The sequence below is a fragment of the Eleutherodactylus coqui genome, chromosome 1, assembly GCF_035609145.1.
Source record: "Eleutherodactylus coqui strain aEleCoq1 chromosome 1, aEleCoq1.hap1, whole genome shotgun sequence".
NCBI classification, from domain to species: domain Eukaryota; kingdom Metazoa; phylum Chordata; class Amphibia; order Anura; family Eleutherodactylidae; genus Eleutherodactylus; species Eleutherodactylus coqui.
Genome location: NC_089837.1, coordinates 495,719,157 through 495,791,245, shown reverse-complemented (window position 1 = coordinate 495,791,245; position 72,089 = coordinate 495,719,157). Strand labels below are relative to the sequence as shown.

The 72,089-nt window shown below is 42.7% G+C and overlaps 1 protein-coding gene across 1 annotated transcript; it reads right to left on the bottom strand.

The window, feature by feature from the left end:
* Nucleotides 1-29,961: 29,961 nt before the first annotated feature.
* Nucleotides 29,962-68,546, bottom strand: GPR83 (G protein-coupled receptor 83). Its single transcript, XM_066594087.1, has 4 exons — nt 67,982-68,546; nt 53,603-53,728; nt 51,499-51,632; nt 29,962-30,953 (listed from the first exon to the last, which is right to left on the bottom strand). The coding sequence occupies exons 1-4, from the start codon at nt 68,363-68,365 to the stop codon at nt 30,329-30,331; spliced, it is 1,269 nt and encodes a 422-aa protein (XP_066450184.1). The 5' UTR covers nt 68,366-68,546; the 3' UTR covers nt 29,962-30,328.
* Between the last annotated feature and the right edge of the window lie 3,543 nt (nt 68,547-72,089).

Genomic DNA, 72,089 nt, shown 5'->3' with positions numbered 1-72,089 from the left:
TCTTCCCGTGTAAAAGAGCCCTTAGTGGAGACACCGGAGATGATGATCATAAATTTTTGTAATTAAGGCTTAAATGGCAGAGTAAATCTAATGATCTACTTTCATAATATGAACAGCATTGATATATGAAGACTATCATCTAAATCCGGGTTGGACTAGTGCACCAATATCTTGAAAAAGCCCAGAATATATCAGAAAACCAGTCAAGTACAATAGCCTGAGAAGTAGGAAGTAATTGACAGTTTTATTGATTAATAAACATGGGTGGTCTTACCTATGTGTGACCCATGTGTTCACACAGACCACAAGCTTATAGAAGAGCACCAGGCAGATGTAGGCCAGCGTTATCACCCTCTCTAGCTCCGCTTGGCATCTTGTGGAGCTACATGAATCATCCTCCCCTGTTCTCCCACACGGTTCCTCCATACAATGCTTTGCATCCATCTAGTGGGTGGTCTCCATCGTTCACTGTCAATCAAAACTGATGTCATCCATTAACAGTGAAACCTCCCACTTAACAGATTCAAAGCAACTGGAGCTAAATCTAATAGAGGTTGGGGTGGGAGAATGGGTGGGGAGTAAAGACAAAAAAAAATTCTACACTAAAGTCAGTGGGGTGATGACTACAAAGCTATATAGCTGGCCCTGCTGACCTGGGGACATGGCAGGTCCTCTTTAACTTTGCTAGCAGGGTGATAGTGCAACTGGATGTTGCTGTCCCACAGTAGGAGCTAGCTATGACTGATTGGTGGCCTCTCCTTACAACAGCAGAGATCAATAAGAAGAGAGATCCCTGCTGTTAATCCTCTACAAGCCAAGATCTAAGTACATTGCAGCATGTAAAGAGTTCACAGAGGGAGCCCACTCTCTCTATGTCAACATCAGCCCTCGGTAATGTAATTACAAAGGAGTGATGAGCTGCCATGGCAACCGGATGCCAAACACCTGTGTCTCGGCCTGCCATGGTCTATGATCGCTATTATAAGAAGCAATGCATAGTGATCACAGCTTTTGTGGCTCAAGTTCCCTACAGGGACATCAAAAATCTAAAAGAAAATAAAAATAGTATAAAAAAAAACAAAACATCCCACATGTTTGTATCATGTACAATAAATTGAACACACTATTTATCCTGCACAGCAAAAACTTTAAAACACCTAAAGACTAAGGCCTCATGTCCACGGGGAAAATCAGATCCGCTGCAGATTCTACATGTAGAATCTGCAGCGGGTCCCTCCTGCCCCGCGGACATGAGCGCTGAAAATAGAAATTTAAAAGCATTTACCTATCCGTAGCGGGCGGGGAAGGTCAGCTGTTCCTCACGGCCGGATCTTCATTTTCGGCCGGCGGATGAATTCCTGACGCCGGCGGCACGTCGTCGACGTGCCGCGCGCATGCGCCGGGCACATCCGCCGAGCCGAAGCAAGGGAGATGCGGCCGTGAGGAAGAGCAGAGCTTCGCGGCCCGCTGCGGGTGAGTAAATGCTTTTAATTCCTATTTTAGGTCTCCCGCGGATCCGGACGGCTTCCATAGGCTTCAATAGAAGCCCGCGGGAGCCGTCCCCGCGGGAGACCCGCATGAAAATGGAGCATGGTCCAGATTTTTTCATGCTCCATTTTTTTTTAAATGCCTTTTATTGACGATCCGCGGGTATTTATCTACCCGCGGGTGGTCAATGCATCCCTATGGGGTGCGGATCCGCGCGCGGGAGATCCGCTGCGGATTTTAAATCACATTTTGCCCGTGGACATGAGCCCTTAGGCAAAATGCTTATTTTGTTTATTTTACCGACCACATAATGCAGTCAAAGTGATCAAAAAAGCCATATGTACCCCAAAATGGTACCACTAAAAATTACAGCTCGTCACACAAAAAAATTGCCCTCACAGAGCTTCGTCCATGGAAAAATGAAAATGTTATGGGACTTTAAATGCAACTATCTAAAAATAATAATTTTAAAAAAACGGGGTTTTACTGTGCAAAAGTGGAAGAACCTAAACACAAATCTTTTGGAATCGTTGTAATCGTATCGATACACAGAAAAAATGTATTCTGCCATTAATGCTGTATGATTAATGCTGTGGAAATAAAAACAATGGCAGAATTAGTTTTTTCTCTCTTTGCCCTCCAAAAAATGTATAAAAGTATTACAATGCGTTACATGTACCCAACAAAAACTACAGTTCGCCACACAAAAAAGCAAACCATGTTGACAAGAAATAAAAATAAAAGTTATGGCTTTTGAAAAATCATCCTTACGGTCAAAATAGGCAGTGTCCTTAAAGGGTTAAGAATGTTTTCTCTGAAGGGTTTAAGTTTTTTCAATGACTGCAGATAAGATTCATATTAACAGTAGAGCATCCTGCTCTATAGTCTGTTCATATTCACTATAGATTATGTGTGGCATCCAGGCGCAGACCTTCGCGGGGAGACAGCGGGGAATCAGATGGTTGTCAATGGTGGCTCTACTGTCCCTTTCCCAGATTACCAAGACATGACCTGGCCCGGCTGCGCACAGTGGTAGTACAATAATGGTGACAACGAATGCTGTAGTTTGAATGATCACATGATGCCAGTACCTTTTTAGAAAAAGCTTTCTGGTAGCGATGTTATAAAGAGTCCAAACCAGATTTGATCAGTAAACTGTGTACCTTTGGTTTACTTTAACGCTTAGGTGATTAACAACAATTCATACTTTTAAGAACTTCCGATTAGCATTGATTTAAACAGATTTGCCAAGAGCAGAGAATACAAGTCCTTACTCTTGAACGGTTCCAAGGTTCAGGAAGTTATCTGGGGGTTCTTCCAGATGGGTAGAGTAGCGGAGGGCTTAAGTAGAGTTTATTGTACTCCCACTCACTCCTAGTTACATGGGACATGTACACACACTGTTGAGAAGTATTCCTTCAGGTTCTTTCTCCTCACTAAGACTTGTTCCTGACCACTTCCTCCATTGCCCGGTCTCCAATGCACCAGATACTGCAGCAGGTTCCTGACTCGTCAAGAGTCAATGATGTGGCTGACCTCAAACTACTAAGGTTGTGGAACACATCAGAGATTTTGGGTGATCTGGGAATCTCACATCTGAAGGACACTGGGTTAATGCTCTCAGTGATCTTAAAAGGACCAATAAACCGTGGACCCAGCTGAAAAGATGGTTGTGCACGCTTGATGTTCCTTGTGGACAACCAGACCAAGTCACTCACTTGAAAGCTAACCCCCTCTGAGCAATTGTTATCCGCCACCCTCTTATAGCTTCTGATCAATCTCTTGATATTTCTCTGCACCTCCTCCCAAACTGCTTCGAGGCTGGACAAAAATTCACTCTCTTGCGGTACCTCCAACATGAATTTAGTAAAAGAACCAAAACATGTGCCTGTAGACTCTAAAGATCTGTTGTTCAGAGCAAATTCTGCCAGAGATAACTACCCAGACCAGCAATCCTGATTATCTAAAACAAAACATCACAGATATTGATCAAGACTCTGGCTACACCTCTCCATCTGGCCATTTGTCTCAGGATGGTAAGTGGACGAAAAAGACAATTGTATGCCTAACTGGCGACACACAAAATGCCAGAACCCCGATACAGGCTGCACCCCTCGATCAGAGACAATGTTACCCTAGTAACATGAGCTTTGAACAATTTAGCCAATTTCTTAGCGTTAGGTTGCCCAGCAGAGCCACAAAATGAACCATCTTGCTGAAATGATCAACCATCACCCAGATAACTGTGTTTCCCTTGGAGGAAGGTAAGTCTGTAATAAAATCCATGGACAGTTCAATCCAGGGTCTCTCCAGTACTGGTAGAGGCAACAACTTCCCAGCAGGGAGATGCCAAGGCAATTTGGCTCTAGCACAGACCTCGCATGCAGACACAAAACAAAAAACATCAACTCTTAAAGACGGCCACCAAAAAGCTCGACTTATTAACTTACCAGTATTATTGATGCCAGGATGACCTGCCAGAACAGAGCTATGCATTTCTGAAAGTGCCCGAAACCTAAAATGTGGCGGAACAAAAAGTTTGTCAGCAGCCGCCAAATCTTGTGCTTTATGGATCTGCTCCTCAAGATCCAGTGACACCGCGGACACCACCACCCCCTCCGACAGAATGGGTGCAGGGGGTTCATTAGAGACCATCGGAGCAAAACTCCTAGAAAGAGCATACGCCCTGATATTACGACTGCCAGGTCGGTATGTGACCACAAAATCAAACCGAGCGAGAAACAATGACCACTGAGCTTGTCTAGGGTTAAGTCTATTCGCTGATGTAAAAATAAATCAAATTCTTACGATCGGTGATAACTATCACCTTATGTTGAGCCCCCGCCTGAAGATGTCGCCATTCCTTGAAAGCCCACTTAATGGTCAACAACTCTCTGTCCCCAACATCATAGTTCTGTTCAGTAGAGGTAAACTTCTGTGAAAAAAATGCACACGGACGAAGATCCTTTAATTCGCCAGCGCTTTGAAACAGAACAGCCCCCACCACTACCTCTGAAGTGTCCACCTCAACAACAAAAGGCTTGGACGAATCTGGCTGTATAAGAATGGGGGCAGACACAAAACACCTCTTCAAAGTCTCAAATACGAGAATTGCTTCAGGAGACCATTCAGAAGTAAAAGGCCTTTTTTTTCGTCATATCGGTCAAAGGTTTAAACCTTTCCGAAAACCTACGTATGAACTTACGATAGTAATTCGTGAACCCCAAGAATCTTTAAGGGGCCTTCAAATTCTTAGGCTGAACCCAATTCAAAACAGCTCGGACCTTCACTGGGTGCATCTTACATCCCTCTGAGGTTATATTATGCCCTAGAAAAGATATCTCTTGTACAGCGAAAGTACATTTCTCACTCTTGGCAAATAGGTCGTTTTCACGGAGAGCTTGCAACACCTGTTGAACGTGCAGAATCTGACAATCCTAATCAGGGGAAAAAATAAGAATGTCATCCAAATAAACTAACACCAAATGTCCAATGAACTTCTGGAGCACCTCATTAATGAAAGCCTGAAAGATTGCGGGGGCATTGGTCAAACCGAAAGAAATGACAAGATTTTCAAAATGACCCTCAGGAGTATTGAAAGCTGTCTTCCACTCATCCCCCTCTCTAACCCGTATTAAGTCGTATGCCCCCCGCAAGTCCAGCTTTGAAAACCAGCGGGCACGCATTAAATTGGGCAAAGCAAATCATGAATAAGCAGTAACGGATAAGGATTGCGTTTGGTGATCTTGTTGAGTTCCCTAAAATCCAGACATGGTCGCAGACCCCCATCTTTCTTCTTAACAAAGAAGAAACTGGCAGCTACTGGCAAATTGGATGGACGTATGTGTCTGTTTCTCAAACTGTCCGTAATATACTCCTTAAGAGCCTGCCTCTCTGGACCTGACACATTATATATGCGACTCTTGGGTAGCTTGCAACCTGGAATGAGGTCAATAGTGCAATCCCCCTGTCTATGAGGTGGTAATTTATCTGCTCTCTCCTTAGAAAAAACGTCAGCAAAATCCTTGATGTACTCCGGTAATTCCTCACTTTGTACTGCAGAGACATTGACTGACATGCAGTTCAGTCTACAAGAAGGATTCCACTGAACCATGTCTCCTTTTTCCCAGTCTACCACTAGGTTTTGCAACTTCAGCCATGGCAAACCCAACACCACCTGTGTAGGAAGTGATTCCATGACAAACAACAATATTGTCCGTATGGAATAACCCAATCTTAAGACAAATGTCTGAAACAAAAGATTTTAAGCACTTCTGGGAGAGTGGGGCGGAATCAATGGCTGACACAAGTATCGGGCAATCCAAGGGTCTAATATCAAGTTTCAGCCGTTTGGCTACCTCATAATGAATTAAATTGACTCCTGCTCTACTATCCAAAAAGATTGTTATCGGCAACTATGCCCACCAATAAGGATCTCCGCAGGAAGGACCAACCTGGAGAATGATATCCAGGCTACTTGCAGACCCAAAGAGAACTTCCTCTTAGCTTTTAGGCCAGCAAGTTCCCCTGACTGAGACACTCGGGAAGGACAAACCTGTATGAAGTGTCCTTTACAGCCACAGAAAAAACAGCGACCTCGGCCCCCTGCTTCACCCTTTTCACCGCTCCCCCAAATAAAAAACCTAATTGCATGGGTTCATCACACTTCACGAGTTCTACGGACGCAGAAAAGGACAGCTCACTTGCCTGCTGTCTCCTCCACCGCCAAACCGTATGGCTAGGGACATGGCCTCATCAAGAGTTTTCGGTGCCGGATGTGAGACCTTAAGATCCTTTATCTTGTGAGAAAAGTGCAGAGCAAAATTGACTCCGCAATGCAGGGTCATTCCACTGTAACTCATTATACCAGCAGTGAAACTCTGCACAAAAATCTTCTATCGGTGATATACCCTGACATAGGCCTCTAATCTTACCCTCCGCCAGAGATACCTTATCGGGATCATTGTAGATCAGGCCCAAAGCCAAAAAAAAATGAATTCACTGACAAAAAAGCCACAGAGGTGGGAGGTAATGAGAATGCCCAGGCCTGGGGTTCACCATGCAACCTGGAGATTACCAACCCTACTTTCTGCGTCTCATCACCTGAAGAAAAAGGACGCAATCTAAAGTACAATTTGCAGGTTTCTTTAAATACAAAAAACTCCTGCCTTTTACCAGTAAAATGATCTGGCAGATCCAGCTTAGGTTCTTTAACTAACCACATACCACCTAAGTGTTGTTGCTTAAGTTTATCAACCTCACTAGCCAGAGACCTAAACTGGTTGGATAATGCCTCAATGCCACTAGGGAAATGTCTGGCTGCTTATTATGTCACGTTTGTGCAGCTAACAAGCACCATGCTCAGCATGGGAGAAAGTTAATGGCCCCTGAATTACTGTTATAGGGGGTTCACCAAGCCAGCAGTCTTATCTGTGTTATAGATGTCTTATACCTGCCATTCACCCTCAAAACCTCGGCAATAATTTAATCCTCCATTGAAAGTGTCAAAAGTTGTTATAAATTTATATTCCCAAATTCTTCTATGGCTTTGTCACTTGAAACCACCCTTCAATATCATAACTTTCATATCTTCTATGTCATGTCCATGATTAGAAACGTGCTCAGCCACAGGTAATTCTCTCTTTCTCTGCTGAATTGTATGGTGGTGAGATCTCATCCTCGCTTTCAGTTTTTGCCCTGTTTCTCCAACATAAAGGCCCCCAACAGGACGTTTACTACAAATGATCAGGTACACAACTTGGTCCTGACCAAGGACAGGATACGGATCTCCAACACACAGCAGAACTATAAGATCCCAGGGACATTCACACGTTCTATGTCCAATGTTGTGTGCCATAAACTTTCACTTCCTTATCAGTGTCTAGCTAAAAATGTTTGTGTACTTCTTGCAGCATTTCAGGCCTGACGACCCCCCAACAGTAATTCAGGGACCATAAAACTTTAACTCCCTTATCAGTTTCTAGTTAAAAATGCTTGTCTCTGTTGCAGTATTCCTTTTACGTGCAAACCAATCACATCCATGTCTGTGTCTTGCCATAGGTATGGGTGTCTTAAGTTTGTATAAATATTCATGCCTCTTCGGATGTATTTTTTATTTAGCCTGAAGAAGAACCCGAGAGGTTCGCAAGCTCGCTATAACATCATGTAGTTTTGTTAGCCATTAAAAGGTATGATATCTACTAGGAGCAATCACATTTGACTCTACTGGCTAACATTATACCAAACCTTTGTTTTCATTTGGACATAAATTGATACATTTGCAGACATCTCGCAGTCTCATGCACGCATTAAGGCCAGCTGTCCACGGGCGATGCGGCGAAGCTCCGCCCGGAAGCAGGAGCCGCCGCCGAATCTCTATCAAATCAAGCCACCCATAGGGAAAAATGGGCACAAATGAAATAAAACATGCAGATTTGATTTTTGGACCTTTTCCAGCGCAGATCCTGCACGGACAGCTTCCATTAAAGTCAATGGAAGCCGTCCGATCCACGGCCCATCCACAATTGCGGACGGACCGGATTCCGCAGGAAAGCAGGAGTTAAAAGAAAAAAACTCCACTGTGCATGTGCGGCACAGTGAAGATCCGCCCATGGACATGAGGCCTTAAGGACTAGTCCTTTTTTTTCATTTTTGCTCTATCTTTCTGTGCATTTGTGCATCAAAGGACCCCAATGAAGTCTAACGGGCGGGTGCAAATCAGTGCCCAATGTGCAATTGGATGTGCAATAAGCTGCACAATTTTGTGAAAAAATAACACATCTGCATCTTATTAGGCTAAATAGCTAATTAAATCGGGGCGTGTTCGTCTTCAGCGTGCAAATGAGCATGCCCTTTGATCGCAGAAAGTACAGTAAAATATGCCATTACGCACACAAAAAAGCCTCGTACATAGCGTAAATAGGATGTGCTGAGTTGTATTTTTCACTGGTACTATTTAATGTACCATATAGTGAACTGAAAGACTTGTGAACCTGTGAAATGAAAAAAAACACAATTCCGCCATATTTGGGAGGGTCTTGTTTCTACGGCACACATACTACAGCAAGAACTGCATGATAACTCTTTCCTTTGGGTCAGTACGATTGGTATATAAGAAATATGTTTAGATAAAATGTAATTATTTTCTGCCGCTATCTTCTGACCTAATTTTTTTATTTTTCCTTCGACGTAGTTGTACAAAGGCTCGTTTTTTTGCGGGACTTCCTGCAGTTTCTATTGTTACCATTCTAGAATACATACGATTTTTTGATCGCTTTTTATCTACATTTTTCTTGGAGACAGGGGTGACCAGAAAAAAAACGAATTTCTGACTTTGTGCATTTTTTTTCCTGACATTGACTGTGCCGGATAAATAATGCGTTAGATCGATCAGACTTTTACGGATGCAGTTAGACCAAGCATGATTTTCTTTATTATAAAAATCTGTATAGGATTTTTAAAAAACTTTTATTACCTTTTATCTTTTAATAATTAGAAAATCTTTTTTTTCCCATTTTTTTGGGGCCTCATAGGGCCCAAAAACCTGTGATCGCTCCGGCAGTGTAATACCATATTGTTACATTATACCATGATCTAACAGTCTATCAGGCCACGAGCATAGCTTTATAGGCAATGTGCAATGGCTGCCAGCACTACCTTTACAATGATGTCACTGCCGGGGGAGAAGCAACCCCCACAATGATTAGAGGGGGAGACATGGAAGTCCCTTTCTCAAGACTGGCAGGGGTCTCAGCAGTGAGATTCCCACTGATCAGCAAAATATCTTCTATCCTGCAGACCCCTTATTTCAAAATGATGCAGTCAAAGATGACCTTAGTTAAAAGGGGGGAATGTAGAGGGGTGTCGTGATGTAATGTGCTCTTTTGTATATGTTATGTGATATCGAACCTTTACCTCAACTGGTCAGTTGTTTGTAATGTTTTTGTCACATTTGTCCTGGACTGCTGACAAAATCATGGCTGATATGGTACGATACAGTTAGGGCAGGCAAGTATGCTTGCTACTAGGGTGGCTCAGAAGCAGGAGCAGACCAAACAAAGGGGTACCAGTCAGAACAGCGTACTCCGAACACCTCCGACAGAACCCACCTTGAAATGGAGCACCCATCCTGAAAGAGACGACCCCACTACTTGCACAAAACCAGGGCCAAAATCAGAGGGGAACTAGAGTGTATAAACCGGGGACAAACAGTAACAGACAACAAATAAAAGATGAGAATGCACTGAATACAAAAGAAACAGGAAGACAGGGAACTAACTAGAAGACAGGAGCCAGACAGGTAAACTAGGGGTGCTTACTAGACCAGAGATATAGAAATGTAATCGGCACTTCAAGCTAGAAAAGTCGGATTGTATAGGGGAAGTGGAGAAGCTGATTGGCTGTCAACAGTTTGTCAATCAACACAGACGGCACAGCGGCTGACATAATTAATGAACCAACTGGTTAGCTGACAGAGTCAACCACCAGTCACTAACTCAGCTAACAGCTAACCTTAACTAGTCAGGACAGGAGATATTAACCCTAACCCTGAGCAATGGCCTCCACCATACCGGTTCCCAGGGCAAGAATTGAGTTTGGGAAGTGATTTTGGGAAGCAAGGAAGCTTCAGAAAGCATGACTCGGTCAATGAGAAGAGACTGTATCATTGGTGGTGCCAGCTGAAACAAGAGCAGAACTTCAGATGAGCCACAGTCCCAAACAGCAGGGCCTGACCTATACCTAGGGGCTACCTTCAGCAGACCATTTCATTTTAGACGGCGACCTATTCCAGTACATCTACTAAACCTCTAATCCTTTGTTTTAGTTTGACCATGGAATACAGCTAGGGAAAACTTTCTAATAGAATGTAACATTTCAATTTGCTTTAGAAGTAATCTTGTGTCCCCTAGGAGACGTAGGCTTATCCAGATTTCCTCATCCCCCGCTGTAGACTCATCCTGATGAGTAAAGATACCTTAAGTTCTATCCAGATATAAATAATTAATTTGATTAATGGCTCTTTGATGAGTTTTGTAACCTTTACAAAATCTCTGTAATCTTTCTGCTTTGGGTGAAATATTGCATTGTGACCCGGAGATCAGCAGGATGACTCACAACACGGAAAAACGTAATTCTGCAGTAACGATCATTTGTAGCCTTCTAAAAGGAGAAGATTTCTGGATATTCCACTGAAGGTGGGCCTTGGCATGTGATAATAAAGTAAGCATTGATTTGTATAGAATGAACGAAAATATAAGATTTCTCATCTTGTAAATGAACTCAGTAATAGAGGCCTTTTATCAACGGAGTACAAAGACATTTAATATGACACAGGGTGTCTTTGATGTGTTCTTTCCTTTCTAGGCAGTCTAATGATTAAGGTTCCATTAGTGTCCTTACATCTTCAGATTTGACTTTTGTCTCTTAACCTCCTAGATTTAATTTTAAAAAGCTCAAAATTTGGTGGTCGGAGCTCCATTGTTTTTAATACAGAGCACCAAATTTCTTATATGAACATAGAGATATAATACAACGTTCTGACTACCTCCAGTCAACACTAGAAGGATCCGAGGGGCTATATGTATATTGTTAAAGGGGTTCTCCAGCCTTCTAATATTGGTGACTAGAGATGAGCGAGCACCCAAATGCTCGGGTCCGCGTCATTCGAGTCGAGCTTTTCGTAAAATTGGAGAGCTCTACTCGAGTAACGAACCCCATTGACTACAATGGGAGACTCAAGCATTTTTGTATGTGGGACGCCGGGTCCTGAGCCTTTTTTTTCTAGGTTTGTCTCTCTCTCTCTCTCTCTCTCTCTCTCTCTCTCGGTCGAACACAGCTTAATGCTCGTTCGAGCACCATCGAGTACGCTAATACTCGAACGAGCATCAAGCTCAGCAGAGTATGTTCGCTCAACTCTATTGATGACCTATCCCCAAGATAGAACATCAATAGATGATTTCTGGGGGGTTTGATGCTTAGGATCCCCACCAATCAACTAATTTCAAGCACTACTGTCATTACCGATGGTGCTGGAAGCAGATAATGCTATCAACATTAAGGTGACCTGGTTTTGTACGTCAAGCACCGCTCTCTTTGATTTTTAGTGGGAGTTGTGCCTGCAGTAAAAAATTGTACCACTACAATATTATAAATCTTGTTATTTGTATAGCACCAACTTATTAGGCCTTAGTCAGACGGGCGTTTTTTCGCCCGATTTGCGCATGCGTCCGGCGATTTTATAAAACCATTGCTTTGCAATGGTATCGGACACATGAGCGCTTTTTATGCGCTCGTCCAATAAATTATAGAACGGAAATCACAGATCGCACCTATCTGCGATCTGCGATTCCTGTTCTCTTCTCTATTGGCGCTCAATGGGGCCGGCGGCAGCAGCGCCGACCCCATTGAGAACATATAGAAGACAAATCATTCTTCTCTGCCACAGCTGTAACAGCTGTGACAGAGAAGAACGATGTTTGCCCATTGAATTCAATGGAGCCGGCAATACAGCCGGCTCCATTGAAAGCAATGGGCTGCCGGCGTGCGCAGGATGAATTGTCGGGAAGGGCTTAAATATATAAGCCCTTCCCTGCAATTCATCCAGAAATGTGTAAAAACAAAAAAAATATATATACTCACCTTGTCCCGGCAGACGGAGTTCAGCGCAGCCGGCCTGCAGTGGGTGTGAGTGGGTGTGAGTGAGAGCTGCCCCTGATTGGCTCAGGGCTGAGCCAATCAGGGGCAGGCCTGACTCACACCCCCTTCACACCCACTGCAGGCCGGCCGCGCTGAACTCCGGCTGCCGGGACAAGGTGAGTATATATATTTTTTTTACTTTAACACATTTCTGGATGAATTGCAGGAAAGGGCTTATATATTTAAGCCCTTCCCGACAATTCATGCCACACTCGCCCGCAGCGCATTGCTTTCAATGGAGCCGGCTGTATTGCCGGCTCCATTGAATGCAATGCACTGGACAGCTCCAGCCCGTTTCTAATGAAACGCGGCTAGGAGCAGATTTTCGGGCGATTTTCGGGCCCCGGTCACTCGATTTGCGGATGCGCATCCGTCATACGATCCGCAAATCGCGCGAAAAAACGCCCGTCTGACTAAGGCCTAACACAGCGCTTTCAGGTAATTTTTATTTTTTACCCCCCACCAAGGTTGGGTACTCATTTCACCGACCTTGGAAGGATGGAAGGCTGAGTCTACCTTGAGCCGGCTACCTGAACCTTCAGATCGTGAGTGAGAGCTTACGCTCTGCGCCACACAAGGTTCATGACAGCGCTATCTGCTTCCAGCACTGCCCACACTGACAGTGGGCTCGATATCAGCTGATCAGCAGGAATTCTGAGTGCTGCCCCCCCATAGTATAGTATGATGTACATACTATACGGGGGGACAGTAATGTTGACCACAACTGTACATTACGATATACTGGACATGGATACATTGTGTAGAGGAGAATTAGAAGATTCATTTTACAGTAAATATAGTTTGCCAAAAAACTTCCTTCTGCCTTTTTCTTAAAATTTAAAAAGAACACAGACTTTTTTTTTCAGTTTTGATTCCTCCTCCTGACTTTCAAAAAATTATAACTTTTTTTTATTTTCCTGTGTACATAGTAACAATATGGACTTGTTTTTTTGTGAGACTTTTATTTTACCTTTTTTACTTATTTTTCCCCATAGGGAACTTGAATTTTCAGACGTTTAATTGGTCATACAGCATAATGTAATACCACAGTATTACATTACACCGCATTTTGATAGGTAGTCTATGAAACTGTGCCATTAGCGCATCTTCATAGGCATTTATTCGTGGCAGCTATAAGAGCCCTCTAGGGGGGCCATTTGAGACCCCCAAACAATGATTAGGACAGTTAAAGAGTTAACAGCTATAATCAGCTTTTTGTGCTGAATCTGATCATGGCTGTTGCGGGCAGGTGGCGGCTATCACAGCCAGCACCCACCTTGTATGGAGCAGGATATTAAGGGATTATTAAGACCTAGAAGAAAAAGGATCACCTTCAACTTTAAATAATCAGAAAAGCCTCCTGTGTCCTGCAAAAATAAGAAAAGAAAAGATGAAGAATAAAGTGAAAAAAATAAATTGACTTGCAGTATTTGCAAAATCTTACATTTTGTGAAATAATTCATTGGCTCAATACGGGATAGAAAACAATATGCACTTGAGTTCAGTGTCTCTGTCTTTGAATTGAACAACAAGATTCAATATAATGTTAGACCTTCACATTTTTTCCAACCTACGGTATGTTGTTCATTGACATCAGGGAGAAGTCTATTAAAGCCAGGGACAGCCGCATGCTGATGGAAACAATGGTTGGTGATGGCACTGGAAATAGTACATATCCTCACTCAGGTCTTTGCCTTGAGATTATTGCAATGTGATGAGAAGCCCACTCTTCGCTTTAGATGAGATTTTCTTATATTTTCATGTTCATACAATATATCTCATATATCTTAGGATGCTTTTACATGGACAACGTTTGGGCACTTAAAAAAAATGCTTTTGTGATCTCTGTCTGTATGTGGCTACCCAGTGGTTGTGTTGGGCTTGTGCCCTGTAGGAAGTTTTGCAGTCTTGTTGCGACAATGTAATGAATCATAGAGTAATCGAGTTGGAAGGGACCTCCAGGGTCATCGGGCCCAACCCCCTGCTCAGTGCAGGATTCACTAAATCATCCCAGACAGATATTTGTCCAGCCTTTGATTGAACACTTCCATTGAAGGAGAACTCACCACCTCCTGTGGTAACCTGTTCCACTCATTGATCACCCACACTGTCTAATATCTAATCTGTGTCTCCTTCCTTTCAATTTCATCCCATTGCTTCTAGTCTTTCCTTGTACAAATGAGAATAGGGCTGATCCCTCTGCACTGTGACAGCCCTTCAGATATTTGTAGACCGCTATTAAGTCTACTCTCAGCCTTCTTTTTTGCAAGCTTAACATTCCCAGATCCTTTAACCGTTCCTCATGATTTGGAGACCGCTCACCATCTTGGAAACTCTTCTCTGAACTTGCTCCAGTTTAAAGTGGGGTGTCCAGAACTAGACACAGTATTCCAGATGAGGTCTGACTAAGGGATAATTACCTCACGTGATCTAGACTCGATGCTTCTCTTAATACATCCCAGAATTGTGTTTGCCTCGTTGGCTGCTGCATCACATTGTTGACTCATGTTCAGTCTATGATCTATTAGTATACCCAAGTCTTTTTCACATGTACTGCTGCTTAGCCCAATTCCTCCCATTCTGTATGTGCTTTTTTCATTTTTCTTGCCCAGATGCATTTCTCCTTGTTAAATACCATTCTGTTAGTCACTACCCACTGAGCAAGCTTTTCTAGATCTTTTTGAATACTCTTTCTCTTTCCTAGTGTTAGCTATCACTTCTAGCTTTGTGTCATCTGCAAATTTGATCAGTTTTCCATCAATTCCCCCCCTACAGATCATTTATAAAAATGTTGAACAACACTGGGCCTAGGACAGAGCCTTGTGGTATCCCACTTGATACATTCTTCCACTTGGATGTGCAGCCATTTATGATCACTCTTTGAGTACGATCGCTCAGCCAGTTGTGAATCCACCTAACAGTTGCCTTGTCAATCACATATTTGGTCATTTTTTCAATAAGTATGGTATGAGATACTTTGTCAAATGCTTTACTAAAGACAAGATATACTATATCCACCGCATTTCTCTGATCAACCCAGTCGGTGATTCTGTCATAGAAGGAAATTAGATTCGTCTGGCATGACTTGTTTGTTACAAACCCATGTTGGCTATGGTTAATTATTCCATTTTTATCTAGGTACTTGGATACATGCTGTTTTCTATCATGAGTAGTGTTGACACTTCTATTTCTATCACCAAAAATACCAGCCAAGGTACAATGGGGCATGGTTTAATGGCTGTGGTTTGGGGTGTGGTTTATAACAATGTACATATTCACCTTCCTTATTCCAGTGGCCTCAGCAGTAATTGTGCCTCCTCTCAGTGACCTCAATAGTAATAGTGCCCCCTCTTAGTGGCCCCAATAGTAAGGGTGCTCCCTCCCAGTGGCACTAGTAATAATGGTTCCCCCTCTCAGGGTCCTCAGTAATAATAGTGCCTCTTGAGTGTCCTCCAGTAATAAGACCCCCTTTAGTGGCCCCAATATAAATAGTGCCCCTCTCAGTGGCCCCAGTCATAATACTGTCCCCTTTTAGTTTCACCAGTAATAATAGTGCTCTTTTTTAGTGTGCCCAGTAAAAATAATATTGCTCCCTCCTAGTGCGCTCCCCACCCCAAACTTCTGGCTCATGAAGTACAGTAGCTCACTGTAAAGTTCTGGTTAGGATGCTGCTGCAGCGTTCACAGGAGATCCTCAGTCCTCCCCCAGTATCTGTGCTGCAGGAACGCAGATGCTGGGGGGGAAGGAGTGATGATCTCCGGTGAGCGCTGTAGCGGTGTCCTGTCCGAAGCTTCATAGGGAGTTACAGCACTTGATTATATTGGTTACAGCCCGGCCGGAGGTGTTCGCACCAGCTAATTATTTTTTTACCAGTCATCAATATGGCCAGTAAAAAAATAAATATTGGCACCTTCCTCTAGAGTAAATTACCAACTCAGACATTATTTTACTGGCTGGGTGGCAACCTTAATCATGAGAGATTGGAGTCCTTAATGAAATTGGTAAAAAGGTAAGAGTGGGCACCTCGGTGGCTAGTACACTATTCACCCAATGCAGAAGGTTGGACTGAAAATAGTTAAAAGACCAGCTGGGAGGGAAAATGAGTAATGTGGTCATAAGTTTTCAGAGAATGTCTATGACAATCATCTATAGGTAAGTGTCTGTATATTACTAACTGAATATTTATCTGTTTATCTGATATTGTATCTGCACCGCACACCTCTGTCGCTGGTTGTCATGTAGATGAAAGGCGTTTTGTAGCTAATAGGCTCAGTTACTGAAAGATTTATAAAACTAAATATATATTCAGTATAAGCAGAAAGCAATCAAAAATGGGGTTTCAAGTTATGATTTTTTTATGACCCTGTTACATATTTAATGATAAATAACATCTCTTTTGCTCTAGAATGTTGCCTGTTTTCACATCTTAAATAGCACTTTCACAACTTAATGCAAGTGAAATAAAGAAACTTTGCAAATAGTCTTGGTTAAAAATATCCTATCGTTTTATGTCTACAACTCTTGTGTAAACCTATGTGCCTCCATAGCCTCCATACAGACTACTGTTACCATCAGCAGGAATTCTCTTGTCTTCTACTTTATTGTTAGAGAAGTGTCTCACAGATGATTCATTATAGTGGGTCAGCTGACCCCCACTGAAGTGTCTCAGGCTGGTTTGAAGAGGAGTTCCTCATTGGCTAGTTTTTCTTTAAATATTCCAAGCTTCTGCAGTGTGTCGCTGGTTGTAGCGTATGCTATGTGCATACAGGGTATTCACAGAAATATCTATCATGGGGCACAAATTAAATTAACAAACAAATAATTTCTGGCAGTAAATGATAGGGACAAATGCAGATCTTCTTTTGTGATTTGCATTTTGGCTGGATGTTAGTAAAATTTACCTCTTCCCACTGATTTACAGTGCAATTTGTCACAGGACCCTTTCGTTGACTGGTTTATTTTATTTCACTGATTGCATTAATTGATTTATGGGATTATCTTAAATTGCCACCAATGGATATCTGCATTCTTATATAAATTTTTCGTAAATTGATTCCCTTCATGTAACTTTAGCACTGGAACAAGCAACTCTACACACATACCCTCATGCAATGCTGGAAAGAGCACTTTAGCTCCTGTATATATATTTCTGTGGACACCCTCTTTAATCCAGTATTCTTAGTTTGCTTCTATAGTGTCTTGTTTGTAGCCTAGCCTTGTCTCTTGTGGTTTTCTAGTTCAGTCCTCACTCGTAGACTTGTTGTTTGTGTGTTTTTCTGTTTGTTTCTATTTTGCCTGACTTTTTGTTCAGTTTTGCTCAGTTTAGATTTCTTCTCTTTAGGTCTCAGTGCCCTTTTGTTGTTTGCAAGGGATAGCATTTCAGATGGAGTTTTGATTAGGGGTATCTGAGGGTCCCTCAGGAACAGTGATTTCTGGTGTTAGGGTAAGTTTCAGAAATATATTATAGAAACACTAAGGGTACTTTTACATGGGCCAATGATCAGCTGCGAAAATCACTCAAATGAGCATTTTGAGCGATAGTTGCTACCATCCCACCTCAATTGATGACCAAATAACCAGAGTCACCAGAATACCCAGAAATAAACTGCTCCAATACACAGGGAACCCTACACAAGGATGACCATCCCGAAACCATATTCCCGGACCCTCCCCTCCTATGTTACAGGCATCTTCCAAATTTGAGGAACCTTACAATCAGGAGTGCATTGCCCTCTGACACACAAAAAGGAACTCATCCCTGCAATGTAAGGAGCTGCAAGACCTGCTCACATATACTGACTGCGGACAGGATATGGATCCCAACACACAGCAGGACTATAAGATCCAGGCGACATTCACATGTTCCACGTCCAATGTGTACCTGATCCTGTTGGGGGCCTTTATGCTGGGGAAACAAGAAAAAAAACTGAAAGCTAGAATAAGATTGTACCGCCACACGATTAAAGAGAGAAAGACAGAATTACCTGTGGCAAAGTATTTTTCTAGTCACGGACACAACATAGAATATATTAAAGTTATTATACTTAAGGGCAATTTTAAGTCCCACGGTCACAGAAGAATTTGGGAATACAAATTTATAACCACCTTTGATCAGAAACTAAATGAATGAATTTCGAAGTGGGTTTTTACATCAGTGGAGATTATGAGATATAAGAAACTCAAAGCAGAGGTAGCATGCTGGCCTGGTGCTGCCCCCCTAACATCAATTTACAGGCCATAAAACTTTCACATCCCTTGTCACTGGACTAATTAAGTATTTACTGCTCTGCTCATCCCTTTCTGGTATTTATCTAAGTGTTATTAATCACAACAGTCTGTTCCCTCTAATCCTGTTCTGGAATTTGTTTGAGGTGCAAATTAAGTACACCATATTTGTGCCCTCCCATGTGATCATGTGTATATGTTTTTATATAAATATGTCTTTAGATCTGTTCCATTATGCCTGAGGAAGAACCCTGAGTAGGTTTGAAAGCTCGCTATAACATCATGCATTTTTGTTAGCCATTAAAAGGTATCATATCTACAAGATTACTTGGTTTCTCTCACTGAGAACAATCACATTTTGACCAATAGTTGAGATGCACATGAGATTTGCTTATAAATTACTCTTAAGGCCCATTTACACCAGCAGATGATTGCTCAAAGGAAAGTTTGAGTGACAGCTTTGAGCGATCATTTTGCATAAAGTATCAAGTAGCTACTCAGCTACCTAAGTACCAATTAAGTCTGCAAATGAAGCCTTCCCTGAACACAGTTAATAGCCGGAGGGCTCTTATCTGCACTCAGATCATTTGTTCTCCACAGGGAAACAATACTATCAGCACTACCCATGGAGAACTGCTGATAAGAGTGAATGACGATTTTTAGGTTAGCTTGAATTTAATGATCAGCTAACAGTGCCTGAAAAGCGGATGATGGGCGCACATTTACACGCACCGATTATCGCTAAAACGATTGCCAATTAGCAATTTTTTTTGTGATCATTGGCTGGTGTAAATGGGCCTTTAATAGAAAATGATTATCATATGCTTAAAGGGGTAGACTCACCACAACAACCCATGCCCATATGCCCATGCCTGCTTAGGAATCGTGTAAATGTAGCACATGCAGTTTTGCAATTTTGTTTTCAGCCACACGATTTAGTTTCAGTGTACTTCACCTATCTAATGATTCTCCTGAATTGAAGCTATAAACATACATTAATCCTTTCCCTGTTAAGGAGGTATCTCATCTATACTGGCAGAGAATCTGCCATGGATGTACCTTTTTTCTAAAGGCTCTCATCACAGCTAGAGAAGCTTAGCTTTAAAACAAGATCGGAATCACGGCTCTATACGCAATTTAGCCCAAATGAGGTGGGTGCTGCGCCTTTTGTGGAGGAGGAGAGGGGCGTATTGGAAACGAACAGGAAGTGTACAGGGAGAGGAGGAGGGTCTGTGATTCTCCTCTTTTCCCAATACGGCTATAGATGTAGGGATATAGGTAAAACATCAAGATTTAAGGCTTTATAATTGGGCATTGCCTACATCAACACAATGGCAGGCATCAACAAAACCAGCATGAGATTACGATTTTTCCTGAATAAAAGATTTCTTTTTCTAAGAGTCTTCTTAGTAGAAGTAAATGGTTTTTCCACTTAAGAAACAATGGCACTTCAATGCAATAGTCTTAGAATGAGTAAGAGCTGCAGCAGGTAATGTTACACAGCCCTTATACTGACAGGTACAGCGAGAACAAGCAGTCCAAGAAGCTAATTAAAAGATCTATTTCATCTTGTTAGAATGATCAGAGAGAGGCCAGTCATAATTAATATGAAACAATGTCATTCACAGTTGTCCATCGCTCAATTAATTGCTTCTTTAGGTTTAATGGGTTCTGCCCTTGTTTTATTTTTATCTTCTTCTGTTCAATTAATTGGACTTCGCTAGTTTTCACATAGAATATAGATACCTATAAACGCTATTTTTGACTATTTTTATTATTATTACTCTAAACTGATCTCTCACTTAGTCTCTGTTTGTATCACGTTTAAGGCATTAATGTAACATATACACTGAATGGCCGCTTTATTAGAGCTTCCAGCCCTTTCACAATTAGAGCTTCACTGAATGCAAATTAGACCTGTGCAGTTTTCCGTGGATCAGTTTTAAGTGTGAATCCAGCGATCTGAACGACTTCAAACAAGGCCTAGTCATCGGTGCTAGACTAGCCGGGGCTGGGATTTTACTGCCAATTATGTCAGGTTTTCACATGTAAAAGTATGGAGAGTATACTGAGAATGATGTGACTGAGAAAAAAAACATCCAGTCAAAGGATATCCAGTGGGTGGAAACTCATCGATGAAAGGCGTCAGAGGAGGACGTCAGGAATCGTTCAGGCGCTGCACAGTCAAGAAAATTGTAGCTGAATGCACTACTGATGCTCCAACTGTTTTGCATACATAACTAGCCATTCCTTAGCACCGATGTGTTATACTATAACAGCAGATGACCAGTTCCAACACTGTTGCTGTCTGAGAGAGACAGAAAGATGAGACTTTATTGGGTAAAAGGGTGCAAAAATTGTATCACTCAGCAGTGGAAAAACATTGCTGTGTCAGATGGATCCAGATTTCTGTTGCCCTGTGCTGACGGGAGGTCTGAATTAAGCGCAAGCAGCATGAATTGATGAACTTTTCCTGTCAGCTGGTCAGAACATGTCAGTACCTCTAATTTGCGGCAACTGCAAGAACCTTCCTGTCCAGAGGGGCTAATATTCCTGCAGAACGAGTTCAGCACCTAGTGGAGTCTACACCACGACAAACTGTTTAGCTTTAAAACAAGAAGGAAATCATGGCTCTAGAGCAGGGGTGGGCAATTAATTTTCCCATGGGGCCACATGAGAAATTGGAATGGTTTTAGAGGGCCAGACCAACATACGAAGGCTCCATGCACATTGCCTTAATGGGGCCGTATTCCAGCCGCCCGATTTGCGGCCAGAATACGGCCGCCATTGAAAATGAATGGCGCTGTAATACGGCGCGGTGAACACCCGGTGTTTCACCCCGTTTTACGGCGCGGCCCCCATGTCTGCCAATGGAGAGGGGAGCGGTAAGGAGCACTCCCATCTCCTCTCCGCAGCAGCACGCCGTAGTTTCGCCTGGGTTACGGGCCGGGCGAAACTACTGCAGTGTGCATGAGCCCTTAACTTCAACCAACTCTGAAGCCTTGTCCATTTTGTTAACTTATGTGCTGTTTAATAAAGTTATTCAAGCCTACGTCATTGGTAGAGGTGCTTGAATAAGTAAGGCCTGAATAACTATTAGCACAGCACAGAAGTGAACAAAATGGACAAGGCTTCGGAGTGCATAGTTTCGCTGCTTCCCGTTGCTGACACCGGACTCATTGGTGAGTCACCAGGACACTCTTTGCAGGCCGGTCCGAGCTATTCAGCGGGCCGGATGTGGCCCGCGGACCGTGCTTTGCCCAGGTCTGCTCTAGAGGCAATGTAGTTGCTGCAAATTAGAGGTAATTCAGACCTCCCGTCAGCACGGTCAACATAAATTGGGATCCATCTGACAAAACAATGTTTTCACTGCTCATTGATACAATTTTTGCACCCTTTTGCCTAATAAAGTCTAAATTGCGTCTAGTGAAGTCTACACTACGACAAAGTGCTGCTATTTTGAAGGCCAAAGGAGGTTCAAAGTGCTACTAGATGGGGGTCTCTGCTCAAATGCCACTGCTACAGCTGTCCCCTATAGCTACGCCCCTGGCTGGCAGGATTATCCAGCACATATTCCAAACATACATACTTAATGCAGTTTGGACAAAGTATTCAAACTATTGTATCTACATCTATCTAGACACTATCAAGACCGGAGTAGTACCATTGGACTGGCGCATTGCCAACGTGGTTCCAATTTACCAAAAAGGGAGCAAAAGTGAGCCTGGTAACTACAGGCCAGTAAGTCTCACTTCAGTAACGGGAAAAATTTTCGAGGGGATTCTGAGAGACGCCATCGATGAGTACCTCAAGGAGATTAAGGGAATAACTCCTCACCAGCATGGATTCATGAAGGGTCGCTCATGTCAGACAAATCTGATCAGTTTCTACGATGAAGTAAGCTCTAAGCTGGACCAGGGAGAATCTATTGATCTTGTATATCTGGACTTCTCTAAAGCCTTTGACACTGTGCCACATAATAGGCTAATATACAAAATGAGGCAGCTCGGACTGGGCGAAAACGTGTGTAAGTGGGTAAAAAATTGGCTCAACGATAGAAAGCAGAGGGTGGTAATAAATGGTTCGTACTCTGATTGGACCACAGTCGCTAGTGGGGTGCCACAGGGTTCAGTACTAGGCCCCACTCTGTTCAACATATTTATTAATGACCTGATAGAGGGGCTGCACAGCAAAATATCAATATTTGCAGATGACACAAAATTATACAATATAATTAATGCAACGGAAGACAATGTGCGGCTACAAACGGACCTAGATAAGATGGGGGCTTGGGCAGAAAAATGGCAAATGAAGTTCAATGTTGAAAAATGTAAGACTATGCACATGGGCAGGAGGAACGGATGTCACAAATATTCACTTAATGGGGTACCGCTGGGGAAAAGTGATATGGAAAAGGATCTAGGGGTATTAGTGGATAGTAGATTAAACTGGAGTAACCAATGCCAGTCAGCTGCTGCAAAGGCAAATAAAGTCTTGGGGTGCATTAAAAGAGGTATAGGGGCGAAGGACGAGAACTTCATCCTTCCATTATATAAGGCACTTGTCAGGCCTCACATGGAATACTGCGTACAATTCTGGACACCGGTGCTCAGGAAAGATGTCACAGTGCTTGAAGGGGTTTAAAGAAGGGCAACTAAACTAATACATGGAATGACAGGACTGGAATACCCAGAGAGGCTATCCAAATTGGGACTATTTACTCTAGAAAAAAGAAGGTTAAGAGGCGACCAAATAACCATGTATAAGTACATGAGGGGACAACACATGGATCTCTCCCGTGATCTGTTTACACCCAGGACCACAAAGGTAACAAGAGGACATCCGCTACGATTAGAGGAAAGTAGGTTTCATCACCAACACAGAAAGGGGTTCTTTACTGTAAGAGCAGTTAGACTGTGGAACTCTCTACCGGAGGAAGTGGTGATGGCAAAATCGATAGAGGAGTTTAAAAGGGGACTTGATGTCTTTCTGGAGAAGGATATTACAGGATATAAATATTAGGTTAAGTGTCAATCCTGGTATACAGGCAGGTAGGAACTATTAGGGGTTGATCCAGGGAACAGTCTGATTGCCATTAGGGAGTCGGGAAGGAATTTTTCCCCCAAAAGGGCTAATTGGCTTCTGGCCTTGGGGTTTTTTGCCTTCCTCTGGATCAACACAGTAGGATAGACAGGCTGGACTAGATGGACAATGTCTTCATTCGGCCTTACATACTATGTTACTATGTATCTCTCCACACAATATTGGCAGAAGGAAGCTGGATGCAGAATCCCAGCAGCTGCCATCTGAGTTAGTCTCAGATACTTTAGTTCGAGCCCTATGCAAAGATTGATTGGAACTTTTGAGAGTTACGTTGCTAAATTCTAGTCAGATCGGTCATATATGTTGAGGACCTGAGTTAACCTGTGCGTATCTGCTGCCACTCTAAAGAAACAAACCGAGAAGCGAAGCCCAATGGTTACGTCGTACATTATATATGTCCTGTTGGATTCCAGTGCATGTTTGGTTGTTATCACTTTAAAAAGATCCTATGATAAGGAATGTTATTACGCAACTTTTAAGTATGCAAAACCTACTGTGGAGTGCAATCATGTATATATTATTTATGTTTTAGTAAACATTGTTATTGCTACCGCAAACTGTCACCACCAACTGTTGCATATTGTGATGGAGACAATATGCAACCTAGGTTAGGAAAGGTATAACTTATCCTTAAGGAGAGCACCTAGAAGGTGTGTGAGGAAACTCATAAGGCCATTCATGCTCCTCTGGGTAATATGCAAAGGGAAGGATGGAACAGTATCTCTGCAGTGCCATCTATTGGAAGGCAGCATTCCTGCAAGTCAGTATCAGACTTTTTAAAGAATGATTGGAAATTGTAAGCCAAAGCCAGAATAATCATACACAGACAGCTGTTTCAAGGTGATTGCCCCTCATCAGTGTACAGTAGAGTTCTGGCCTTATAAGTCTTCTCACACAACATCTAGTTGCTCTCCTTAAGGGGAAACGATACCCTTCCTGACCCACATCTATAAGTCTTTCACTTGCCAAGCCAGAAAACTACAGCTGAGCAACCGCTTTCCCAGGCACTGGAAACCCATGCCAGGCTTCTGATGTAGCCATCTTCAAAAGACATATGGGTTGCCATTAAGGCGATTTAACAGGGCTTGAAAAAAAGTTTAAAAGGCTTCAAATTAATAAAAATGGAATGCTCACCTATCCTGAAATCCTGGCCGATCAGCTAATTGGGTGCCAACTGTCAGTGCTGCAATATACAAGGGTCAGAGAAGAAGCAGTTGACCTCTTTGTAATGGCCAGCACTTATAATAGCGTTCTCAGCTGTTATTGATTCTAATGAAAACAATCCTGCAATTACAAGTGTTGGCCACCAGAAAACTCTATGGATTGCAGCGCTACTTTTTAGTATTTATATCAGGCATGCCGGCGTTTTCTGTATGCAAATAGGAGATGTTCCAGCACCGCCTATTACAATGTAGTTTTCCAGTATCCAACCTTTTAACAGACCTCGTAAAAAGACTGGGAATATAATCCAAAAAACACCCATCTACCGACAGCTGTTTTAGCTGCCAAGGCCAATAGGCTCATGGAGTGCAACAAAAGAGGTCTAGGGGTACATGACGAGAACATTGTTCTTCCTCTTTACAAGTCACTGGTCAGACCACACATGGAATATTGTGGACAGTTTTGGGCTCCGGTACTCAAGACAGACAGCTTGAGTGGGCATAAATGCAGGCAACTAACGTAATAAAAGGAATGGGTGGACTACGATACCAATGGAGGCTATCAAAATTGGAGTTATTTAGTTAGTTAGCTGTGGGGCTAATAAACCTAATAACTGTCCGGTCCGGCAGCTCTCGGGGTCTCCGTGCCCGTACTACCGGTCCTAGTTCCCGAGCTGCGGGGGTACAGCGCAGGGGAGCACCGGTTTTAGTGACCTTCCCTGGCCACCGTGATCTGGGGCGCCAGCTCTGGGTGCACGCTCCCATGCGCAGGGAGTTTGCGCCTAGTTAGCTGGGCTCTGGGGACGCAACGGGTTACCGCCCCACGCCGCGTTACCGTTACCATGACATCCTTGTGAGACTGCTCTGCATTCGTTGCTTGTTGTCTGGATCTCTGATCTGCACTCACTGTGCTATGTCTGGATCCTTGCTCTGGACTCTCTGGTAGATATCTGGGCATCTGCCTGTCATTTGCAGGCACTGGGGGCTGTTCTTCCAGCGCCCTGGGATTGGCTCCTGTTGCTGTCAGGCTCCCTGCCCCAATAAGCTGCTGGGGCGGGAGTTCTGACAGCATTTAAATATTCAGTGTTCCTTTCCCCTGTCGCTGACCCGGATTGACTGACCAGCCTTTGTGTTTGTTTGTCTCAGTGTTTGTTTGTAGTCTGACCCCTCGCCCAGCATCCCTAGAGAGTCTAGGGACTGTCACCCAGTTTTCACCCTGGGGCCTAACCCAGGGGGCCAAGTAAGTAGGAATCTGGGTTGCGGGCAGTTTCAGGGACTTCCAGTACCCGGCCCCTAGTTTCCTGACAATAACTATGTATAAATTATCAGGGGACAATACAATAATCTCTCCCATCATCTATTTATACCCTGTGACTGTGACTGTAACAGGGGGTGCTCCCTACATCTAAAGGAAAGAAGGTTTCTACACTAACATAAAAGGGGGTTCTTTACTGTAAGAGCAGTGAGACTATGGAACTTTCTGCCTGAGGATGTGGTGATGGAGAACTCTATAAAAAAGTACAAGAGGGGCCTGCAATATTATATGTTGTAGTCACTAATTACTTAATAAGGGTCGGTGATCCAGGCATTATTCTGATTACCTAATTGGAGTAAGGACGTTTTTTTCCCCTTAAATGAGTAAAATTGGCTTCTACCTCATTGTTTGTTTTTTTTTGCTTTCCTCTGAATTAACACTGGGGTGAAAATAGGCTGAACTGGATAGACATGTGTCTTTGTTACTATGTTACAGACAGCTGTTTCATGTTTTTTTCTCCTCGTCAGTGTACAATAGGCTTCTAGCTGGCTGGGTGAGAGGCCTATGATGTGGGTCGGGATGGATACAATTTCTCCCTGTGGAGAATTATATAAGTCCATGCAATGCTCCTCTGGGAATTTTGGAATGCAAATGGTAGAAGTTGCAATACCACGGCAGCTCCACATATTGGAAGGCAGCTTTCCCACAAGTCAATGAACAAAGTTCTAACAATACTTTCTGTGTAACACCCACCTGAAGAAGGATCAGGTCCCAATCCAAAATGTGTCAGTTGTGTTCCCATGTGGCTCATACAGAAAGGAAGACTTATACTTATCTTGGTTTTCTTCCATAGGAACCGCTGATCCATCTGGAGATACGACTCAACATTTCTGCCATATTAACCTGATAAAGTTCCCCACAGGACGGGATTTGCTGAGGCTGCATCCCACTTATCTTTGCCACGAAACTTCAAAAAGGTTGTACTGTATATACACAAGTCAACCAGATGAGCAGCTCTAGTATCCATCATATTCTCTACCAAGCAATCCTGCCATGACGAGCTGTAGGCATTGTGTTCCACGAGTCTAAAATCAGAATGTATATAGATATGAGTTTTTTGTTGTATGGTTATTTAATTTGATAATTGACGTTTTATTGGTACATGCCAAAAGTGTGGAAACTGTCCGGGCTGCCAGAGGTGCAAAATGTCCCGGAACAACCCTGGTAGCGAAAGGCTTAAGAAATTAAGCAATGCAGAATTGAACCTGCTTTGGTTGAAAACAAAATATTTTAAAACCACTTCATACCATTCAGAGGCATCGAAATGAATTGATATTCAGGATCAGCCGCTGCCTTCATTATGCCGTTCAGTAATAACTCGTCTTAGACGACTAGATAAATAGAGAGTTTCAGGATGAAATTTCTTCTAATGGGTATGTTTTACTGCACCGGAGAGGAAGGTAGCGCACTTTGTCAGCGAGGTAAATTCAGTGATTTACATGCATCCTTATTCTCACACAATGATACTATTCAACCATAACTTTAAAACTACTGATGGATGAAGGGAAGAACTGGTGACAATGGCGCCTGTCAGGGGTGATATAAAAGGCAGTAAGTGATCAGTCAGTTCTGGAAGTTGATGTGTTGAAAGCTGGAAAAATGGGAAAATTTAAGGATCTGAGTGACAAGGACTAAATTGTGATGTATAGATGACTGGGTCAGAGCGTCTCCAAAACAGCAGGTCAGTGTGAGTATGTAGTGGTTAGTACATACCAGAAGTGGCCCAAGGAAGGACAGCTGTTGATAGGGTTGGGGGCACCCAAGGCTTATTGATGTCTGTGGAGTGAAGCCTATCCCAACTGGCCCAATTCCACAGAAGAGGTAGTGTACCACAAATTGCTGATAAAGTTCCTGCTGGCTGTAATCGAAAGGTGTTTGATCACACAGGATATCACAGCTCCCTATGTATGGGGCTGCGTATCTGCAGACCGCTCAGATTGCCCATGTGGACCCCTGTCCATCACTGAAATCGTTTATAATAGGCACGTGAGCATCAGAACTGGACCATGGAGCAGTGGAAGAAGGCGGTTTGGTCTGATGAATCATGTTTTCTTTTCCATCATGTAGACTGGCAGGTGCATATTTGTCATTTACCGGAGAAGAGATGCACTATGGGAAGAAGACAAGAGGCACGGTGATGTCTGGGCAACGCTTTGCTGGGAAACCCTAGAACTTAGCATCATGTGGATGTGACATGTACCACCTACTGGAGATGAGCGAGCACGCTCGTTCAAGGCTGATGGTCGAGCGAGCAACGGTCTCAAGTAACTGATTACTCGTCTGAGCAAATGCGGGGGAGGGGGCGCGGCGGGGGGTAGCGGGTGAGGGCGGGGGGGAGGAGAGAGCCCCCCCCCCCCGCCCCGCGCATTTGCTCGGACCAGCAATCAATTACCCGAGAAGACCGATGCTCGCTCAAGCATCAGCCTTAAACGAGCATGCTTGCTCATCTCTACCACCTACCTAACATTGTACAGACAAGTACCACCTTCATGGCATTGGTATTCCCTAATGGCATTGGCCTCTTTCAGCAGGCTAGACGCCCCACAAACATTGTTCAGGAATAGTGTGAGGGACAAAGGGAACATGACAAAGGGATTAAGATGGTGATTTGCCCTCCAAATTTCCTGATCTCAATCCAATCAAGCATTCGTCAGAAGTGCTGAAAAACCAAGTCCAATCCATGGAAGCTGCACTTCATGTCTTATAAGACCTGTGTGATCTACTTCTAATGTCTTGGTACAAATATCACAAGACACCTTCATAGCTCTTGTAGAGTCCATTGTTCAACTAGTCAGACCACTTTTTCTGGCACCTTTATTATGGTGACTACCCACTAGCGTTTGCGAATTTGCTGCGTTTTTTTCCCCCCAGGTGTCTATGGGGCTTTCTAATGTTAAAAACGCATTGCGGCAAAATCGCAGGAGGGGATTTTAAATCCCCGCCTGCTGAATACTACACAGAGCAGTTCAGGAGAACTGCCGGCTGGCCGCGGCTGAACTCCGTCTGCAGGGAAAAGGTGAGTATTTTTTTATTTTTACACATTTTAGGATGTTTTTCAGTTAAGGATTATATTTTTAAGCCCTTCCCGAAAATTCATCCCGCGCTCGCCGGCAGACCATTGCTTTCAATGGAGCCGGCTGTATTGAATTCAATGGGCGAACATCGTTCTTCTCTGCCACAGCTGTTACAGCTGTGGCAGTGGAGAACGATCTTTAAGTATATGTTTTCAATGGGGTCGGCGCTGCTGCCGCCGGCCCCATTGAGCACCTATATAGAACACAGCGATGCGCAGAACGCAGATAGGCGCGATCTGCGAATCGTTGTGTCCTATAATTGATCGCACATCCGCATAAAAAGCGGACATGTGACCGATCCCATTGGGATGCATTTGGTCTATAGATCTGCAGATCGCAAGCGCGTCTCCAAATCGGACCAAAAACCGGTCGTGGGACCGAGGCCTTACACTGCATTGGTGTACTTTTCTGAAAAGTGGGTGGGCTTAGCTGAGTGGGCATGGCCTATCACAACCTGGCAAATTTACTATAATTCCCACCTGAAATTGGTGTAAATTGTAGCGCAAGTCTACAACAGCGCATAGCATTCCTGAGTTCTCTGCTACATTTCTACAAGACTGTTTCAAGATTAGGCACAGCCAAGAACCGGAGGAGTGAAATAAAAGAAAGTTACATCCCAGAGAACCTCTTTATTATTACTCCGAGCTCTCCTGTGAACAATGCCGCGGTAGGTAGAGAATGATGAGTATTTGCTATTGAGAACTCTATTGTTGAGGGTGTAACAAAGGCATCATGATTGGCTTCGCCATGATCCTTGAAGAGCATTCTATGGAAATTACTTATACAATCTATCAGCGCAACCCATTATTGTGACTGCATTTCTTTATTTATACAGAAACTGCCTTTACTTCATTGTCTTGATTTTAATGACTTTTTTTCATTTGCATACAATTTTGTACAAAAGATGATCCAGCAGCAAAAAAATAAAACCAGAATGTACACTAAGCAGATGCGCTTCTTACAAAGTGATTACATTGACTGGAGCAGCAGAGTTGTCGTCTCTCTTGTTATGCATATTAGAAAGCTCACCGTAATCTTGCTAAAGGTTAAGCCCTAGGACGTCCAGCCTTCATGTCTATTTAGCCATTTCCGCCCCTCTTAGCTAGCCGCGATCTCTCTATCCCACCATCTTTACATTCAGTAAAACATTCCACTGTGGAATACATTCAAATAAAAGATCATCATCGCGGTTTCTTGACCACCGGTGAGCAGACCAAAAGATCCAGTGAGAACATTAGTTGGTCTTGGTCTTTGATTTCACGCTAAAATTAGCCAACAGATACAATAGGTTCCACCGCTGAGATATCAGTCTTCCCAGACTGGATGTTAGAAGAAGATGGGAGGGTATGTGACACTAATGACCTTTTGAAGCTTCGGTTTTCGGGCCAAGCGACTCTATATGAGGGGAGGTTGGAGGGAAGCATGTCCTCCTGTGGCTCGGGCTGCTTCTTGCAAATGGTGAGCAAGGCTTTTAACTCAGATCTGAAATTGTCATTGAGCCAACAGTATATAAATGGGTTGTAACAGGTACTGCTCATGGCAAACCAGTGGAATGCAAAGTAAACGGCATTGTTAGTACGAATTATTTGACTAGAGAGGAGGACGACATAACAGTTCAAAGGAAACCAACAGACGGCGAAGAGGACAACCACAAGCATCAACATCTTGATGGTCTTCTTTTTCTTTCGACGAAGGGCGAAGTACTGCTCGGTGGTAACATCTCCAATGGCGTTCCGGAGCCATAGCTTTTTTGCTACAGTAGTGTAGGCAACAGAGATGATTAGTAATGGCAGGACATACAGTAAGATGAATGTGGCTAGGTCAAGATACTTCCAGAAGAGGTCAGAAGGTTCCGGGAAGTCAGGGAGACATAAACTTCGGATATTCTCCTCACTGTAAATAAAACAGAATAGTAAATGGTGATTTTTGAAACCAAAATTTTTATGTTTATAAAGAGAGAAGTTGGAAACAAAAATTTTCATGTTAGTGCTAAACCCGGAGTTATTTGTACGCTGTCCTATAGGAGCCAGACTAAAAGGTGCAAGAACATCCACTAAATAGCCCCCAATTATGCCAGTTTGGGGTCCAGAAGATACCATGCACACAAATATTAGGTGTCTTCTCTAATGCATGTTTAGAAGCACACAGGTGAGACGGATTCCACATGCGGGATCCCTCAGAGAAATCCAGTTGTGACCTCAGCTGGGGACCCAGTGTACCTGCATTTTCTGTAATGCAGATGGTCCTGGAGGCTCACAGGAGGTCATACACAGTACAGATCCCCCCCAATATTTGTATTTCCGGGGCTGTTGCTAGGCGATGACGTGGGTAACCGCAGTCCACACGCAATCTCAATTGCGTATGGGCTGTGGGTCGGACAGCCTCCATTGACTTCAATAGAGGCCATCTGCGTAGAGTCTGCAGCAAAATAGAGCATACTGTGATTCTTCCTCCGCTCACAGAATACGCAATTTGTATCCGTGAGTGTGAAGGTAAAAGCGAAAGTACGTACCTTTCAATGCGTGTAATTTGCTCTGGATTCTTCATGCTGACACAATGACTGTGGATTCCACAATAGGAATCCGGTCGTGTGAAGCTGGCCTAAGTCCCTGGTGGTCTAAGGTAGTGGAAGGCTTAAAGGCCTTAGTCCTGGTAGTCTAGTGTAGAGGAGTCGTTATTTTATGCATCCCTGATAATCTAGGGGAATATTAGAGTTAATGTAATCTTCCTTGGTGGTCTAGTGTTTTTTCAACTTTCAAAGTGCCCCCTACTCCAACAAGTACATCAAAGAACCCCGGAAGCTGTAATCATATACAACACTGCCCATTACAAGCACAGATTGAGTGTTCCCTAGTCATAAGGCATATTCCCTCTGAGGTATAAGTGTCATAAATTACGGACCTATGGTCTGTAGTAGGAGAATGGCTGCTTTTTACCTCCCTGGTGGTCTAGGGTTAATACCATCTCCCAGTGTAGTCTAGGGTAGTATAGGAATTAGTTTGCTTCCCTGGTGATCTTTGATGATGGATAGATTAGTGACCTCTTCTGTGGTCTCGAGTAGAAGAGGGGGTTAAAAAAGGTTTCTGAACTATACCAAAAACTTTCCCTACGGCAGGGAATGGGATAAAAAATAAAAATCGTTGTTACTGACCCTTCCACTGTGTCTCCGATCCAGCGCCACTGAGCTAGTCTCCTTCCCTCCGATTTTGCTGAAACAGGAAGCGATGATGTCACCTTGGTTGTTCATATGACCATTGCTGCTAATCGCTGTCCTCAGCAGTCATATATGGTTCATGCACACACTGGCAGCATGATGTTATCATCTCCTGTTTCAGCAGGGACCGGAGCAGAGGGAACGGGGTGGCCACACCGTACCCAGAGGCGCAGTGCAAGGATGAGTAATGGCTATTATATTTTTTATGCCATTCTATACTCTGGGGCTGTTTTTTCTTTTTTTTATGTCATCATTTCCTTCAATTCCTGGCGGTCTAGTGATTCCTTTGTAGTCTTCTGACAAAAAGCTGAATGCTGTGTGCTCGGCTTTTCTTCCTGTCCCGCATTCATTATAATGTTAAGTGACAAAGCATTGACAAAGAGGACTGTGAGCTACAGTTGCTATCACCATTTTTCAACCCCCATTGCAAATCCAAGAACATCAGTGACCTGGAAGCCATTACCCATGAGGACAGAGCTGAGAAAACTCATGAACACTGTCAGAAGCTGCAGTTTGTCAGTTAATCACATCTGCAGCCAGTCATAACCGCAAAGACTGCTCTACTAAGTACTAAAGATGCTGGTCATGAAGGGGTTAATAATTCTTAGATTGCAGTAGTCAGTAAAAGTGATATTTTTTGTTGAATTTGGAGAAACCACTTTAGTTGTGTTGAGCTATTTATATTGTTCTTGTCTGACTGTTTTTTTGCAAACAGCTGAAAGTTTGTAAACTTGACAAACATATGTCCCACTTCTAGCTGTTTTGCTATAGAAAGCAGACAGCTCCATATATCACACAGTGGCCCAGGTTTGTACTACAGGCTGAGTACCATTCACTTTAATATGACTCATTCTGCAGTACCAATTTATGCCACTGCAGAATGTACAGAGCTGTCTGCTTTCTGCAGCAAAATACAACTAGTTTAAGACCTTGGTTACATCATTTTCTTCTGTTCTGCTGCATCTCTCATATGCTGGGTACCAATAGTGCTCAGTGGACTCTATTGACTATGTGGGAGATATCCTATATGTATTTTATGTATTTTTGTCAACTGTGAAGATGCAATGTTGTGTTTCCAATCTGAACCTCTGGGGGAAGGGAACATCACCCCCCCCCCCCCACCTCCACAAGAACTGAAGGAGCAGTGATAAACTGGTCAAACCTCCCAAATACCTCCCTCTGAGAATGACCTATCAGCTCACTGTAACTGTATCCTAAATTGCCTGACTTCCTGTGTTGAAACTTATTTAAGTTTTACCCACGCTTAATAAAGATAGAGACTCTTTTGGGGACACATGATGTAGGCTTGTGATCTTTGAAAGGTTCTCCAGGTCTGCACATATTATCAAATTTGGAACGCACAGTATATCGAATAGCGAATTTTGCGCTAACAAATTTGGAGGCACTGCTGAGATAATGAAGATACAGAGATATGAAGATATGAGATATGAAGATATTTCATCGTTATCTGGACACAAGGGGACTTCGAAGCAGAGACGGACGGATAATGAGCTCAAACAAGGTAATAAGTTATTCTTGTACCTGTACCATCTCTCCCTCTCTGCTATGATCCACCCCAGGCCAGGTGAGTTGAAATATGATAAGTCTGTATCAAAAGAACTATGAAGTAGATATACTGTGTGGTTTTTATGTTGTCTGTGAAGTAATGTCCTGAGTGTAAAAAGGTGTGAGCTATGGGGGTTTATATTGTCTCTGTAGTCGTGAATGGTGTGAACAGACTGTGCAGGTTAATAAGGAACAAAGAATGTGTAGAATAACTTGTTAAAAGAAAGTAAAAAGGAAAGTTGATGTAAGCAATTTTAGCTGAAGGTTATAGTAGTGAAGAAAGTTGCTGGTCAATGAGTTAAAAAAAAAGGTAGAAGGTTTAACAATGAACGGTGATAATAGTTGCTATCTGGAGTGGTGAATATAAGTATGTGGGTGGAAATGGGCATAAGTTGTATTATGTTTGTCATTGGATAGCCTATTCTGAACAAAATATGTAAAAACCGCGGTACATAAGAGTGTTTCTTATATATATATTTTGTTCAATATGGGAAGTTCTATGTACAGTAAACACAATCCCAGTTTCTACTTCACATGAGATACTTATCAGTCTGTATATGAGTGAGTGAAAACCCCAGTGAGTGTGAATTTGTGGGTATAAATGGAAGGGCCCGTATGAGAGTTAGATTGTGTTATATGGTATATACTATTCGGAGGCTAGAAATGAAATGAGGCAAGAAAGACCAAACGCTAAGCCAGACCACAGGGGGTGGAGCTAGGTGATGTAAGCAGATGGGAGGAAGAACAATAGGAAGAGGTCTTGCTCCACCCTCAACACAGATCAGCCTAGGAGAGAAGTGTGTCTCCATTTAAGTGGATGTTGGTATATATATATGTATATTGTGGTAATGTATAGAGGGAAGGTTACTCTTAGACTCCATGTTAAGTCTCTCACTTGAACAAATAGAGGTGACCAAAGGAGGGGCATCTAATTTTATTCCTGACGGTAGTTGTGTGAGATAATAGTCCAGGATTGCCACAGTGTATATATATATATATACATATAGGTTCTTGGAGTATGTGGATAATTTAAAAATATTGGGTTGTGTTAATTTGAATATTATTGAATTAAGATACTAAAATGAGATAATTGTGTACTTGAGACATCTGATAAGTACTTTAGTCAAATTAATAGCAAAAGTTCTATTTTAGAGTGTATCTCATTTTCAATTAACAACAGCATTTTACGTGAAGATCGTTACATTTGGGGGGAAAAAAATAAGTACATTTTTGATGCCAGTAATTGAGTTTATCCCAAATGCTATCAGGGATATTAGTCCCTTAGTAAACCAGTAGTTAACCATCATTTGTGCAGTTGTTATGGTTGTAGTTTGTAATAACAATATTTCCTCTCCTGTTTGCAGTATGTTTTTGTGCAGGTACCAGAGATGGTGTGGGGCCCCGTAACGTCATGCTTCCTCAAGGGGTCATAAAATACTGTATAGAGTGCAAATTAAACATCTTTCAGTTTCCAGACTAGCTAAGTATGAGACTGCCCTGCTAGCACCCTCACATATCGCAATCAAGTGGGGTATAGTTCCAAATGATGTTTCATATCTTTTACTGAATTCAGAAGGTTAAGAGGAAGGGGCGGCAGGTGCAGACCATAACATTAAATAGCAAGCACATGGTTGTATGATTGTAGAAACACGAATGAAAAGAGAAACTAGTGGTCCTAACAATAATGTTGTAATTGCCATGATTAATGTAAATCTTGAGTTTTACCCATAGATGGTTCCAAATATCGATGAAATGGACAAGCAAAACAGGCTATGCAGTGGTAGCCAACAAAAAGAGGTAATTGTACAAAAACCACTCTTTTCCTCCTGAGACACTCAGTTACTCAGGAAATAGAGGTGATGGCGCTCACTGAAATATGTAAGCTGACTGCAGGTAGGTCTGTCAATGTCTGCACCGACTTAAGGTACACATTGGGAATCGTACACGATTTCACATCCTATGTGGCACAGTGGAAGTTTCATGGGGTGCTTGAGTAAACCAATCCAGAACGCAGAAGCAGTGTCTTTGTTCTACAAGGTTTTAGCTCTTTCCGCACAGGTGACTTATCATCAGAGTCCAGGCTTATGCCAAAGAGACAACCACTGAGGCTGGAAGGAACCAGAGAGCAGGCACCGCAGTAGCCTGACTTCCCTTGAATGAGGTAACGGCTGTTAACCTGTTTGCACCTGAAACAGGTGTAGATATTTCTCTGTTGCTTGAATTGCAGGAACAGGCCTGAAAAGAAGACAAAGGAGGAGTGGAAAAGCGAGCGGAATGCTACTGGGGTCTGGCAGAAAGGTAAATGCCTGTGCCTCCCCTGCACGCTGTACTCCATGATGTCACACCTGATCCCTGAGCTAACCCATTCATCCAAGGAGGTAATGTGTGGTATGGTGTCTTCTGCTTGGCTTACCCCAGGGTTCAACACTGCTGCAATAGGGTTTGTACAGGGATGTATGATATGCGCCCGTTAAAATCCAGGCCAATTGGTCAAGATACCTTCTCGGTGCGAGCCAGACTATCTGTATCAGTGACTGCAGGATGAGAGCATACAGCTACCAAAGGTAGGTGTTTGGAGTTGTTGGTGTGCATAGACCTCTTTTCATGTTAGTTGGAGGCGTGGCTTGAGAAATAAAAAAAATAAAAATAATTTTTAGCACGCCAAAAATATGACCTAAGAATATGTTTTATGAAAGTAATTTTGAATATTTGGGTACACCAGAAGTAATAATAAATAATGGAGGTAAACATTTTAATAGTCATCTACTCGGCTAGAACCACGCCTGATTGTAAAACTAAGTTGAGTCCTTATGAAGGTTTTGTTTGGTAGGGCTCTTGAAATAGGCCTATGCTTATTCCAGGCCAAAAAGGAGGGCCTCACCTCCCAAGTGAGTGCCTTATATCAGGAGTTATATCAACTGTCACTCATAAATGTGTATTCTCCTTGTTTCCAGATCAAGAGTCGCATAGTTTGCTTTCAGGTGGTTTAGTTGTCCTAAAAAGACGCAAGGAAGAGCTTCGAATCAAGATACAAAGAACCCTTTCAAGTGCTGTTAACTACTACAATCTCAGTGAAACTTGAAGAAAAGCTAATTTGGGTTCATGTCAGACATTGAATAAAGATTATCAAGGGAGGAGACAAATGTGGCCCATATCCTTTGTTATATGTAGGACCCTTGCGGTTATTGGGCTGTCATTTCTCTTCTTCCTCATAAGGGTAATAGAAGACGTACATCCTATGAAGAGGGTTATTACTGTTTCATATGTAATATGCAGAGGCGTAACTTGAAGCTCCCGGGCCCCGATGAAAAACTTGGAACAGGGCCCTGAACTATAATGCTTTACTCATAGTACTGGGTTCCCTATATGAAGAAGAGAGGCCTTATGGGCCCCCCAAAAGGCTCCTGGGCCTGGGTGCAACCGTATCCTCTGTATCCTCTATAGTTACGCCCCTGCTGATGTGTCAAAGATCAGAAAAATGTCAATAGATACAATAAGGTAGCAGTAAGTGTACCAATGTTTCAGCCATATTGTGTAATCAGACCAATGTTAACATGTAACAAACAATATAACCTGAAATCACACCTTGGAAAGCCAGTCACATTCAACATGTTGTATTATCTAAACTATGAACAAGGTGGCTTATGGAGAAAACGTGAAGAAGATAAATCTTTTAGGAGCCATCTACCTAGAATACCGTTGGGAAACTGTAACGTGTTTGTGTGGTATTTTCCTTATCCTGGATATCACCCAGCAGTAGGAAGGGATAATATTAGGAGACAGGGAAAGGGCCCAGGCGTGAGGTGTCACACCTGCGGGAGGCAGCCTCATGGCGAAGGTAACAGCTAGGGTCCCTGTAGGCCGTAGGCAAAGGCCCGAGAACACAAATAGGAAGAAAAAACTATCCAGGAGAATGAAAATACGTACAACAAAGGAGGGAATTGTGGGAGATATCCTATATGTATTTTATGTATTTTTGTCAACTGCGAAGATGCTATGTTGTGTTTCCGGTCTGAACCTCTGGGGGAAGGGAACATCACCCCCCCCCCCCACCTCCACAAGAACTGAAGGAGCAGTGATAAACTGGTCAAGCTGGTTTTAACTGGCAAAAACCTATCTAGGAATGTCTTTGTCTTCGAAAAGCAGAGAGGAGAAACAGGATGTTCTTCTCATGAGACCAAATTCAAGAATGAACTGAGCGTGCTCACCGAAGTTCCTTCCAGATGGATGACATCACAAGCTACCTCCCAAATACCTCCCTCTGAGAATGACCTATCAGCTCACTGTAACTGTATCCTAAATTGCCTGACTTCCTGTGTTGAAACTTATTTAAGTTTTACCCGCGCTTAATAAAGATAGAGACTCTTTTGGGGACACATGATGTAGGCTTGTGATCTTTGAAAGGCTCTCCAGGCCTGCACATATTATCTCATTTGGAACGCACAGTATATCGAATAGCGAATTTTGCGCTAACAACTATATAATGGGTTCTACTGGGTTTCCGTCAAGGTGTTTAGCATTTTAACTAAATAGCGTTGCATGTTGCACATTTTTAAGCAAGATTTTTTTCTTAGCTGATAAATAAGGCGCATGCGAGGCACTTCATGTACTAGTCTTAAAATATATAGTATGTGGGCAGCTCTTAACGAAAAAGAAAAAAAACACAGTAATGATATGACGCCAGATTACAATGATTGCCTCGTTTCACAACCTTCAATATGAGAAATGTCTCCTATATTAACATAATACACCAAGTATATTTAATATGTTATTGACCATGTTATAAACCAAGTTATGATTATACGACTTGGTTTTCATTGGCCACAGGTTTAGCTAGAGTACATTAAGGACATTGTCCTATTCAATAATATCACGGGCATCTCTGAGCTGATCAAACTTTGTTTTATAAAGTTTAGTATTTTTGTAGCGCCTTGATAAACTCCCTTTTGAAAGACAAGTGGAAATTTATTATATTAAAGTGACTATTTGCCAGGTGCCCCTCAACTTGCACCCCTGTTACTCTGTCAGATCGGTTGGCTAATGTTAAGAGCTGCAGAATACGTTGGCGCTAGAGATGAGCGAGTATACTCAGTAAAGGCAATTGCTCGAGCGAGCATTGCCTTTATCGAGTACCTGCCCGCTCGAGATGAAACGTTCGGTGCCGGTGGCGGGCTGGGAGCTGCGGGGGAGAGCGGAGCGGAACGGAGGGAAGATCTCTCCCTCCCTCTCTCCCCCCCGCTCCCTCCTGCTGACAGCCGCTACTCACCGCTCCCCCGCGGCGGCACCCGATTATTATTTTTAAGTCCAAAATTGCCAACCTCTAGTCGGGTCCTGTACAAGTTGGGTGATGTAATTATCTTTAGTAATTGACAGAAACTTATTACCTTTATGAGATCCCCAGGTTTCGGCATCAGAGTTTATATCCAGATAGGTAAAGTGCTCCATAATAATAACCTCATTGTGATTTGCTGATTCATCTATTTGCTTCAATAATAGATTTTCAGTGGCTTCTGTTATATTTGGTGGTGTATAGAAAACCTCTATGAGGATTTTATTGTTTTATCCTCCATGTATCTCTAGCCATAGGGACGCCGCATGTTCATCTCCCTCCCGTTTATCTTTCTATAATGTAGGCTTTAAACAGGATTCCACATAAAGTCAAACCCGGTACTGGTGCATCTTGTCTCCACCGGAACTATGGGTGGACTAATGGGTTTGTCCTTGTGGAGTAATGGGGAACACTCACACCTTGTGATTGGCTACCTTCGCGGCTCTTTCTGCTGGTATCCTAGCTGTCACTGAATCTGACCCAGCTGGCATTTTCCCCACTGGACCTCACTTCTTCTGTTACTGTCTTCACCCCTATACCTTCTCCCCTTGCAGGTCCGCCACTGTCAGTTTCCCCACCACTCCCATGTTAGCTGCAATCACTGTTTCCATGGTCCTCGGCCGCTTAAGCCGTGGCAGCAGTGACATGGATGGATGTAACCTCCACCACTGAATCAGGCACCAAAGGAGAAGCTCTGCTGCAGTGCCCTGCTGTCACTCTCCGCTCTGGCACCTCTCCTCCCGTCTGGCCGCAGACCAGAAGCCGAAACAACGTTAAGCCGGGAACCGCTGTCTGTGTTCCTGTCTACCGCCACGTGTCACCCATAAGCACTGCCACCTCTCGTCCCGTCCGGCCACAGACAATCACAAGCTGTAGATGTTCCTTATAGTTCCAGCTGGCCAAACCCATTACTCCACCCCTAGTTCAGGTGAAGACAAGATTCATCAGTACCGACAAACTCCTTTCACTTTCTGTTTTTAATGATCCCTTCTGAACAGTCCAGTCACAGCATTCATCCAGCTAGGTCTTTGTTATTCCCACTATGTCATAGTTTTCCTTAGACATTATTACTTCTACTTCATCTACTTTATTGGTCAGACTTCTAGCATTTGTCACCATATAGTTTAGAGGGTTTTGGTTATTTTTTATACTACGTGTATCCCTACTAACTATTTTGCCAGTTCTAACTGTGTAACACCTCCTGCCACTCCATCTCTATTTCCATTACTTGGTCCCAGATCACTGTCTACACTGTCTTCTCCCCTATCTCTCTGGCTGCCCTTTCCCCAAGTCCCTATTTTAAACACTCCTCCATCCTTCTAGCCATTTTATTCCCCCAGCACAGCTGCACCCTCCCCATTAAGATGCAGCCCATCCCTACGGTAGAGCCTGCAGCCAACAGCAAAGTTCCCCCAGTTCCCCAGGAACCCGAACCCCTCCTTCCTTTATCAACTCTGGAGCCACTTGTTTACCTCCCTAATTTCCCGCTGCCTTTCTGTTGTGGCTCGTAGTACAGGTAGTATTTCAGAAAATGCTACCATGGAGGCGCTTGTACGAAGCCTACATTGTAGTTCCCTGAAATCATTTTCAAGGACCTACCTCTAACTTTGTCATTGGTGCCAATATGTAACATGACCATTGGGTTCTCACCTGCCCCTCCCAGTAATCTGTCAACCCGATCAGCAATGTGTCAAACTCAAGTGCCAGGAAGATAGCACACTGTTCGACGATCCCGGTCTTTGTGGAAAATTGCCCTGTCTGTCCCCCTAATTATTAAGTCTCCCACTACCAGGACCTGTCTAGAAGTGCTCCTACTCCCCTTCTTATTGGAGCAGACATCCCCCTGGTGGTCAGAGGGCATGTCGTGCTGCAGCAATGCTAACCCTGTAATGGCATGCTCTGCCAACTTTGTAAACTTGTTGGGGTGTGCCAGTTCAGGACTAGTTCCCCTGGTTCTCTTCCCTCTACCCCTCCTTCTAACTTTCACCCAGATAATCCAAACTACCATCCTCCCCCACATCTACCCCAGGAGCATCTGCTTAATGAGCACCAAACTCCTTTCAATTGTGCCAATGGATCTCAGTGTTGCAAGCTGCTCCTTTAGATCCAGGATCTGGGCTTCCAAATGTACAATGCGCTCACATGGCATACAGTAGTATGCACCCTCGGACGGCTGTTCAAGGACTGCAAACATGGTACAAGATGTACACTGGACAGCATTGTCAATTGTGTAGCACATTCTAAATTGTGATCCTACAGATGGATTAGATAAAAGTAATATATGCAAAAATTCAAATAGATAAGCAGTATATAAATACAAGTGTCTCCTCCAAAATCCATGAATCCAAAGTCACTAATCCCAAGTCACACACTTAAGAATACAGTACACTTAGAATGCAGCACACACACTCAGCTTACATATGTTTGTTTTATATAGCACTTATCTATAATACTTCTGCTTCTTGTGTTTTTCATCAACAGAAACAGCTGTGTAGGAGGATTAAAACTGGGCAAGGAACAGACAAACTCTGCTAAAAAGGTGAGGTTATGGAACCCTCTTTATGTCCCAGATAATACACCATGACAAGACTGAGTATAGCAACAAGACATAAGGTTATACTGCATCACAAAGGTCTCTCCCAGGCAAAGATTTCAAAGCAGACTAGGGTTTCAAGATCTGCTGTTCAAGCTCTTTTGAAGAAACACAAAGAAACAGGCAGCAGGACAATGCCCCTAAACATACAGCCAATTTCATTAAGAACTATCTTTAGCATAAAAAAGAACAAGAAGTCCTTGAAGTGATTATGTGGCCCCCACAAAGAGCCTGATCTCATCATCATCCAGCCCATCTGGGATTACAGGAAAAGGCAGAAGGATTTAAGCAAGCCTACATCCACAGAAGATCTGTGCTTGGTTCTCCAGGATGTTTGGAATAACCTCCTTGCTGAGTTCATTCAAAAACAGTTTGCAAGTGTGCCTTGAAGAATTGACACAAGTTTGAAGACAAGGGATGGTCACACCAAATATTGATGAGATTTAGGTTTCTCTTTTGTTTATTCACTTTGCATTTTGTTAATTGACACAAATAAACTATAAACACTTCTATTTTTGAAAACATTCTTAATTTGCATTTTTTCCACACCTACCAAAAACCTTTGCACAGTACTGTAGATGGAGCTTGAATGCCATTGATGGTCATCGGAGGTTTGTCAACTCTCTCAAGATTTGTACCTCTGCACACTTATTGCATGTTGCCTAATGGTGCTTTGAGACGGAATGACTAAAGTGAACGATATCATCTAAACACAAGCCAACAACCGAATGACGAATGAGAATTGTACGTCATTCAGTTTCTGCGGGATTCAAAATCACCATTGGCTCATTCACTTGTCGCTCCGTTTAAACACTTCTCATTCAGTGTTTCACATAGGGAATGTGAACAGTGAATGAGAAGTGACTGATTCTCGTTGAGCGAGTCAACAATGAATCTGCTTCTCTAAACAGGCTCCACGAGCGCGGCTGAAATGGTGATGACATCACCAGCTTGTTCACTCGTGCAAATGACAATCATGCTATCTAAAAGGAGCCTAATGCGAGTTTTCTGGTCAAGGAAGATAAGTGCCGCCTTGTTTAATATAAGCTCCCAGTCTGTTAATCATGCAGGCCTCTGTATCATATATTAGTAGAAGATCTAGTGCGCTGCACAATACATTTGTATGGTGCATTGGTCACTGCCATAATGATGAAACGCATGTATTATACTTGCCACAGCCAGATAAGGCTGTAGAAGGTGTTTGCAGTCAAAGTCCACATAATTGATTTCAAGCTTTTCTTAGCTTTATTTCAGAAGATATTGCCTTACAGTTGAGCTCGCCATCCTAGTCGCAGTAACAGTTGTATTAATCATGCCATATCTGACGTTGAAAAACTTGTTATTCAGTCCATTGAGAGGCACTGTGTTAGGAAACACCATTCTTCACTGGGGATAACAGTCACAGAATGTGATGTATTATCCGAAATTCTGGATCATTAGACGTCATGTAAACAGCAAACTGTGTGCATGGAGCCGATATTAATACTGGTATTTTGTTATGGGGCACAGGGGTCTTTGAGCTCCCTTAGTCATCATAGCTTGGATATGACTTCTACCTCTGCACCCCTTGCAGCTACATATGAGGGACACCAACATTCGGGTGGAAATAACAGACAGAACACTGAAACTGAAAAATTAAGAATATTTAATAATCTATGGCAGCTGTTTCAGCGATACAGTCACTTAATGAGAATCAGCGGTATATTCACTTAAACTCTGGATGCAGTTTAGAATGCTGCGTCACAGTCCAGAACACTTTAGCAACACTGTTACGCTTCTCAAATATGCTTAGTCATGTTGCAGGTCACTTGATTGCAGGGGCGTATCTATAGGGGATGCACCCAGGCTCAGGAGCCTCAGGGGGCCCATAAGGCCTCTCTTTTCCATATAGGAAAGCCAGTACTATAAATAAAGCATTATAGTTGGGGGCCCTGTTACATAATTTGCATTGGGGCCCAGAAGCTTCAATGTACACCTCTGCTTAGTTGCATACGCTATTTTGAACGTTTTCACTCCTTTTTGAGGTATACATAGTCTGTTTGTTGCAATCAAGCTTTTCGTGGCTCTATGGGCACCTGACACTTCACACAGTACTTGAACACTCAGAGTTCTCATGGTTGAGTGCACGCTCAGTCTTATCAAATTAGCGGAAATAACTGAAATGACCTCAGCTTACACGATAAATTGTCTGACACCATGTACCCAACAGGAGGTTTCAGGAAATTCCTGCGCAACTCACACAACTCTGCTTCCAACCTGTCATGGCTTCTAGGGCTTTGCCCATAGCTCTAGGCTCAGCTACACCCAACCCTCCTCACCACTGTGGCATTTCACAACCACTCTGATTACTGGAATCACGGCCACCATGACAACAACCATTGCGTCCCATACCCTGCCTTTTACACCTGACCCTGGAGGCACAATGTATTCTTTGATTCGCTCCACCACCCAGCCTGGTGCATAAGTGTTTAGTTGTCATCCTATTTGGGCTCAAGAACATGCATCCACATGGGCCATGGCAGAGACTGTTATGATCTCCAAATTATACAATTAAGCATAAACAATACACATTTAGATTAGATCATTATCCTGCAAAGCTCTCACCTATTTAGCCCTATGGTAATTGTACAATAAATGTTATTTATTATAGACACTCCTACAACAACTCCCTGCTGCTAGGCACCACTTTCTACATAAAACACTATACATATAAAGGCATGTCACATAGCTAGCACTGACTAGTACTGTAAAACTCTACAGATACATATGTATCTATACTCTATTAGCATATATTCACACTATATAGCTAACTTTATGTATGTAGGCAGTTTATTCTAGCTTACCAGCTTCATTATATATATAAATACGAAAGCCTTCACAAGCTGACCAACTAAGTCTCTAACTTCCCGGTGTCGTGCAAGCATGAAATTTGCCCCGAACATTCCTTAGATCCTAATTAGGAAAAGTAAAGGGGTCACAACTTGATTATTCAATTAGAAGCACGAAAATCTGCAAAAAAATGATACATTGAAATTTATGGTTTTGTTTTATCCCATTATGCAGTTGTGATTATTACTGCCGCATAATGGGACTAAAACACACCTATGTGAAGAAGCCCTTATGTGTATACTAGCTGATATACCTGACTTTGCCCGATTTACTGCATGTACCAATGTCCCTCTGAAGAATGTGCCATCCCTACCATTCTCCTCACTTATTACCCTTAAAGGTAGTGCCCCTTATAATTCACATTTACCACCAGACTGGAGGTTGCAGCCCATTCTTAGCCTTAACCCCTTGAGTGCCGGGTTTCCTACCACCCTGTCATGCCCACCAGGGCAGGTTTTTTAAAATGGTCTAATCATTGAATTTCAACTAATTTTGCAGTTGCGTCTCAAGAGCCATAACCTTTTCATTTTTCCATTGACCAGGCCATATGAGGGCTTGTTTTTTGCGGGACAAGTTGTGATTTTTTTAAACAGGGGGGAGGAAAAAAAGAAATGGGGAAAAATGAAAAAAAGGAGCCATGTCATTAAGGGGTTAAATAATGTATTAACTTCCTTCTCTGGGTCATTACGACGCATGGATACCACATGTGTGATTGTATTTTTGATTTTTTACAAAGTAAAGGGAGACAAGTGTTTTTATTATTTTTTTATAATTTTTTAAACTTTTTTTTTTAAATTTTTATTTAATTTTTTTTTCTTGTCCCTTTAGGGGACTTCCACAGGGACCCATCAGAACCCCCTGATCACATTCCGGGGGTCCGATGGTGACAGCCCTTTACATGTTACAGTGACAGCCCTTTACATGCTGCAGTCACATAGACTGCAGCATGTAAAGGGTTAACACAGCAGAGATCAGAGGTTTTCTCTGATCTCTGCTGTAAGAGCAGGTACCTAGCTGTCCTCTCACAGCCAAGCACCAAGCTCTCCCTGCCACAGAGACCATCGGCTTGCTTCTGACAAGCCGATGGTCTCTATGGCAACCTGTAAACAAAGCAGGAGATTGCCAGCATATCAGCAATATCTTCTGCTGGTTTTTCAAAAGCCCTTGCTTTGTTCTCTGTGGGTCTGTGCAGGCAGAGCACACTGTCACAGCTTGTGGCATTGTGCTCTGCAGCTCCCATAGTGATACATAGCCCGGAAATCTTCCGGGCTATGTCGCTATGGGCAGTGGAGCTCGTCCCGGAAAATTTCCGGGCGTGCCACTCAAGGGGTTAAAGGCATCAGTAAGATAGAGAATTAGATTAGGTACATGACATAGGGTGCACTTACTTTTGCACTTAGCATTGAATAATCGAGTTGTGACCCCTTTACTTTTCCTATTTAGGATCTAAAGAATGTTCGTGCCAAATTTCACATTTGTACAACACCGGAAAGTTAAAGAATTAGTGGTGAGTGAGTGAGTGAGGGCTTTCGCTTTTATATATATATACACACACATACATACTGAGGAGAATTTACCTCACCTCTATTTATATAAATGTGAAAGCTCTCACTGATTTTTCCCTCGCTGAATGATTCATCACAAGGGCTTCTTCACATTAACTCAGGTATGTCAGCTAGTTACTACATATGCAGTAGTTTTCTGAGTAAATAGTTTAGCAGCTACAGCATTACCCTGAGAAATTAGCAATATTAAAAGGCCATATACACCTTCCCACTCTTTTTTTTTTATCAACGTGTAAAATTCAATGCAAAAAAACAAGTGCATCATTTTTTTTTTTGCAGGGGCTTTATAAGATATGGATGTATTGAATTTCCATGTACAATGGTTTCCATAGCCTTTTGACTCCTTTTCCAATCAACAGTTAACATGCTATACATCCTATCTAGCTGGAATCTATTAGGCATTGCAATTTTCCAGAGTTTGTCTGTGGGGGAACGCCTATATAATAGGACATGCATTGCAAAAAGCACACAGAGGTGCAGTTTAGATTCCTATAAACATAATATTATAGATTTGCACAACAGGGATCCTAAATGCAGCCATGTGCATAAAACGGTAAATAGGTAAGTGATCGTTTTTCGCTAGTGAGTTATGTTCTCAGTGTTACAAGTACCATGACCTTCAGCTTCGGGTCCTTTCACTGGGGAAACGACTGTCGGGCGTTTCAGCACCTGACAGTCATCATAGCAATAATTGCTTCTGTGCTTTCACAGGGGAGCAAGGATCATTCAGTGAATGGAGGTGGAGCGGGTCGTTCCAGCCGTCCCCCCATTCACCGTAAACAGGCCGTCGTGCATAGATGAATGACTAGCTGCTTACACAGGCAAATTTTTGTTTGATTTTTATGCCTGTAGAAACTGAACCATGAGCGAATTATCATTTGTCATTCAGTTGCTGCCAGCATTTACACTGAACGATCATTCAGATTTCCGCGATGTAGCGAGAAAGGGCTCTTTCAGTGTTAAAGAGCTTTTAGCTAAGCAATTGAGGTTAGGCAATTAGGGGGAAAACCAAAATAAGCTAATTTACTTTTCACCTGGAGATATGAGGGGCTTGGGCACCCACCTCAGCCTTTTAAATACCAAGCAAATGTATATTGGGGTTGGGGCAAGGTGGAGGGGGGGGTGGTTAAGGTTGTCGGGTTAAGAAGTGTGAAGATAAGGAAAAAAATGCTAAATCATTATAATTGCTAGACTACTGACTGCTAAACTGAAGGGGATCATATCAGGTGGAAGCAGAAAAATGATTGTTGTAAGTGACATAACTGTCCGTAGTTACTAAATTTCCAAACTTCATATGCTACAGATGAAAAGCATCCTCTCTTTTATCCTATCTTTGCTTTTCCTAGTAAAAGAAGCTCAGTTTATGGCTTCTGTAAGATAAAGAATATTTTTATGTATGTTTTTGGCTGTCTTCCACATGGGCTCGGATCACTAGACGCACACTGTTTTCCTGTAATAGGACCATTTTTCCTCACTTGAAAGGTTTTAGATCTTCTCTACACTTTCTGCATCCAGCAGTCAAGAAATAGGAGGCAGACTGACACATGGTAGGTTAAGAGACATAAAATACATCTTGAAATATCATGATGTATCTTATGTAAATGGAAAAATGGAAAAGGTCAGACACTGACTTGCAAGAATGCTGCTTTCCAATAGACTGTGCTGTAGAGGCATTGTTCCAGCTTTCCATTTGCGTACATTTCCCAGAGGAGCATGCATGGCCTTATAAGTCTTCTCACTAGGGAGAAACCATGCCTTTCCTGACCTAAATGAAAGGCCTCTCACTAGCCAAGCCAGCAAACCTACTGCACACTGATGAGGGGAAAAAACTTTGAAACAGTCTATCTGTGCATGGAGATCTTTTCCTTCTGGAGAAGACTCAGGCTTTGACTTATATTCCCAGTCATAGTTGCCAGGTTTGTTAAAGTGTCAGACATTGACTTGCAGGAATGCTGCCTTCATATACTTGGTGCTGCAGAGGCATTGTTCTATCTTACCATTTACATAAATTTCCCAGAGGAGCATGCATGGTCTTACAAGTCTCCTCACTAGGTGCTCTCCCTAAGGAGAAGCCATACCCTTAAAAACCTATGATGTATCTTAGAAAACATATACAATTGTTCAGGGTGTGGGGTTTTCCACAAGTCTTAAAGTGACTTGGACAAAATTTTGGGGGCCAGGGGTTATAATACCTAGAGTTGTTCTTCTCTGCCATCCCTCCAATCTGCCAGTTCCAGGTCCTATTTTCAGCCATCCAAGATATTCTCCGCAATCCTCAGACTATCGAATCACCACAGTGCATTGGAAGTGATAGACTACCAATGCATTGTACCTGCTTTCTGATTGAGCAGAGCTGGTCATGTGATCAGCACTGGTCTACTAGAGAGTAGCACACAGTGTGCATTAGGTAGTTAGAAAATGTCTTTGGCCATTTTGTACAAATAAAAACAGGGCCTGCAATGAGGAGTAGCAGAGAACAACTGCAAGTAATATACCACCCATCCACTTTTTCTTGAAACTGGTGACTCACATAAATTACATGGTATATGTGTTATGTCTTCTTCATCCATGAACTGTGGAACTGCAAATGATATTCACAAACATACATAAACCAACGACTAACAAACACTCAATACACTCACCAAGCATACCTGCACACATAATCAGACGGAATAGCTATAAAAGTACAAGGTATTGGAATACAAGTATTAAAAAAAAAAGTACAAGGTATTGGTTTGTAAATTGGCCAAGTCACTTAAGCATGCAGGGTGATCGTCCCAATAAGGGCGGCCACGTGCTGGAACCTATACACCTAAATTGAGCACGTTGGAAAATTATCCAAAGCAGGACAGGACGCAGTTCACGCTAACACACTAGGGATTGCATGCAACACAGAACAGGACTATTCACACCTCATATCTGGCCACCTGCACAGAGGCACCAACCATGCCACTGTTCACACACATGTATGGCCACCTGTGCAGACCCACAGAATACATCAGTGTTCACACACATGTCCAGCCACCTGCACAGACACACGCAAACATCATGCATGGAGCAAGCAGCAGGGTGTTGGGAAACCATCATCCTCTAGCAGACGGGCTGGTATATATGAGTCGCAGACCAGGGGGATTAGCTGGCTGGAAAAACTCCACAGCCAGCCAGTTCAATTATCCCACACCCATGAAGGTGTGCTTGTGGAAACACATAGAATAACAGGTCCCAGCAGCACAATCTAACAATATGGCAGTCAGGGAAGGGAATCCTCTAAAAATGTCCTATTAATGTATATGGACACTATATGGGTGCTGGATGGGCTATTGATATGCATTATATTTAAAATTAACATGCTGCGGAATTAAATCCCGCACCACATGTTAATATCCTCATGGGTTTTGTGCAGATTTTATTCACAGCATGTAGATGAAATTTTCAAAATCTCATCCACTTTGCTGCTACAGCTACTGTAAATTTTGCGGCAAATCCGCCTCATGTAGTAATAATGACCCCCTTTATTGGTGGCCCTAATAGTAATAGTGACTACTAATGCGGCCTCAGTAGTAATAGTGACCCCTATTGCAGCCTCATTAGTAATAATGTCCCCTATCGCAGCCCCAGTAGTAATAGGATTCCTCATTGCTACCCTAGTAGTATTAGGGTCCCCCATTGCCACCCCAGTAGTAATAGCATCTCCTATATTGGCCCCGGTAGTAATAGTGACCCCCACAGTGGCCTCAGTAATAATAGTGACCCCCTACAGTGGCCCTAGTAGTAATAGCATCTCCCACAGTGGCCTCAGTAATAATAGCGCACCCCACAGTGGTCCTACTAGTAATAGCGACCCCCACAGAGGCCTCAGCAGTAATAGCGACCCCCACAGTGGCCTCAGCAGTAATAGCGACCCCCACAGTAGCTTCAGTAGTAATAGCAACCCCACAGTGGCCCCAGTAGTAATAGTAACCCCCACAGTGGCCCCAGTATTAATAGTGACTCCCACAGTGACCCCAGTAGTAATAGTAACCTCCACAGTGGCCCCTGTAGTAATAGTGACCCCCACAGTGGCCCCAGTAGTAATAGTGACCCCCACAGTGGCCTCAGTAGTAATAGTGACCCCACAGTGGCCTCAGGAGTAAGAATGACCCTACAGTAGCCGTAGTGGTAATAGTGACCCCCATAGTGGCCTCAGTAGTAATAGTGACCCCCTCAATGGCTCCAGTAGTAATAGTGACCCCCCCCCCCACAGTGGCCTCAGTAGTAATAGTGACCCCACAGTAGCCACAGTAATAATATTAACCGCCTCTGTAATAATAACCCCACAGTAATATTATTATTATCAAACGTTTGTTCGCCCATTCATATGGCTTGGTGAGGCCGGCGTAAATGCTCACCAGGCCATCTCCCATTTCCCCTACCTCCCCATCGCAGGCTCACCTCTCGTTCCTCCCTGATTGTTCTTTGCAATGGGAGTGGGTGGGATAGGGGTGTAGCTAAGCGCCCATATGCCCTGCCTCCTCCCATTGATGGCTATGGACAAGGGGTGGAGATGGTGGATGCTTAGCTCCGCCCATGTCCCACCCCTTGTGCATAGCCATCAATAGAAGGAGTCGGGGCGGACCAACGCTTAGTCCAGCCCCCTAACCTGCCCCCTCCTATTGCACAGAACGAGCAGGGAGGAACGAGAGGTGAGCCTGCACGGTGGGTGGGGGGGGGAAGAAAAGAGCGAGGGAGTTTAGTGGCCACACTGCTAAACTCCCTCCCAGCTACGGCCGCTGCCATGGGCTCCCATAGGAGCCCATGCAGCGGCCGACGTATTCCAGTGCAAAAGATAGTTCCAGGACTATCTTTCGGGCCCGACATAACAACGCCCGGCGCTATATTGGCTTGGCTGGGCGTTTTTACGTCTCAGAAATACACCCATGTGGATTCCAATCCATCAGATCACAGCGCATATTGGCCGGCCGATTTGCGCTTGTGGTAAAGAGCCCTTACACATTGAATGTTGGCTGCAACTAGCATTACACAGGAAAAGGTGAAATGCAAAGCAGACTGAAATACATAACAATATATAACATGCTTCAGCCTTTGGGCTGATAACAGAGAAACAATAGCTTCTAAGTCCTCATACCACAGGGTATTATAATGCCACTGTATGGGTGCACTCAGGCACCAGGACCTGGGTAGCTTTGCCCACAATAGCTCTGCCTCTGGTCTTAAATTTGTACAGAATTACATATATCACTTTCATGTAAAAATTCATATATTCATTTACTTCATTCATTTACCTGTATTCAAATGTAAAGAGCTTTTGGTAAATAGCATGAGGAAGGGAAAAACACGTTGCCATGATCCAGATGATAGCAATGTAAGCCACCCCTCTAACTGTCGATATCCGTGGCTTTAAGGGGTGCATGATGACCTTGAGGAGAGATAAGACACATGCTGAATAAGAAACAGGTAACCTAGATCATTCATCTCTGTTCATTTGTGTCATATATATATATATATATATATATATATATATATATATATATAATATTTACAACAGAGCTATAAGTTAGCAAGTTGCTGTCATTATATACTGCAGTGGTGGCGGCACCAGGAATACAATAGATTTGTTCTTTTAAGTCGATTTCTGTGAAGGGCCTACTAAACTACTATATAGACGTTTTCTACCACTGTGATTTCAGAATACAATAGAACTACAATACAACCAAACCTTTCAATTCATGTAGTAAGTTAAGCCTGTATTCTTTAACCCCTTATTGACGCGGCCCTTTTTTTCCCCATTTTTGTTTCTTCCACCCCCTTTAAAAAAATCATAACTCCTTTATTTATCCATCGATGTCGCTGTATGAGGGCTTGTTTTTTGCACTGGGACTTTGAGTGCAACAATGTAAAAAAATCCTAATTTTGTGCAAAAGTGGAAAAAAAATGAAATAAATATATACAATTCTGGTATCGTTGTAATCGTACCAACCCGCAGAAAAACATATATCATTTATGCAGCATGATTAATGCTGTAAAAACCAAAGTGATGTGTTTTTTATCCCTGCCTTCCAAAAATATCAATAAAACTTTTACAACACATTACATGCAAGTAAAAATGGAACCAGTTCGCCACGCAAAAAACAAGCCCTCATACGACCATGTTGCGAGAAAAATAAAGAAGTTAAGGCTTTTGAAAACTGGAGATGAACATAGAAAAAAGAATCGGCGTGTGTCAAGTAGGCCGTGTGCTTAAGGAGTTAATAATTTTTTCACTTATACTTTATGATCATTTTACTTTTGCTGTTCTAGAAATCAGTTCTGCCTGCCGAAAACTGCTGAGCCTGTGATAGATTAGTGTTTATACAAAGCAGCCAATCAGAGTGAGCAGAGCTGCAGGCATGGAGAAGCATGAACCAATGATGACACAGGGGGTGTGTCTCAGACTACCTCAGACTCACTTATAAGCACTGTAGAAAAACTGTAGTCACAAATCACAGCTCTGCTCTAGTGGAAATGGACTAAATAGCAGCTGAACATCCAGATCTGAGGATAATACACAACAGGTGAACATGCTCATAGAAACAGTCTTACAAATCATTGTGAAATCATGACAGGGCAGTCGTTTTAAAAGGGTATTCCCATCCAGGCTTTTCATAGCTGAGATGGAAAACCGCTGCTACGGTGACCAACCATCTAGCCAGAGCCTATGGAGTGAGCCAAGAGCTGTTTCCGTAGCTCCCATTCACTTCAATGAGAGCTACAGAGAAAGTGCTCCACCTAAACACTCAGCTCTTTCCAACAGGTGGTTGCAATGGAACGCTGGGTTTTCTCATCTTGGCCAGGAAAAGCCTAGATGTGAATATCTATTTAAGTACAACACAAAGTTTTCATTTTTCCACCTTGCTGTAATAGAACTTAAAACGTCCTTATTTTTGGGTTGACCTTGTTTTTGTGTGACAAGTTGTACTTTCGTGTGATTTGGGGTATCTATATATTAACATTAAAAAAAGATTGCTGGGTGAATATTTTTGAGTTAACTTTTTTTTTACTTAGGTCCCTGTATGCAGAGTCATTTTTACTTTTAGTATTCATCTTATACAAATTCTACTATGATTCCTTATTCTTTCTATTATGTTATATGCATAAACTACTTCCCACATTCTAGTGCTTGGCCTTGTGGTTGCATGAAAGGCAACATACTTCACATACTAAACAGAAATAAGAACTCAAGATGAGGAGATAAACAATAGACAGTAAGCCTTTTTACCAGCAGCAGAAGGCAAGAACACCGGCAGTTTATCAACCCATAAAGTAACATGTAGTAGAAGGTATTAACTCCTTAAAAGCTTTTCAGAAGTGCACAGACTTCATATTACTGAATGCATAGTGATAACGTACCTGGTGTCTGTCCACTGCGATCGCTGTGAGGGTCAGAGCAGAGACGTGCAGAGAACAATACTGGGCGAAGCGGCTGACATGGCACATGCCCTTCCCAAACATCCAAGTGCTGTTCACGAAACGAGCCTGTGGAGAGGAACAGAAAATAAGTTCACATGTAGGCAAAGAGCAAAGAGTGGATAGTTCACAATGCAGTGACTTGTTTTAGTACAGATTTACAGTATGTAGCGTGAATGGTGCCTAAAAGGAAATGTCCACCTTCTAGCGCCATGTTACTTTTAGGTTCAACAGTCTTTGCAGATTAAAGGGGTTGTTCAGAATAAAACAACTTATACCCCTTTAAGAATGCCTGGCATGCTTGTTATCCTTCTAATATACACACTTTGTCAAAAAATCAATCCCACCGCTAGAAGAAGTTGTTGGCATGCAGTTACATCTCAGGTAGATATACAAATGATGAGGGCTGTGGTGTGATTAGATGAACGGTCTTGCCACCTGAGAACCTAAAAGTGGTTCCCCCCTTGGCCTACAAAAGGCTCTCAGAGGCTCCTTGTGTGCAGTGACCTCTTCTTCTGCTTGTGTAGAGCTTGTTGACCACTACACGCCTCTACGACGCAGAGAAGAGATTTCACCCCAGAGTCTGAGAGGGGAGCATTATTGGGGTGTGAGAAGCTGGATGGTCGTATCAATGAATTGCCATCACCATGGCTGTTCTGACCAGACGTGCACACAAGTTGACTGGGCTCAGGACATCCATGACAGACCACCAGTAGAGAGCATCGTCTCATCGACTAACAAGCACAAGCAGCTCCAACTGTTTAATTGTCCACCATCCAGAGACAAGGGGCGCCATCATTACACTCGTCTGTCCTAACTATTTCCAGGCACTTGGCTGAAGGACATTTGGTCCCACGGCACCCATTACATGTACTGCCTTTGACACCCAGCATCGCCAATGTTTGTAGTGGTGTCATGAACAACAGCTGGTCTGCGCATGCACAGACGACCTGTGCGGCGCGAGCACGCTGGAGCGGCCCCTTCAAGAGGCAGACTGCGCAAGCGCGTCTAATCGAGGCAGAAGAAGGCTTTGGTCGGCGCCATGGAGACGGGGATGCCAACACCGGAGGGGGTAAGTATATAACTTCTGTATGGCCAATATTTAATGCACGATGTATATTACAAAGTGCATTAACATGGCCATACAGAAGTGTTTAACCCCACTTGCTTTTGCGGGACAACCCCTTTAAGTGAGTTAAGCCCCAGTTAATCAGGTTCAGGACTTTGATTGATAAACCTTTTTACAGAGTTTTGAACTGTTGCGAGAAATTGAGTTATCTCGAATTACCTGGTTATAACTTGCCCATTCCTTGTTCTATGGTTAATAAACCTGTTGCTTGTCCTGCAATGATGACCTCTGTAAAGTATGTCAGCTACCCCTGGAGTATATGCGCCATGACGACCGATCAGGTCTACCTTAGAACCCAGCCTTCACCTGAACTTGGCCATGAGTCTCTGGTGTCACAGCCAACAGACACTGTGGAGAAGAGGACTATGACCTTCCTAGTGGAGTTCAGCCCCGTTGACCCTTCCATGGAATCAGGTCATCCATATGCCCACCAACCCAGATGACCAGGAGAGCCCAGAACCCACTGCCTGTAGTTCCATTCTGACATCCTATTCTTCCCTGCTTTGTCGTCTTCTGGCCAAGGCATTATGCGGCACATGACTAGTGACATCACTTAAATAGTCTGACCAGACATGTGACTATTATGCTAATACATTTGTATGCATGCACAGTGTCTTCCAAGAACAGACAACTGGGGTGATTAAAGAAGTAATTTGGGACACTTGTGGCATTTAAAAAAATAGTCTGGAAGTCAGAGAACCCCTTTAAATACTTCACCTACATAGACCTAGAGAGAGAAAGGGGTATTCAAGTTATCCCCTATCAATAGGATATCGGATAACTTGTTGATCAGTGGAGGTCCTATTGATCTGAATGCACTAGTGGATATCCACATCCTCCTCTGCTGCTCACACTTCAAGATGAGCCAGGTTACATTCTTGAGATTGGTTGCGGTGCCAGCACTCAGCCCCCACTGATCAGCAAATTGATCAGGTTGATAGCTTACTGTGGAGGGACAACTCTTTCAATGATAAAATTCTGTCTGCCTGCAGCTATCATTAGAGGTAGATACTGTATACTATGTCATTATTGAGATCATTGCATAGCAGTATGCAGTAGCTCCCTCTAGTGGTGGTTGCAGCCAGCCAAAATATTATCATTTTTTTTTATAAAGTGAATTTCTTTAGAAGAAAAACAGAGTTCTGCCTTTCCTAGGAGTTTTATGCATTTAGTTTTGTCAAGGACTTGTGGTTGTGAGTGAAATCCTGCAGTATAAGAAGCTACAAACTGTCCCTTTAACTGTAATCACCATGGCCATATTTACTATAGGAAGAGTAGGCCTTAGCCTATAGGCAGCAGTGGGAGAACAGCATGTACCATAGTGAAAATATATATGAATACACTGGATAGAGAACTTTAATAAGAAAATTAAGGCAATATGTATGCAGAATTTGTCATATTTTGTATGAATTTCAACAGAAAATGAAATCTCTAAAAGTGATAAAACCGCCTCATCTTCCCTGCAGAGAATAACTTCGGCCACATTTAGGTTCTAATAAACCATATGTATGATTACCATGAACCTGGGGAACATACAACTTATATCTGATGATTGGTGCACTCTGTATCGCCAATTACAGAGACAGCAAATCAGCGCACAATGAATCGCTAATTGCAAAAAAAAGAGTCAAATTGAGAATCAATTACCCTTATATACTCGAGTATTAGCCGACCCGAGTATAAGCCGAGTCAATAAGTTTTACCACAAAAAAATGGGAAAACATATTGACTCCAGTATATACTAGGTAAAAAAACCAAAACGCAATAGTCACCTCCCAGCCGGTGTCTGTGTCCCCAGCGCGATTGTCTCCCCGGCGGTGTGGCAACCTGCTTCAGACTTCCCCGCGCTGTCATCTCCCTGCTAGGTTTTCAATTCCCCCGTCGTCAGCGCTGTGTAAGTAAGCGCTGTGATTGGATTGAGTACCAGCCAATCACAGCCAGCGGGGGAATTTAAAGCTGAGCAAGGAGATCACAGAAGGGAGGATTCTCAAACAGCTTGCCACACCGCCGGGGAGACCATCACGCCTGGGACACAGATGCCGGCTGGGAGGTGAGTATTGCGGGTTTTTTTTGTTGTTTTTTTTTTTTTACCTCACTCCAGTATAAGCCGAGGGGGGCTTTTTCTGCATTAAAAAATGTGCTGAAAAACTAGGCTTATACTCGAGTATATATGGTACTTTTTCTACTTGTGCTGCAGTGTTGGTTTAAGAGCGGGTAGAAAATCTTGTCATTGTCTAAGGGGATTATCCACATTTGATTGGGTCTCTTAGTGATCACAGCTAGCAAACTTTTGATGTTGCCCCCAACCCGGATCAATTATGGAGTCAATGAAACTTCTACTATATGTAATATTGCCACACAAAGGCCAAATATCGCTAAACACGCACATACAAATATTGCAACATACAAGCATACACACATATATGTATAGTCATATAATACATTCACACAAGCAATACATATACACAAAACTACACATTAGATGCATGTTCACATATATGCATATTCAAACATACATATAGTATGTACACTCGCACATAGATACGTATGCAAACAAGCTGTTTTGGGGGTTTTGCCCCTTGTCAGTATATACACTGTCTGTACAGGGTTATCTTTTTCTTCCGGTTATACGGTCTGTTAAAGGGTCAGACATTAACTGATAGGGAAGCTACCTACCAATAGGTGGGGCTGCAGAGTCATTGTACCATCCTTCATTTGCATACCAAATATCCTAGAGGAGCATTGCATGGCCTATAAGGCTCCTTATGCATTCTTGGCACTCCCCACAAGAAGAAACTATAACCCTGCCATCTTACCTGGAGAAGAGATAACCCCAGGATGCACTATGGGAAGAATTGATGTGTTGTGATATGCACATTTTGTAAAAATAAAAATCAAATCCCTAGAAGAAGTTGTCGTTTTGCTGCAAAACTCGTCCTGCGGTTCCATCTCAGGCAGATCTGTAAATGATGAGAGTTGTGGTGATTAGATGAATGGTCTTGTCACCTGAGGGTCTAAAAGTGGTTACCCCCTTGGCCTATAAAAGGCTCCCGGAGGCTCCTTGTGTGTAGTGACCTCTTCTTCTGCTTGTAGACCTTGTTGACCACTAGACACGCCTCTACGACGCAGAGAAGAGACTTCACCTAGTTACCAGAGTCTGAGAGGGATGCATTATTGGGATGTGAGAAGCCGGATGGTCGTATCGATGAATTGTCCACCACCGGGCCGTTCTGACCAGACGGTTAATGGGTATTGGGACCAGTGGATGTGTGAGGGCACACAAGGTGACCGGGCTAAGGACGCCCCCTACAGACCACCAGTAGAGAGGAGCGTCTGACCAGACTGTTAGGACATGTTGGGACTAGTAGATGTGTGAGGACGCACAAGGTGACTGGGCTCAGGACCGCCCCCTACAGACCACAAGTAGAGAGGAGCGTCTGACCAGACTGTTAGGAGGTGTTTGGACCAGTGGATGTATGAGGGCACACAAGGTGACCGGGCTCAGGACCCCCTATAGACCACCAGTAGAGAGGAGCGTCTGACCAGACTGTTAGGAGGTGTTGGGACCAGTGGATGTGTGAGGGCACACAAGGTGACCGGGCTCAGGACCCCCCGATAGACCATCAGTAGAGAAGATCCTCTGATCGTCCGACAAGCAGGAGCAGATACAACTGCTGCATTATCCACCATCCAGAGACAGGGGGCGTCATCATTATAAACTTATGTCTGGCAGAACCATTTCCTTGAACGTAGCTGAAGGACATTTGGTCTCATGGTACCCATTACATGAACGGTCTTTGATACCCACCTTCCCTTTCATTACCAGTGGTGTTGGGAACGACTAAACTGGACGCTACGGAGTAGAACTAGGTTGTCTTTAGCGACAAATCCAGGTTTAGTTTGGGCAGTGATGGCAGCTGTTTTCATGTCTGGAGACCTCGGGGTGAGCGCCTCAATCTGGCCTTTGCTGTTGAGTGGCACACTGCCCCCTGCTGCTGTGATGAATTTTTCTTTTGACAATAAGTGTATTTGGCAGAGGAATATGACATATTTGTTCTCCATGGCCCGTGAGACTAGTGGTGTAAATCTTTTTAGATCTACCCCTGATGATGCGTATGCAGCTTTTGCATGATTACATTTTCAATGTAATATGATGAACGATTCCCTGGAACACGTATGCCACAGCTGGAGAAGATAATATCATGAAAACCAGCTCTGGGCTATAAAAAAAGAAATTGGATTCTGCAATGTGTTTATATTTGCTAGATTGAAAGAATGTTCATTCCAGTCTTGTAAGCGATGATTATCTCTAATAGAAGAGAGTTGTACTTATAAATTAGGATCATGGTCGACACGTAATATGATAATGTCCATATTGGAGGCATTTGATGCAGGTCCCTATTCAATAAATCCCATTGATGTAATTAGATGGTTTATTTGGGGTTAAGCCATGACATCTTTCCTTCTCTCACGCTGTCCTCATATTTCCTACTGAGGATATCTGATTAGGACATATATTCTCCCATAGTATATATCACAGAAATGTTACAATTAGACGAGGCTGGAAGTGTGGATGCGAACAGCAGCATGCAATAGATCCGTAGTATCTGACTGCACCTTTGCTTATACTAACCATACCCTTAACAAGCACACACCTCATAACTCACATCCAGACTAGCCCGGTGGGAATGATCATGATGAAGAAGACATATTAAGTATTTCCAGAGTACTGTGCTTCCACAACTTCTGGATTGTTTTAAAGGAAGTTCCACTGCCCAATTCGTCTGGCCTTTCTTCACCCTCTGCACTTTCAAATATGTCTCAAACCTGCATATTGTCAATTATGTACCACGTCTCTAGTGTCTACTATACATGCGCCGCATTCTGTCTTCGATGCAAACACAGTGACAGCCATTCATCTTCCCATATTAATCTATGTTCATAGGAATAAGAATGGATGGCACTGCACATACGTTGAAGCCAGACAAGTGGCGCATACGCATAAATGTCCATTCATCTCTCTATAGAGTAATATACAGCGACCAAAGAGCGGGCCCACAGCCGAGGAGACAGCGGGGTAGAGAAAGGCCTTGTCACGGGACTCTACCATCTCTTTCCCTGGCGATAGCACGGGACCCGACTAAGTTACTGTTGGGGGAGATCACAGGGGAAAAGTAACCAGGGGTTACCTTGAGTCCATTTGTCACACATGATGCCACCGTTCGTCCTCTGCGAGAAACGTGATGATGAAATAAAATAGTCCACACACCAGGAAGCTTTCTCAACAAAACCGGGAATGGTCAATAATGTTCATCTACTGTAACTTGAGAAAGTCCAAACCACATCAACAATCTTGGCACAGATATAAAAACTCAGAGTGGTGTTACAGGAAGGATTCTTGGGGTATGTCGGATGATCCACAGTCCCAGTTATCTGTGTGATCCCCCTCTCAGTGACTCTTTCTCTCACTCTCTACCGATTCACACTCACATTAGTTTTGCCTTCCTCTCGCCAAGCAGCAGGCCTTCTCTCTCTCAGTGCTTACTGGCATATCCTGGGTAGGCTGGGCCAGGCCAAGCAGAAGGGAGTCACTCAGCTTCCTCCATTCTCTCCATACACAGATCGACCAGTGTCTCGCAGACTTCTTCAACTCTCCTCACTCACCAACTAACTGTCTGACTGCCTATACTCTCTCTTCTCTCTATTCTGCCTAGCATCCTTTCAAACACATACCTATATGTAAAACATAGTCACATGACTTACACAACAATACATTTTCCAGTCATAACCCATTCAGTACCGCAGAGGTGCAATACACATAAATCTGATGCATACTACACTTAAGATGCTGACAAGACAATGGCACGAGACAGACATATAAGATTATGGAGGGCCCCCCACTAACTCTGGGCCACTGCAAATACACTATGTTGACAAAAGTATCGGGACCTCCACCAATCCTATGCTGTCAGACGAAGGGGATATGCAAATCGAATGGGAAAGACTAGGCCATTGGTTATAGCAAAGGTAAACTTTGGTACAGCTTCGTGTCTCTACCAACATGACCGAGCACCATGTCATACAACACGCAGTGTTAAAGCTTGGGTTAAGGAGCAGAACATCAGCAAATTTCCACAAAGTCTAGATCTCAATCCAATCGAACATCTCTGGGATGAACTAGAATGTTGTAACCATACATGCCCAACATGCCTATTATTCCCCGCATCACTATCTGAAGCTCTCCTCAATGAATGGAGACAAATCCCTCCATGTAGCTATTGGAATTTGGTAGAAAACATACCTAAGAGGGTTACTGCAGTCATGGAGGACAAAAATGTGAATAAAATTGAATTCAATAGCCTTCTCTGTGTGTCCCAATACTTTTGTCAACATAGTGCATCGGGACATGAGTAGATGACAATGCACATGCGCTAAAGCTGGAAGTGTGAAACACGCGTCCATTCATCCCTTCATGGATTAATATGAGGAAATAAGTGGATGACACTGCACATGCCCTAAAGCTGGAGATGCGGTACATGTATAGTACATCAATTACGCACTGAGTCTCCAAGGTCAATCGGGGGGGAGGTGAGGGGGTATGAGAAAAAGTGGAGCGTAAAGAAAGGCTGAACAAGTCGGGCTGTGGATTTATTCATCAGACGGTCCAGAACTCATTTTCATGCCAAGTATGAATCGCACAAATGTATATTTTGGCGATTGGAGACAAAGAGGATTAAACGTAGAGTACTGTTACAGTCATCTGTTTGGGGCACATTACAGGTAATGAATATCTGAAAATGGTAAATTGTGCTGACAGACGTCCATTGAAGGAATTTTTTGCCTTTAAGACAAATCAGAAAATACCATCAGTGGTGGTCCATCACCTTCTAGAAGAAGCTCCTCTGCGATGGCAGTCATGGGTTCCATAACTTAAAATCAGAGACAGTCTCTTCCCTCCAGCAGTTGAGTGGCTAGACTGTTTCCATTAGTGCCATTGACTTTGAATCAAGCAGTTGGGTGCATGCTCAAGTGCTGCTCCAGTCAAACTCAGCTGCAAGGCTGGGAAGAGGTGAAAGGGGTTCCCCGTTTTAGTAGTTGGATCCACCAATCTAACATTTATCACCTATCCAGTGATAAGTGATACATGTTTTAGGCTAGAATATACCTTTAATCTAGACCAGGCTTCTCAAGCTGTGATACATCACTCACTTGTAACGTATCCACGGTTCTTGAGTATGGCATGGCACTGTGGTCCCAGCAGAGACAATCGAGTAAAGATTTTGAGACAGATTTTGGAGCTGAATTTTCCTGTGTGGAAAATCCACAAAAAATCCGCTACTGTGGTGGAACTGCAATAGGTGCATTGTGGGACTGATCCACACATATACATGGCCCTAAAGACATTGGATATTCTCCATAGTACATGTTCTACTAATGTCTGATACACATCAGCTGGTAATTCCCTCCATTCATCCTGAAAATGTCTGAATTCTCTCAGAAAATGCATTGGCCTGTTTACAATGGTGCAAGGAGTGTCGCCCTTGGATAGTTGAGCAATGGAAGAATGTTCTATAGAGTGATAAATCATACCACTCCATCTTCACATCAGGTGGATGTACCTGAGTGTGAAGGATACTGGGGAACACCTTTTGCCTGAGTGTGTTGTGCCAACAATTAAGTATGGCTGAGGTTCTGTTATGGTCTGTAGATGTTTTACGTGGTATGGTCTCAGCCCATTGATTGTAGTGACAAGAACCATGAACACGGAGGTGACCCTAACATTCTAGACAATAATGTGCTGCTGACAATGTGGTAATACTCTGGGAATGGTCAGCAATACTTCCAACAAGACAACATGCAGCGACCGAGACACAAGGCCCACACTGAGGAGTTGGCGGGGTAGAGATGGCACTTGTCACGGTTGCTTTACCACACTGCTTCCCAGAGGGACGTATGGAACCTCAGCCAAGGCACCGCTAGACCTGTTCCAGGCAATGCCGGGTGGCAGTTACCTGAATAAGTTTAGTGGACTGTGTAAATTGTCACGCGTAATGCCGCCGTTCCATTCACACCGCTGATTCTCCAGCGCTGGTAATAATAAGAGTCCACACACAATGAAACTTGGAAAACTCAATCACTGAGAACAGGCAGTGACTCCTGAACTTTACTGTATGCTTGGCAGAAATACAGTTTACTCGCTCATGCAGGTGAAGACAACTTTAGCAAACGGTCAGGGAGGAACAACTTAGGATGATACAGGGCCTACAGTCTAAGTTATCTGTAATGCTCCGCTCCTGGACACACGCACACCTCAGGACTCCGGAGGGGAACACGACTCTCCTCATACACTGACTTGATATTCTTTAGATAGTCACTGCACGGCGGACTCTGTTTGTCTCTTTTACTCCTCAGAGGTGGCTCCTGGCATTGTGGACATCAGGATACCTCTCCTCTACTTTCACCACATGAGGGTTGAAGGTACCCCCATGCGGCTGGCACTCCTACTCCGCTCTTAACCGTTGAACAGGACAGAAGACCATTGACAGAAGACCCACACCTAACTCTTAATCACTCATATTTATAATCATATGACACCACGTGACTAGACAAACTTGTTACATTTTCCAGACACGTCCCAGCAACTTTCAGACATTAACCTCTTATATGCCGTAGCTGTGCAATTCACATAACAGTAGACAAGATACTTTGCACAGTGCATCTACATAAAAGACATGACATGACTGACAATTATGGAGGGGCCAGATATAGGTGTTTCAGGCCTCTACAAACGTAAAACCCTACTGACTATCTTTGGAACAAACATGAACGTGGGTTCAGGAAAAGTGAAGTGTCCATTTTCCAAAACTCACCAGATGTTTGCAGGATGAATGGAGGGAAATACCAGCTGAAGTATATCAGACGTTAGTAGACAGTGTGCCACCAAGAGTATCTGATGTCATTAGTGCCAAAGGAGCCCCACTAAGTATTACCATATAGAAATAAATACTGCTTTTGATTTTTGCTCAGGTGTCCAATTACTTTGGGTAATATAGTGTACAATCTGGTTGAATTTGGTGCTTTTCTGAAATGAATTATGGTCCAGTATCATGGGGTGACTATATCACTACCGTATACTCATAGTTTAAAGGGGTTCACTTGAATTGGGATAACTTGCAATACCCCACATGCTCCAAAGACAAGAGAAGTGTCCCTTTTTCCCGTTAAAGAGCCTCATTCAGAGCATCTAGAAATATCACCTCTCACTTAGGAGGACCCGGCATCACACAGAACTGTTTAATGCTTTATTTCCCCTGTGGTGGCGCTACAGGGAAATTGGACACTTGTTGCCAGGTTCCTCCACATTAAATCTGAACACTAGAGGTTCCAGCAACCTGTAATCAGATTATGATTGGGGACCCGTCTAACGAAAAAATAATTTCCAAAGTGGTCAATTCCTTTAAATATTAATTTGGAATTCTCCTTTAAGAGCAACACCCGCATACTGGATTTATAATGTGTTTTTGCACTTCACATTTAATGTTGCTTTTTTATGAGTTTAGCAAATATCAAGCTGCAGCGCTGCCCTTTCCCTGTTTAATAAAAGATGAACTCTGCTGTTGTTCTGAGACTCGTTGAGTCCTGACCTTCCTTCCCCATTGAGCGTCACTGCAAGGGTTACATTTTTATACACCGCCAGAGGCCACGACTGGTAGACTATAGTGCAGATCTCTGTCTGGGGTGACATTAACCCTCTACGAAAGCCTCATGCCCAGTGATCACTAATATGTATGTGAACCCTCCAGTCTCCTACTGCATCCCATGTGTATTACCAGAATTCTATGAGTTTTCCATTCAGACTTGCTCAAAGTCTATAGAAATACCCGCCTCATCATATTAGACAAGTGTCATTGCGATGTGGACTGTAGAGAGACCAAAATGCATTGTTATTCTCACTGACACTAGAAATCTTAGTATTCACTAAAGCAGCAGCCTCTCCAACATCTGTGCCTCAATGCAACAATAGAGCATCACTCTGAGAATGGAAAAGACTCCAACAGATGCACAATGATGATTGTGAATACACAAAGGATATCAGCCAGCATCTCCCTGAATACGGAGGAGTGAATGCCACAGCAAAATCTGCAGTGAAACCAGCAGATGCCATTCATTCTAGCTTGGAGGTGTATATATATATATATATATATATATATATATATATATATATATATATATATATAATTATTTTGCTGTTCATACTCATCACTCACCCTGTGCAATCAAGAAAAAACTTGATTTGCTATCTGGAAACCATCAGCAGGCTGCTGTTGTTGGATCAGTTAATTATATGTTCAGCATTGTTCTGGATTAATGAATGATCTGTCAGTTAATAAATGTTATTTTCTCTTCATTGAAATGTGTGAAACAATTGCAGGATATGCCATAAACATTCTACTAAGTGGGAGTCCCGCCTCTGGGATACCGACCTATTGATAGAAAGAGGGTCCCCTTGCTTACTTGTTTCCAGAAATTTCTTAGACTTGGGAACTTTGCCATTCATTCTTAATCAGGAGACATCCATTCTCCTCTGGGGTCTCCAAAGGATTATGGCATATCTAGTCTAGAGATGTAAAAACATGTGAATGTCTAATGCAATGAGATATTAATATGCCAATTCGGGTATTTAGAAATCAGTCAGTCTATCTTATTCCCAAAAGTCATAATTAAATTAAAGTCATTATAAAGGCTGCAGATGACCTCCTTGTTGATGGTTTCCACATAGACTGAAGAAAAAGATGAAAAACAATAAGTTCTATAATGTATATGCTAGATTTTACTGTGCATATGTTAATGAGATGGCTAGTGGTAACACAAGGTGGAGTATCATACAAGTAGTAGATAACGCTACTACTCTGACAGCTTGCTGACGCAACAGAAAAATCAGCCAGCATTTAATTTGTTTTAAACCAACTGTTGAACGAAGACAGAGCATGTAGCAATCAGAGTTAGATGCCAGTGTGCTGCCCACTGAACATTGTTATGGAATACATTAATTAATGGAGAGGTGGAAACAATCAGCATGGGTTACCGTCTGCCTTCTTTATTACTGATGGATGCACAAAAATGCTGCTCATTGCCTTCTACTTGCCTTTAATATGCTCACAAAAGTAACCCAATACAAAACCGCAAACAGCTAAATGACAAACCCACTGCTACTATTCATCAAACTGAGCTCTACTATATCTTGCTAGGGAATTATTGTTATGCTGCAGCATCTGTTGAGCGACTCTAGACATATTTCAGATAGACTGTAGAATGAATATAGGGATCACATCATTCTACAATCTGGATTTCCCAGTGTGTCTCATGCCCAAAAGTCATAACTAAAATAAATACATTATAAAGGCTGTAGGTGGCCTCCTTGTTGATGGTTTCCACATAAACCGAATCAAGAAAAAGCTGAAAACAATAATGAAGTTATATTATGTACATGCTACATATTAGTGTGCATATGTTAAACAGATGGCTAATGGGAACACAAGGTGGAGTATCACTTTAAGATGGGGGATATATAGACGACCATACAACTGTGACAGCTTTAGAATTTTTCTTGAGTTTTTTTAAGCCGACTGTTGAATGAAGATGCAGCATGCAGCAATCAGAGTTGAGCAGCACATGGCATTATTATTATTGTCAGCTCTGTTTTGCTACTGAATAAATTGTTTATTTTTAAGCAATCAGTGGAGAGGTGGAAACAATCAGCATGGGCTATATTGTACCTCCATACTGAAAAATGCACAAAGTTTGTACTGGGGTCAGTAAAAGTAATCAAGGACTGCTCATTGCCCTCTACCTCTCTACAAAGCTAACCTATGCAAAATCTCAAACAGCCAAATGAAAAACTCATCACTACTATTTGAACAAACTCAGCCCTAATACATCCTGATACAGAATTATTATGCTGCAACATCTGCTAAGCAAGTCCAGACATATTTTAGATAGATGATAGGATAAATAGGTTTTTAGAGGGATCGCATCATTCTCCGCTCTGGATTTCCCAGCGTGCATCATACTTCAAGGGGGCATTTTCTATAAGAGCCGGTTTCTATACTCTTGCTCCACTATGCAAAATTGAATAGTAAGTCTAGAGCAAAGAGTCAGAGTGACGCAATGTAGAGTAATGAGATACTTAGATACATTGTTGCTCTATTGCTTGTAGTGCCCATAAATTAGGGAACCAGAAGAAAGTCCAAACCTCAGGCAGTTATAGTACCTTGTTATGTACTAAAAAGAGACCTTGTTCTCCTTACGTTTGCAAAAGTGAATCTGAGAGATGACATGACATGGTGGACCTGCTTCCTCATCTGCATATCATTAACATGTCTATCGATCCTGTGATATCCATAATTCCACAACTTTTCCTTCTTGGTGTTGCAATTTCAGAATTGAAGAGTCAGTCTATCTATTTATCTATCTATCTATCTGTCTATCTCATATCTAGCTATCTATCTATCTCCTATCTGTCTATCTATCTATCTATCTATCTATCTCATATCTATCTCCTATCTATCTATCTATCTATCTATCTATCTCCTGTCTATCTATCTATCTATCTCATATCTATCTATCTATCATCTCTCATATCCATCTATCTATCTTTCTATCTCATATCTATCTATCTATGTATCTATCGCATAGCTCTCTATCTATGTATCTCATATCTATCTATCTATCTATCTATCTATCTATCTATCTATCTATCATCTCTCATATCTATCTGCCTCATATCCATCTATCTATCTTTCTATCTCATATCTATCTATCTCATATCCATCTCTTATCTATCTCATATCTATCTATCTATATATCTATCTATCTCATATCTATCTATCTATCTATCTCATATCCATCTATCTCATATCTATATATCTCATATCTATCTATCTCTCTCTCTATCTATCTATCTCTTATCTATCTCTCTATCTATCTCATATCTATCTATCTATCTATCTATCTCATATCTATCTATCTATCTATCTATCTGATATTTATCTATTATCACTCTATGTCATATCAGATCTCTGTCATTTTTCAAGCTTATCAACTATGATACAACTGATATAGCTGGTGGCGGTGGTGACCGTTGCTAACTATCCGGTTGGTGGATGTAGCACATGGGTGTTGCACCTCCTTACCAGTGTGAAAGGCGTGTTGAGTAGAGTAATGAGAATATCGGCCACGGCCAAGTTGACTATGAACAAGCTGGTGGCGGAATGTATCCGCTTGTTCTTGATGACCACGTGACAGACCAAAACGTTCCCAAAAAGTGAGAAGATAATTATGAAAGAATAGGCAACAATTAACAGAGCCTTCACAGTAGGGTTTTGGGATTCGCCTCCAAATCTAATCTTCCCTACCCAGCTTTCCCATGGCAGACTGTAGTTTTTCCAAGAGAGCAAGGCGGTGATGTTGGGGAGCTGAAAGGGTTCCCTCCGGCTGTTGTTGAAGTGGAAACTTTCCGATCTTTTCAACAGGGTGGACAAACCAGAGAGAAAGAGCCACATGAGATAAGATTCCATCTCTGAGCAAACATGGGACGGACATGTACAATCTATTTATCCTACAAAGAGGAGGAAAAGAAGAAGAAGAGTAGGATGAGAAACTCCAGAATGGATCTTCATGTCTGAGTGGAGACAGCAGTGCGGGATTGCCACAGAGAATAGCAACAGATGTCCTCAGTGTTCTGTAAGAGCCCTTACATCCAGCTTCTGCATCCCTGCAAGTCTTCCCAGACAGCACACTTATATGACATTCAGGCATGCAGGGCTCCAAGCATTGAGGGAAAGCTCTCCGCTCATTGGGCTGAGCCTCGGTTAGAAATGTGACGTCCCTTAGTACTCCCTCTGTATCTAGTTAAAGACCTTCCTCTTGTTAATTTGGGATATTAAATGCGAGAAGCAGTTAAGTGACTGCATGAGCACAGTGTACCCTCCAGAGTCTTTACATCTTCTTAATACTGAGGTCTCAGTAGGGGCCAAGGGGCCGTGACAAAGCCAACATACAACATCCGTCTGGCTGGAGTCAAAATGCAACAGGAAAATGTGTCTTTATTCTGCAGCATCCCTACAGCTGCCTTGTGTGCATAGTAGATGATAGCTAAATACGAAACGGATAGAGAGATGTATGAGATAGATCGATGGATATGTGATAGATAGATGGATAAATAGTAGATAATGAGATAAATAGATGGATGAGAGATAGATAGATGATATGAGATAGATATGAGATAGATAGATATAAGATAGATAGATATGAGATAGATAGATATGAAATAGATAGATAGATATGAGATAGATAGATATGAGATAGATGTGAGATCGATAGATAGATATGAGATAGATAGAGAGATAGATAGATATGAGATAGATAGATAGATATGAGATAAATAGATATAAGATAGATATATATGAGATAGATAGATAGATATGAGATAGATAGATATGAGATAGATGTGAGATCGATAGATAGATATAAGATAGATAGAGAGATAGATAGATAGATATGAGATAGATAGATAGATAGATAGATATGAGATAGATAGATAGATAGATATGAGATAGATAGATATGAGAGAGATAGATAGATATGAGATAGATATGAGATAGATAGATAAATAGATAGATATGAGATAGATAGATAGATAGATAGATAGATAGATAGATAGATAGATAGATATGAGATAGATAGGAGATAGATAGATAGATAGATAGATAGGAGATAGATAGATAGATATGAGATAGATATGAGATAGATAGATAGATAAATAGATATGAGATAGATAGATAGATAGATAGATAGATAGATAGATAGATAGATATGAGATAGATAGATAGATATGAGATAGATAGATAGATAGATAGATAGAGAGATAGAAAGATATGAGATAGATAGATAGATATGAGATAGATAGATATGATATAGATAGATAGATATGAGATAGATAGATATGAGATAGATAGATAGATAGATGTGAAATCGATAGATAGATATGAGATAGATAGATAGATAGATAGATATGAGATAGATAGATATGATATAGATAGATAGATATGAGATAGATAGATATGAGATAGATAGATGTGAGATCGATAGATAGATATGAGATAGATAGATAGATAGATAGATAGATAGATAGATAGATAGATAGATAGATATGAGATAGATAGATATGAGATAGATAGATGTGAGATCGATAGATAGATATGAGATAGATAGATAGATAGATATGAGATAGATAGAAAGATAGATAGATATGAGATAGATAGATAGAGAGATAGATAGATAGATAATGACATTTGCATGCGCAGAAATTTTTGCGCTTCTAATTTCATCTACTCTGCAGAAACATCTACCCTGTTTCCCCGAAAATAAGACGCGTCTTATAATAATTTTTGCTCCCAAATATGCGCTATGTCTTTTTTTCAGGGGGTGTCTTATTTTTCAATGAAGAATTCCCATTTATTGTTTAACAAAAAAAATGAACATTTATTACCGTATATACTGCACAGAACCGTAGTTGTCACCACAAACTAATATAGCTAGACAAACTGTGAAAACAAAGCAAAAATTACTCAATGACAGTCATGTCATCATCTTCTGGCACAGAAAATTTGCCTGACTCACATACAGGGCCACAAAAAATAAAAGCTGTAAAGTACCTGGCTCCCACACACTGTCTGGAGACTGTAATGCTCACCCCCTAAGGTTGGAAATACACTCTGTGAGAACCCAGCCTTAAGAATCACACATATGGTTGCCTGACTCACACACAGAGCCATAAAAAAAAATTAGGGCTATAATTTAAGTAACGTACCTGTCTGCAGACAGAAGTTCCTCTTGTAAGCAGGGATGGTATTGCAGCTTCCGGCCACCAGGGGGAGCTCATCACAGCAGACATGTACAGCAGCAACAGAACGACAGTATGGAGTTTTCCAGCCAGCAAGGGGAGCTTACTACAGCACACTCGTACAGCACAGGAGGAGGTAGGAGACAACGGGGATGGCAGCAGGGGACAGGCCTCTCGACTTGCCTGCACACTTTAGTATGCCTTATTATCGGGGTGTTCCTTATATTTGCGATTTCTGCAAATTTCTTAATGTGTCTTACTTTCGGGGGTGCCTTATTTTCGGGGAAACACGGTATGCAGCATGCGGGATGCCTGGTAACAATACATGTAAATACATCTATGTGACATTACATACACAGATGTGGGAGGTATGGGATAGCCTCACAACAATAACTCCATGCTATAAGCCATATCTTTATATACTACATCCTGCACATCAGGGATGTCAAACTCATTTTCACCGAGTTCTTTCACATCAGTCTTATGGTTGCCTTCAAGCGCATTTACACCCGTATAAATGAGCTTGATTAGTGACCCTCATAGTGGCTGCAATAGTAACATTGACCCCCATAGTGGCCCCAGTAGTGATAGTTACCCCCATAGTGGTCCCAATAGTAATAGTCATCCCCATAGTGATCCCAGTAGTAAGTGCCCCCCAATAGTGATCCCAGTAGTAATAGTCACCCCCATAGCGATTGCAGTAGTAATAGTCATCCCCATAGTGATCCTAGTAGTAATAGTGACCCCTATAGTGGTCCCAGGAATGCTGCCTGGCCAGAAGCCAACAGTAACCCCCTGTTGTCCTATGTCTGGGCAGCATCCCTACAGGCTTTACACTCACCCTACCTGCAGCCTTTGTCCGATGTTGGCAGCCGCTGCTGAATCTGTGACCGCTGTCCTCTCACCTCAGCGCAGACATCAGCAGTCAGAATCTGCATGCGCCACCATACCGGGGTGAGTAGAATTCCGTTATAGCGGTTATCCAGGCAGCGCCAGCCAGGATACACTAGGGTCAGCCGGAAGAGCTCCACCCCCCCCCCCCCCCCTGTAGTGGCAGCTGCTTGAAATTGCAGGTGCAGCTACCATTAATTTCCATCAGACCTTAGCCTGCAATTACGAGCGCCGGCGACTACACGGGTATCAGAGTAGTCGGCATTGCCTGTATAACACCTATAGAGTTTAATGCAGGAATGGTGGGCCACATAAAAAGGGGCAGGCTGGATTTGGCCTTGGGCCTTGAGTTTGAAATGTGTGCTGTATATCTTAGCCGGTCATAAATACAACAGATATTGTATTCAATCTAATCAATTTCTTAGTCCTATTTTCCCAACTTTTGTAAGATGCGTTGCTGCCATCGATTTCTAAATGAAGCTCTTGTTCACAACCTGAAGGTTGGA

Coding starts and splice junctions, on each gene's coding strand:
- GPR83 (XM_066594087.1), bottom strand. CDS start 68,365: ATGGAATCTTATCTCATGTGGCTCTTTCTCTCTGGTTTGTCCACCCTG. Junction 51,633..53,602: donor TCGCAGTGGACAGACACCAG/GTACGTTATCAC, acceptor TCTCTCCTCAAG/GTCATCATGCACCCCTTAAA. Junction 30,954..51,498: donor CTCTTTACATTTGAATACAG/GTAAATGAATGA, acceptor TTTTATTTACAG/TGAGGAGAATATCCGAAGTT.